Consider the following 72089-nt stretch of genomic DNA (forward strand, 5'->3'; position numbering starts at 1 on the left):
GTTTACTGGGAAAAATATTCAGTGCGAATAGAATAGAATAATAGATATCATACTTTAGGAATATTCTTAAGATCTTGTCAAGGGGTAGTCTTGGCTGAATGAATATAAATTCACATACATTTTGGATGACCTGGTATATTTCTAATGCATTGAAAAAGTAACTGAAGGTAATATTTTGGTTTAGAGGATTTACTTGGATATATTTCATAACAAAAAGACACAATTAAAGTCTTGGTTGATTTAAGTCTTGGTTCGAATTAACGTACTTTTTGGAGGATCTAGAATACTTGTAATACGTTGACGCAGTAGCAAAAGTTAGTATTTTGACTGAGAGGGTCTACTTGGATATGTTTTGATACGATATAACATTTTTGAAACGTTTGTTGATCTGGTAGATCAAGTAATCTTATTTCGGGACAATTTGGAGTGTCGTCGATATCTGAAATACTTTTGAATCGGTGAAAAATAGTTTTATTGACTCAATTAGTCTTATCAAACATGTTCTGCTAGGAGAAACGTCGTAAATTCATGTATTTATTTGAATCTCCCAGTATTACAACTCCAGGACAGTTTGGATGACCTAGAACATCCCGAAAAAAATATTTAACATAATATATCAGTGTTTCCCTAAGTATTATAAAGTATACCATTGGAAAAACATAAATTCGTTCCCGAAATATGTGTAGAAAAAAGTCGTCCCGAAAGGGTTAATGATCAAGGGGACGTCAAGATAGTGCATGCATGGCAAGTAATATTGCAATTTGATATATTGAATGCTAAGATGAAGCGAAGACCACATTATCAAGAAGACTTAGAGCACTGCTGAAAATCGGGAGTCACTGCTAGCAGCGCCACCCCGGATGAAGGTGGCACTATTCATGATAGTGCGTGTAAATTTTCATACTCGCACCAATACACTCTTACATTTTTGCACAAAGATACCACCTTAGCTCACCAGGCGGCGGTGCCGTCGGTGACGCTTGCCGTTAGTATTAGAAAATAACAGAGTTGCATGTCTTCTTGATAAAGTAATCTTCGGATGAAGCATGAGATTTGGAGAAGGAGCTAACATCAGTTGCTGCAAAAAAATCAAATTGCGAGTGGGAATACAGGTGCATGACGTCACCAAATCATGACGTAGGATCCCTAGATAACACTGATATCATTGGGATGGTGCATGGAATGCTGATATGGAGCATGGCATTAAAAGATGATGCATGATATCTGTATGATGCATTAGAGTTGATATGGTACATGAAATGCTATTTTGATGTACGAAACTTCATATAATAATAATGGTGCTATAGATGCCTAGATGATATAGTGAACGCCATACGCTTGAAAAGCTCTAGTAGTGCATGACATTTAACAATGGTGCATGATTTTGCAATTAGACAAATATTTGATTCAAAGATGGTGCGTGAAATGGTGCCTAGATGATTCTGTGAACATCATGGTGGTGCATGGAATGCATAGAAGCTGCAAGATGTCAGTATGTTGCATTAGTTTCATCATGATTTGTTATACTCAACATGTTTCATATTAAGGTGCACTTGCAATTCGTGCAAAGGTGAAGGAAACTCAATGAGGCACAGAAATCAACATGGTTCAGGTGCATGGAATGCTATATTGTATGCGAAATGCCAATATGGTGCATGGGATTCAAATGTGAACCACATCATAATGGTGCATAAGATGCCTAGATGATATAGTGAATGCCAAAATGGTGTATGAAAACGTTTGAAGAAGGCGTATGATGCTAGGTGATGCATAAGTTGTCTCCAATTTGCAAACATGGTACATAGATTACAGAAAAAAGATATTTTAAGTGATGCTCACGCCATAATGATGCATTAGATGCCTAGATGATATGATAAACGCTGAAATGGTGCTTGAAAAGCTTTGAAGGTGCATGTAATTTCATGATGGTGCATATCATTATGATGCATTAGATATTTACCTAATTGATTGAAAGACATTGTATGAGATCAGCATAATGCGTGGATATCTGATTCTGTGATGATTCTGTGGACATCATGATGGTGCATTGAAAGCTTAGAAGAAGGTGCATGATGTTAGTGTGCTGTATTAATCATCATCAAATTAGCACGAATTGCTGAAATGGTGCTTAGAATTCAATGTGGTGCCGAAGTCACCATTGTTCATGTACATGGAATACAGTTTTGGAATACAAAATGCCAAAATGGTGCGTGCATGTTATTCAAATGTGGTGCGTGAGATTGGACTAGCTTATTCTGAGGACATCATGGTTGTACATGGAATCCTAAGAAGTTGTATGTGTCTGTGGTGCAATAGTTGCAACCATGATTCAGTGATTCTCAACAGTGCATGGGTAGATGCAAGGTGCAAGAATTGTAAAAATGGTGCATAGATATAATGTGGTACGGAAGCCAGCATGGATCAGGTACATGGAATACAATTTGGTGTACGATACGCCAAAATGGAGCCTGTAAAATTCAAACATGAATTAAATGCTTAGACGATATATGAAATTTTTAAGATGGTGCATGGAACTTGGAAAAGCTGTATGATGTCAGTATGCTGTGCTGGATGGCAATATAATTCAATTACTCTCAATATGGTGCATGAGATACTATTAACCCACGAGGAGTCGCATCCTCAATCTAGCTGAAGTCAGAAGGACAAAAGTGCCCAAACTGCACTACCAACTAAGCACACAACTCTTAGCTGGCGGTCTTAGTCATCGATTGATCCGTGGAAGCATGAGGTAGGAACTTGTGAGGGCCAGAGCTATGTTGGACGCTCCTTGCCGACTTGCCATTTTCAGCCCCACGCTGAAAACTATCGGTGTGGTAAGCTGATCAACCGACCCAGGTGATAATCACACGAATCACTGTTAGAACTCTCAGTGCTATTAAATCAGCGGTATTTCAGCGAAATTTCTTAAAGTATTGCTGCACAAGCTCGGCATAACTGGAAGCATGTTACGGACATTATGGAAAGCGGAAACGTAAATTATCAATGGCTAGCCATCAAAAACGCCTTCAACGCCATCGTTGATAATTATCTGTTGAGTTACGCATAGAGTGAAACAGATGAGACACCTAAAGGAAGTAAGAGGAGTGAAACACCAAAGCCGCTATAGAGCGAGCAAAAACAAAAGGAGCCAAAGCCGCAGGCTGTCAGAACTATTCGGTCTTTTTTATTATTTCTACAACACTACCTTATCCGCAGGGATTCGCGAAGATCGAACTGCCCTGATAACGTTTAGCAACAAATTATGCATTGTATTATGACTTAAATTGGGAACAAATTCTTTCCATCCCATCGACGATGCCACAAGTGCAAAAAAGAGACAATTCTCGGCTAAGGGCCAAGGGAAGCTCGGACGCATTTGTATAATTGGAAGATTTGTTCTTCAGCACGCTTTTCAATAGAACCCTGAGTGGAGGCGGCTTCCTTAGAGGTCCCAAAAAGCGCTTGGCTGCCTGCTTAACGAACGATGAGCATTTGAGGATCGATGACACCAATTTGGACCAGACCAGGCGCTGCCGGCTGGCGCAACTCCGGCTACCTATTGTCTTCGCGGTGCAACCATAAACAACACGAAATGTGTGTAATTTTCAGTCTTTTAACAAGTTTAACAGTCAGAACAAACGCCCGCCCGGGTCATCTTGCACTTTACGGTGCGCCGCGGACCCCGATGGGAGCGAGCGAGCAAGCGGTGTGGTCCCCGAAGATGTCGGTTTGCTTGGGTCCTTAAAGTGTGCGACAAGCGTAGCTGTTGGCGGCGCTATCGGTGGCTGAGTATCGCGTACAAATGAACCTTCCGCGCGTCCGACGTTGTCATTGATATTTGAATAAGCAGAGGTACAGGGTGGGGCAGGACGGAAGGTGATCCATATTTGTTCGTACGGCTAAATTGCTTCGATTCGAAATGAAATGGGGAGATGTTTTTTTTTTGCATTCGAAAATCGCCCGCAAAGACAATCGGATTTGTTTGAGCGGTGTTGCACAGGACAAGACAAATGTAGAGCAATAAAATGGAAACATTTTAAAGCGTTCTTGGCACAGCGGGATACCTACCGGATGTGCGAAGCAAAAAGTAAATGATGGTATAGGATGAAATTTATGGATATTTATCTTGGTTCAACTAGTACGATTCGAAGTATTCAATCATCAATAACAAGGAGCATAACGGACTACAAAGGGCCAGAACGCAGTATGATGGGTCTAGTGGCATGGGAAGAAGGGAGTGTAAAGGAGCAAGAGGTGATTTGGGCTACGAGGACAAGCTAATCCTTGTAATCCCAGGTGAAAATTAAAAATTTAAATTGCCAACTGCCTATTTTTCAACCAAATTTCAACTGAATTTTTAACCCGAGCTCGCTAGTTTTGAAAATGTATGGGATTATGGCTATCCTCAGAACACCTGTAACTTTTTTACCAGTCTTTTTCGAAATCTCGACAGATTGTCTGAATCCGTCCCTACGGAACATGGGGGATCGAATTAATTTCCACAGACTATTTTCTATTGTATTCTTAACCCTTTTCTGGCACCAATACTTGTTAAAATTCGTTTGTGTAATCAACTAGTATAGCAGAAGTAATGACGAGCTGATTGAAGTCAGGCCTTTACTTCTGAGAACCGTAGATGGAGAACAATTAGAGCTATTTGTACGCGAAAAATGTCTGTTAGCTACAGATACGAATATTACATCCAACCGGATAAAGTGAGTTCCGTAACAAGATTCCTAAGTATCGGGGATGATCTTGGTGGGCTTGGTGGTTTAGTGGCTACCGCTTCTGATTCATATGCAGAAGGTCCTGGGTTCAATCCCTGACCCGTCCCTCTCCACACCTACTTCGATAAAGCTTCCTATCTACTTTCTTTCTTTCTTTTCTCTACATTTAAAATTTATGTTCATTCAAATGTTCATAGCCATCGTTAGTACAGAAACGGGTTGAAAAGTTCTAATATAGAGAGAGAGGTCCTCCCACAAGGAAGTGACCGGCTAAGGCTGGACGGATCTTGCGGGTGACTAGACATTGGCGCAGAGGGCAGGAGTTCAACATACTTTCGATTTGTGCCATCGTTGTGTTGAATTCTTCCAACGTGAACAATCGACAGCCAAATTTTCTTCGCAGGGGGTGCTTAAACGATTTGACCCCAGTATCCACTCCATGAATACTGCTGAAGGTACTGACGACGAAGCTGCTTCAGCTCTCGACCAGCGTCGACGAATGCTGTCGAGTTGTCGCAATACAAGTTCACTACACAACCGCGACGTGCTATGAACCGCTTCACCGCATTGATACACGTGACGGACGTAAGGTCGGTGACTACGTCGGGGTGTACCGCCTTTCACGAACACAGCGACGTATATTTTCACGTTTGCTCCGTCCCAACTACCGGACGAATACCGAAGGGTCCACAGTAGTCCATACCACTATTCGCAAACACTCGTGCCGGCGTGATTCGCACAGACGGTAGAGGGCCATAAACTGCTCCGTCGGCTTCGGGGCGCAGCGGAAGCAGGTCTCACACTGCCGAACGACTTAACGAACGAGATCGCGTCCACGTGGAGGCCAGAATATTTGCCGAATGGTTGCCAGTAGCAGGGTTGGTCCTCCATGAAGAGTCCTTAGATAAAGGGAGCGAGCGATAAGCCAAGACAGATAATGTTTGGTCGGAAGAAGAATTGGTGGCCTGGTATCCAAAGAGACCGACAGCTTTGCCAAGCGTTCCCTTTCCGTAGGAGGCTTGTGTTGTCCAGAAACGGGTTGAGCGACTTAAACGACGATTGGAGTTTCCAGATTGAAGTTCTGGTTAGTCGCCGCTAAGGATTCGCTGAGAGACAACGAATTTTATCTGGAAATTTTGTTCTTTGGACGGAACGAATGAGCAATTTAAGCGAGTAATCCACTTCGGACGGCTGAATAGGTCCAACTTTGCGGACTTAGAGCGTTTCGACAGAATCGGAAGCAGTAACTAACTACCCGAAGTAACCTACCAAGATCCGAGTATGGATGGATGATCGAGTGATCAACGTGGGTCACGGCAAAAGTAACCACCTGCCGAGCTTCCACACAGCAAATAATTTTGTAATATCCAGGCACGTAATTTCTGGCGATGTATTTATTTTCTAACGTAATTTCACTTAGGTACATCGTTTCCCAATAATAATCACACTCGCCATGTACACCCTAGATGCCACCGGAAAGTGTCAACAAACCCAATCCAGCAGATACCTAGAAATAGTATCATATTTATCACCCACCATCCAGCTCGGTCAAAAAGCCAAGAGGTAAGGGATATGTCTCACAATCAACGGATCCGTGTACGAATCCATGCCAATATTTTACTTATGGGTCATTCCACACCAAGTGTACACACCGCGTGTTATCAACCATCACGGATTTTGACCAAATTTTGTTGGAATGTTTGTTTAAATGGAGGAAGAAAAAATACAAATTTTGGTGCGATCGGATCACCCCTCGGCCCGTGGCAGCACCCCTCGTCTTTGCCAATACAAGAAAAATCCAAGTTTTCCCTTCCTTTAATAATTTATAGCTTTGATACTATAGCGCATTTAGTTCACCACTGGACTATCGCACTAGTTTTCACGAGTGCGAAAACGCTAATAAAAGTGCGCGATTCCATCAAATCAACTCGGTGTCTTCAGAGCACTTGTTCTCCATAGATTGAAGAAATAGTGCGCCGAAGACATCAACCTGATTTGATGCAATCGCGCACTTTTATTTACGCTTTCGCACTTATAATGTCGCAGTTCGCAGTCCAGTAGTGAACTAAATGCGGTATATAACATATACACATTTGTGACCTTCGGATTTTTTGAAGAAAATTGTTGGAGAAATCCAGGAAAAATATTATTTTTTTGATACAGTGTTGCCACAGATAACAGACGTTTATGCTTATATTGGCAATGTGTGTAAAAATGCTCAACAGCCATTTTGTATATAACGAGCAGCTGAAACTCATGTGGCAATCATTTAGAGATGGCGCAGTGATCGATAGTAAGTGATTGCTTTCAAGATTGCATGCACTACGCAATTTTACATTCAAGATTGTATTCGATCTTGAATGAAAGTGGAACTTTGAACTATTTTTGCATTCAAGTTAGATGTAATGTCGCAATCAGTTGAGTAGATGGCGGTAGTGATCCAACGTATATCGTTTTGAACATTTACACAGGATTCTGCGAAAAATTTGTACTAGCATAAACATCTGTTATCTGTGGTGTTGCCAAATATGTTTTTTTTTTTCAATTTTAAAATTTAAAATCGATTTTTCGTCGAATGAGTATATTTTGATTTCAAAAATTTTGGTTCCATCGTGTTTATCAGACATTTTCCAGTCGAAAAAGCTTAACTCCCCGAGGTCTTTTTGGCCGTTCCAGAGATACAGCGATTTTAAGCTTGAAAACCGTTTTTCTCTAAAATAAAAAATAAGTCCAATTTACAAGTTTCGCTAAGAAAACATTATTCGATGCCTTTAAAGGTGATTTGGGCTGAATTAGACCAAGGAGAATAGAAAACGATGTAAAAATAATAATATGACAGTGTTGCCAGTTTTCAATTATGGATTTATTAGAATGGATAACAATAAATTGATGAAGTCAAAAATTTATGTATTATAATCCTTATTTCAATCTACCTATGTAAACATTAGGGTTGACGAAAGTGTTGCCAGACATTTTAATTTTATTGTAAAAATCTACATGAGAACTTTTGTATCAAATCAAACTATCAAGCAAGAATCATAAATTCCTTTTTTACAATTTTATTGCTATTGGCAACACTGAACCTTTATAGTTTTCGTTTGATTTGCAACTTTTTATTCTTCTAACAAACCTTTAATAAGAGCAGTGATAAATTCAAATGTTCACTGAAATTTATTCGTGGTTCAGAATTACGAAAATTGATTCCGGCTGTTCTTGGTGTATTTTTAGGATTTTTAGCTTTTCAGTCCGATTGTGAGATCAAAAACAACCTTATGTTCTCATACTCCGACGCTTCGTATCGCATCTTGAGAAAGATCTGATACGGGTCGAAACGTTGCAGTAAGAGAACATAAGGTTGTTTTTGATCTCACAATCGGACTGAAAAGCCAAAAATCCTAAAAATAAGTTCATAATTACGAATAACCATTCTGGATGACATGTTATGCCTTAACGCACAACATGTCATCTTTTTATTTTTTTTTCTGTTTATCCATTGTTTTGAACTTGTACGGGGAAAGGAAAGTTCCCAAAAGTGAGTTCAGTTAACTTCATTAACTCGAATACAGACAGAGTACTTAGAGTAGAAGTTCTTTTTACCCAACAGCCAGTTCAAATTACTCAACTATCAATACTATGTCACTTACTCATTTTTAACCAATCTTAATGTTGTTTAGGTGCCTGGATAATTACACCTTGTACGCACTCCCGGGTTGCTATTTTTTTTTAAATGTGCCATCTAATCCTTCGCTTGGTCCTTTTTCATGTGCGAAACAATGCAACTCTACGGGAACTCAAAAATCCTTCTCGTGAAACTTTTACATTTAAACTAACTTTTGAGCTCTTTTAGCATCCTTGAGTAATTTGAACTGGCGGTTGGGTAAAAAGAACTTCTACTCAAAGTACTCTGTCTGTATGTGAGATAATGAAGTTGACTGAACTCACTTTTGTGAACTTTCCTTTCCCTGTACAAGTTCAAAACAATGGATAAACAGAAAAAAAATAATTGAAACTTGTACGTTAAGCATAACATGTCATCCAGAATGGGGTTTCGTAATTCTGAACTTTTCAGCTAAAAATCCTAAAAATACACCAAGAACAGTCGGAATCAATTTGCATAATTCTGAACCACGAAATGGAGGAACCACTGCTCTTATTAAAGGTTTGTTAGAAGAATAAAAAGTTGCTCATCAAACGAAAACTATCAAGGTTCAGTGTTGCCAATAGCAATGAAATTGTAAAAAAGGAATTTATGATTCTTGCTACATAATTTGTAAACTATTACACACTATTACACACCACACTATTACTATTACACACTATTACACACTGGTGGTAACCCTTTTTGCTGTTTTGTTTTGATTCTGCGTTCCGTTTCACTCCGTTCCATGAGCAGAATGACGTTTGAACCATTTACAGTTTGAACGATGTGCAGATTAGAGGGGGTCAAATTAAAAAGTGTTCAGATTAGATGAGGTCAAACCAACGGGGGTAGACGGTAGCAATTTCCTGCTACATCCGACGAAACCACGTAGACGCAAGTGCCGTAGCAGTGGTTAGAAGCAATGCAATGTGTAGCTTTTAAAGTCGTTCGTGAGAACTCGACGTGGAATTTTCGGGTCTGCTAATTGCGGAATGCGGAATTGCGGAAACTCTCCTTTGGAGACCTTGTTCGAGGGCGCAAGCGGGGGGTTTGAATCCAAATTCATCGGTGACGTGTGACCAGCGACCAACGAACTGCTCTTGCAGGTGGCGTCGAAGACAACGCGGGTCTTCGTGGTGGAGCTATCGAGGCAGAATGTAGCATGGTGTGGTAAGATAAGCTGGGGAATTTCGACGCGAGGGCTCAACTCCATATGGCCTAGTGCTGCATACTCCTCTATGAACTTCACGTATTCGCTCTTAGACTCGCTGTTGGCCGCAAATTTTCGCTCTATTGTCCAGAATCGACGTTGAACTACCGCAAAAGAATCCCCCAACAATTGAACCATTCCGTTTCGTACCGGAAGGCGAACCATGTAGCGGAAATGTTCCTCACACGCTTCTTCCAACGGAGTCATCGCCTTATAACCGTCGAAGTTTTCGACCTCCCAGAAGCGCAGCTGCTTATTATCGAGACTAGTGGTAGCGCTGACGACATGAATCGAAGAAGTACGAGATGCTGTTGAAATTCATGGAGGAATTCCTTCGGAAAGTCGTGGAGGATTTTTTTTTCGGAAATACTTTTTGGATTTTTTTTTTTTGAAAGTCTTTCAGGAATTCCTTCTGAAATTCCTAGCGGAACTCCTAGAGGAATTCCTTCGGAAATTCCAGGAGGAATTCCTTCGGAAATTCCAGGAGGAATTCCTTCGGAAATTCCAGGAGGAATTCCTTCGGAAATTCCAGGAGGAATTCCTTCGGAAATTCCAGGAGGAATTCCTTCGGAAATTCCAGGAGGAATTCCTTCGGAAATTCTAGGAGGAATTCCTTCGGAAATTCCAGGAGGAATTCCTTCGGAAATTCCAGGAGGAATTCCTTCGGAAATTCCAGGAGGAATTCCTTCGGAAATTCCAGGAGGAATTCCTTCGGAAATTCCAGGAGGAATTCCTTCGGAAATTCCAGGAGGAATTCCTTCGGAAACTGCTGGACGAATTTCTTTGGAATTCCTGGAGAAATTCTTTCGGAAATTCCGGGAGGAATTCCTTCGGAAATTGCTGGACGAATTTCATTGGGAATTCCAGGAGGAATTCCTTCGGAAATTCCTGCAATAATTTCTTCGGCAATTACTGGAGGACTTCCTTCGGAAATTGCTGGACGAATTCTTTTGGAAATTCCTGGAGGAATTCCTTCGGAAATTCATGGAGGAATTCCTTCAGAAATTCCAGGAGGAATTCCTTCGGAAATTCCAGGAGGAATTCCTTCGGAAATTCCAGAGGAATTCCTTCGGAAATTCCTGGAGGAATTCTTTCGGAAATTCCGGGAGGAATTCCTTCGGAAATTGCTGGACGATTTTCATTGGGAATTCCAGGAGGAATTCCTTCGGAAATTCCTGCAATAATTTCTTCGGCAATTACTGGAGGAATTTCTTCGGAAATTGCTGGACGAATTCTTTTGGAAATTCCTGGAGGAATTCCTTCGGAAATTCATGGAGGAATTCCTTCGGAAATTCATGGAGGAATTCCTTCAGAAATTCCTGGAAGATTTTTTTCGGAAATTCTTTTTAGATTTTTTTTGGAAATTCCTGGAGGAATACCGTCGGAAATTCCTAGCAGAATTCCTTTGGAAAATCCTGAAGGAATTCTTTCGGAAATTCCAGGAGGGATTCCCTCGGAAATTCCGGGAGGAATTCCTTCGGAAATTCCTGAAGGACTTCTTTCGGAAAATACTGGAGGAATTCCATCGAAAATTCCTTGGCGAGGTCCTTCGAAAAATCTTGGATGAATACTTTCGGAAATTTCTGGAGGATTTCTTTCAGAAATTCCGGGAGGAATTCCTTCGGAAATTGCTTGGGGATTCCTGGACGAATTCCTTCGGAAATTCCTGGAGGAATTCCTTCGGAAATTCCTTGGGCAGTTCCTTGGGAAAATCTTGGATGAATACCTTCGGAGATTCCTGGAGGAATTCTTTCAGAAATCCATAGAGAAATTCGTGAGGAAATCCTTAGGTGAATTCCTTACGAAATTCCTGGACAAAATAATTCCAAACTTCCTGGAGGAATGCTTTTGGAAATTCCAGGAGGAATTCCTTCAGAAATTGCTGGATGAATGTCATTGAAAATTCCTGGAGGAATTCCTTCGGAAAGTCGTGGAGGATTTTTTTCGGAAATACTTTTTGGATTTATTTTTGGAAATCTTGCAGGAATTCCTTCTAAAATTCCTAGCGGAATTCCAGGAGGAATTCTTTCGGAAATTCCAGGAGGAATTCCTTCGGAAATTCCAGGAGGAATTCCTTCGGAAATTCCAGGAGGAATTCCTTCGGAAATTCCAGGAGGAATTCCTTCGGAAATTCCAGGAGGAATTCCTTCGGAAATTCCAGGAGGAATTCCTTCGGAAATTCCAGGAGGAATTCCTTCGGAAATTCCAGGAGGAATTCCTTCGGAAATTCCAGGAGGAATTCCTTCGGAAATTCCAGGAGGAATTCCTTCGGAAATTCCAGAAGGAATTCCTTCGGAAATTCCAGGAGGAATTCCTTCGGAAATTCCAGGAGGAATTCCTTCGGAAATTCCAGAAGGAATTCCTTCGGAAATTCCTGGAGGAATTCTTTCAGAAATTTCGGGAGGAATTCCTTCGGAAATTGCTGGACGAATTCCTTTGGAATTCCAGGAGGAATTCCTTTAGGAGTTCCTGGAGGAATTCTTTCGGAAATTCCGGGAGGAATTCCTTCGGAAACTGCTGGACGAATTTCATTGGGAATTCCAGGAGGAATTCCTTCGGAAATTCCTGCAATAATTTCTTCGGCAATTACTGGAGGAATTCCTTCGGAAATTGCTGGGCGAATTCTTTTGGAAATTCCTGGAGGAATTTCTTCGGGAATTCCTGAAGGAATTCCTTCAGAAATTCCTGGAGGAATTCCTTCAGAAATTCCTGGAGGATTTTTTTCGAAAATTCTTTTGAGATTTTTTTTTGGAAATTCCTGGAGGAATACCGTCGGAAATTCCTAGCAGAATTCCTTCGGAAAATCCTGAAGGAATTCTTTCGGAAATTCCGGGAGGGATTCCCTCGGAAATTCCGGGAGGAATTCCTTCGGAAATTCCTGAAGGACTTCGTTCGGAAATTACTGGAGGAATTTCATCGAAAATTCCTTGGCGAGGTCCTTCGAAAAATCTTGGATGAATACTTTCAGAAATTTCTGGAGGAATTCTTTCAGAAATTCCGGGAGGAATTTCTTCGGAAATTGCTTGGAGATTCCTGGACGAATTCCTTTGGAGATTCCTGGAGGAATTCATTCGGAAATTCCAGAAGGAATTTCTTAAGGAATTCCTGGAGGAATTCTTTCAGAAATTCGGGGAGGAATTGCTTCGGAAATTCCTGAAGCAATTCCTTTAAAAAACCCTGGAGGAATTCCTTAAAAATTCCAGAAGGAATTCCTTCCAAAATTCTTGGAGGAATCCCTTCGCAAATTCCTGGAAGAATTCCTTCTGAAATTCCTGGAAGAATTCCTTCTGAAATTCCTGAAGGAATTCCTTCGGATATTCCTGAAGGAATTCGTTCGGAAATTCCTGAAGGAATTCCTTTGGAAATTTCTGGAGGAATTCCTTCGGAAATTCTTTGTTGAGTTCCCTCGAAAAATCTTGAACGAATACCTCCGGAAATTTCTGGATGAATTCTTTCAGAAATCTATAGAGAAACTCCTGAGAAAATCCTTGGATAAATTCCTTAGGACATTCCTAAAAAAAAATCATTCCAAACTTCTTAGAGGAATTCTTTTTATGATTCCTGGAGATTTTTTTTCGGAAAGTCTTTTTGGATTTTATTTTTGAAAATTCCAAGAGGAATTCCCTCGAAAATTCATGAGGAATTCCTTTACAAATTCCGTTAGGAATTCCTTCGAAAATTCCTGGAGGATTTCTTTCGGAAATTCCGGGAGGAATTCCTTCGGAAATTTCTGGACGAACTCGTTTTAAGATTCATGGAGGAATTCCTTTGAAAATTCCAGCAGGAATTCTTTCGGAAGTACTTAGGGGAATTTCTTCGGAAATTCCTGGAGAAATCCCTCCGGAATCTCTTGGATGCATTTTTTCTGAAATTCGTGGAGCATTTATTTCGGAAATTCCTAGAGGAATTTCTTTAAAAATGTCGGAGGAATTCCATTGGAAATTCCAGGAGGAATTCCTTTGGAAATTCCTTCGGAAATTCCTGGAGAAACTCTTTTAGAAATTCCTGAAGGATTTTTTTTTGAAATTCCGGGAATAATTCCTTCAGAAATTCCAGGAGAAATTCTGCCGGAAATTCCACCAGGAATTTTGCGAAGGAATTCCTTCAGGATTTTCCGAATGAATTACTCCATGTATTTCCGAAGGAATTTTCAAGGGAATTCCTCTTGGAATTTTCAAAGGAATTCCTTCATGAATGTCCGAACAAATTCCTCCAGGAATTTTGCCAAGAAATTTCTAAAGGATTTTCCGAAGGAATGCCTTCATGAATTTCCGAAGAAATTCCTCCACAAATTTTCCGACGTAATTCCTATACGAATTTCCGAAGAAATCCCTCGAGGAATTTCCGGAGGAATTCCTCCAAGAATTTCGGAAGAAATTCTTCTAGGAATTTCCAAAGGAATTCCTCTTGGAATTTTTAAAGGATGTCCTCCAGTAATTGCCGAAGGCATTCCTCCATGAATGTCCGAAGGAACTCCTCTATGAATTTCCGAATGAATTCCTCCTGGAATTTTGCGAAGGAATTTCTAAAGAATTTTCCAAAGGAATTCCTCCAGAAATTTTCCGACGGAATCCCTTCACGAATTTCCGAAGAAATTCCTCGAGGAATTTCCGGAGGAATTCCTTCAGGAAATACCGAAGGAATTCCTCCAGGAATTTTGCGAAGGAAATCCTAAAGCATTTTCCGAAGGAATTGCTCCAGAAATTTTCCGAAAGAATTCATTCACGAATTTCTGAAGAAATTCCTCCAAGAATTTTCAAAGGAATTTCTAGGAAATTCCAGGAATTTCCTGAGAAATTTCTCCATGAATTTCTTCAGAAATTCCTGGAGGAAATCCTCCAGGAATTTCCGAAGGAAATCCTCCAGGAATTTTCACAGAAATTCCTTCTGCAACTTCCGAAGGAATTCCTCCTGGAATTTCCGAGGGAATTCCTGCAGTAATTTCCGAAGGAATTCCTCCAAGGATTTTCAAAGGAATTTCACCTGGAATTTTCAAAGGATTACCTGCCGGAATTTGCGAAGGAATTCTTTCATGAATGTCTGAAGGAATTTCACCAGGAATTTTCGATAGAATTTCTCCAGGAATTTCTTCACGAATTTCCGAAGGAGTTCCTCCATAAATTTCAGAAGGAATTCCTCCAGGAGTTTTGCGAAGGAATCGCTCAAGGATTTTCTGAAGGAATTCCTCCGTGAATTTCCGAAGGAATTCCTCCAGAAATTTCAGGAAGGAATTTCTCCATGTATTTCCGAAGGAATTACTCCAGGAATTCCCGAAGGAAATCCTCCACGAGTTCTCGAAGGAATTCCTCCAAGAATTTCCGAGGGAATTCCTCCAGGATTTTCTTGAATAACTCCTCCATGAGTTTCCGGAGGAGTTTGTCGAGGAATTTCCGTAGGAATTCCTTCAGGAATTTTCAAAGGAATTTCTCCTAGAATTTTCAAAGGATTTTCTCCTGAATTTCCGAAGGAATTCCTCTACGAATTTCCAAAAAAATCCCTCCCGGAATTTCCAAAGAAATTTCTTATGGATTTGCCTTGAAAAACCTCCAAAAATTTCCGAATGAATTCCTCAAAAAATTTTTGACGGTTGTCCTCAAAAAAAAATCCTTGGGATTTTCTCACATAATCCCCAAACGTGCTTCCGAAGGAATGTTTGAAGAAGTTTCTCAAGTTTTCGTAGAAGTTCCGCAATACATTTTTGAAGGAATTTCTTGAGGAATTTCCGAAGAAACTTCTCAAGGATCTGGAATCGCTGGAATTCCTTGAGGAATTTCGTAAAGATTTATGAATAAAAAACCGAAAAAATTCCTCAACGAACTTATCAAACAATTTCTCACGAAATTTCCGAAGATATTCCATAAGACATATCAGACATATGTCAAAAAAATTTCCAAACGAACTCCTTTAACAATTTCCGAATTTTCCTTATCAAGGCATTTTTAAAGGAATTCTTCAAAGAATTTCCGAATGAGTTCCTCTAGGAAATAATAAATCACAAAAAGCATTTCTTCAGGAATTTCCGAAATATTTTTTCAAGGAAGTTTTGGAAGATTTTTAAAGAAATTCCTTATGGAATTTCAGAAGGGATATCTCATGAGATTTTTAGTGGAATTTTTTCAATATTTTCGATAGAATTGCTTCAGGAATTTGGGAAGGAATTCTCACAGAAATTTCCGGATGAATTCCTCCAAGAATTTTTGAAGATATTCCTCAAGGAATTTTCGGAAGAATTCCTCACGAAAACTCCGAAGGAGTTCCTCAAGGAATATTCTAAACCTATTTCAAAGAAATTCCTCATGGAATTCCCGAAGAATCTTCTAACGGAAATCGTAGAAGAACTTTCGAAGGAATGTTTTATGGAATATCTCAAGGAGCTTTAGAAATGAAGGAATTCCTCAAGAAATTTCTGAAGAATTTGTCAAGGAATTTCCGGTGGAATTCCTCAAGGATTTTCGAAATAAATTCCTGAAATTATTTTTTAATTGATTCCATTAAAAATTTCCGAATGCATTCCTCTAGCAACTTTCAAAGATATGCCTCCAGGAGTTTCCGAAGGAATTGCTTTAGAAATTTTCAAAGATATTTTTCCGGTAATTCCGAAGGAATTCATTAAAGGATTTTTCGAAGAAATTTTTCGAAGAAATTTCTCCAAAAATTTCTTAGGGTATTCCTCAAGGAAAGGAATCTTAGTTTGATTGGAATTTTTGAAAGAATTCCCGGAGAAATTCTTTAAGTATTTTCTGGAGCTTCTCAAACGGATTTCTGGTGGAACTAAAAATGATATTTGTAAATAATTACTGGGGAAATTCTCAAAAGAATGCATGGTGAAATTCGTAATAAAAATTCTAAAGGAATTATTGAAGAAATTTCTGAAGGTATTCCTAACGGAATTATTGCAAGTTTTCCGAAGGTAATTTCTGCTGGAATATCTACATTAAAATAACCTGGAAAAACCCCCCTGGCCGAAAAGCTGGCTACGCCCTTGATTTGACCCAACACCAACCTGTGTTCTCCAAAGTTCGGCCAACGGATTTCGCTCAGTCCTAGGATCTCAAGTTTCATACGGCATGCCTCATTGGCTAGTTGGGCCTGTTTACCCTGCTGGGCTAGGGTTTTTTTTTCTATCTGTATTAACGAGATTTTTAGTCCTAGGCTAGTTCATCTCGGGACCCACGCTTTACTTCCCTTCCGAAGGAAGAACTCACATTTTGTAAGTTTGTCGGGAGTGGGATTCGATCCCAGGTCCTCGGCGTGACAGTCACGTACTTTAACCATCACACCAGGTCCGCTCCACTGGGCTAGGGTTAATACATTCCAAGTTCCAATTGTTGTCCGTTGTTTCGCGCTAAAAGTCGTTGCCGTTGAATCAGTTCGTAATCTTTCATTTTCGGATTCTGTAACGTTTTTTTTTTGGGTTTCGGAAACAGTAGGTTGTTGGCTTAAGGTCCCCTTTCCACCGTAGTGGGGCTGCCACCTTAGGTACAGCTTCCGGTGGATGAGCATTTCACACTCAGCCGCTGGGTGCCAGAACAGACGCTGTTTGAGCCGCACCTCCTTGGTGAACAGATGCTCGAGTCGTACCTCTTCAATCTTGCTGAAGTCAGAAGGACAACAGTGCCCAGTGGAAGCATGAGGTAGTTACTTGTGAGGACCAGAGCTATGTTGGACGCTCTTCTTTTCGACTCACCATTTTGCAGCTCTGCACGTTTCTAAGTAGGTTAAAAATCCTTTTTCGCACCGCCGGTCACTTCGGGTTTAAAGCAAAAGCATAATACAAAACTTGAAAAAACTTCCTTTATCAGCGTGTGTCTAATCCACACAACATGAATGTACAATATGCACTGGACTGTTTTATATATAAAACGTTAAGTAGAACGAAAGAGTAGTATATTAAACATTTCGTATTTCTTTTACTGGTAAATAAGATCAATTTCCCCTCTGGGGCGGGCGAATGTCATCAAATTGTCTGGATTGATCATTCCAGTCGACAGTGAACCTGGCTGGCTTCCATCCGTTAGACCAAGCCCACTCATGGGCTCAATCAAGCGTTTTAACGTTAAGTAGAGCCCCGAACAAAGAAGTGAACCGCACCGGTCGTTGCTAAGTAGGGCTCGAAAGCGAAAAGTTTACGTACGGTTCGTAGCAGGGCTTAGAATATAGAGACACGCAAAGTACGGTCTCTATCCGTAGGCTCGTGCGCTCTCTCGCGTTTAGCTCTCTGGGTAGCGTAAAGAGGAGACGAAAGAACATGAGTTATGAGTATGGATTTGTTGCCAGGTATATAGTTTCTAGAGAATGATTTTCTTGTTTTGTATAGGTAGGAATTTATTTAAGTTTGTATCAAATATTTAAATTGTGTTTTTACTTGCTTTGAAATTTTCAACCAAACAATATCGTAGATCGTTACACGAATAACACAACAAATTGTCTGACATACAATTGTGATAGAGTGACAATACAAACGCAGAAAAATAATAGGTTTGAATTGACAAGCTTTGCTTAAGTATGTTATGAATAAAGTTTTCCCTTCTTCGCCAATTTTAGGATCATGCATAACGAAAATGAATTGATTTTCTTATAAAAATAGTTACGATTGTTCATAATCACACCTTTAGCTTTTGATTCGGTCGATCGTTTCGAAACTAATATTTGAAGAAATGTATGGTGATTCAGTGAGTTTTGCTTTTTTAACACGTACATGTTTGAGCCGGGGTTGCTACGCAGCAAGTAAAGTTTGGTTTCGCACATTTAGAAAAATGTCCAAATAAATAACTCGAGAAGTTCGTCCCGACAAGTTCCTAAATTATCGTCATCCGTCGCAGATTCCGGTGAGAAGATGTGCGTATTTTCTAACCCGGAAAGATACCATTTGACGGTAATAAGTGACCACAACCCAAGCAACACACATGTTATAATAGAGTTACGACAGCGCAAGTTTTGGTTGTATAGAAGTTTATTTTACGTAATTCTAACATTGCGTTGAAATAACGTAAAATAAACTTCCATACAACCAAAACTTGCGCTGTCGTAACTTTTATATAACATGTGTGTTGCTTGGGAAGGTTTTCTTTCTTCACTTTCCGGGCTGAGATCCCCCGCTTTGAAAGAGCTGTGCCTCGCCTTTCGTTTTGTCGTAAATATTTCGAAAAAGGCAAAGGAGCTTTGGTTTGATTGCTGTTTTTGAAAATGGTGGTCGTCAGTGGGTGGTTTATTAAATATAAATTTAAAAATATAAATTAAATAAACGAGACATTAGGTAGAAAGTGTGCGAAATGGGTAACTTCACCCTTGTAGAAACAATAAGGCAAAGCAGAAAAAAAATCTGCGAGACCCCATGCGAATAACACCGATCATACAGAATAGGAGGTTCGGCATTAGATCTTAGAAACAATCCAACAACTGGGGAGATCTTTCCAATATTACACATTTATTCACAGCTCTTTTATCCACATTTTCATATATTTAAAACATATTCATCAACATGTTATCTGGATCGTTTGGTACAATATGGCCACGCATCCTTCCTCCCCTGTAAATTCGAGAAGTACCTTGCCGAAAGAAAATGTTCTGTACTCCAAGTATTTCGAAGAATCATCTTTGTGCGTAAATACAACGCAGTAGACCTGGCCGCTTTGATGCATGTGTCATATCTATGGAATGCTGCAAGCATCAATATTTACAAGAAAAGTAACACGATTGCTTTCCAGGGTAATTCCAGGGTGATTCCGTACTGGCTGCGTGTGTATAAGATTAGATAAGAGTAGTTACGATTTTTCAAAGATGCTTTGACTGTACCTAACTCAATTCAGATATCATAGAAACACTCCAGTATTTTTTTTGTAAAAACAAACTTTAATCATACATACCGATAATAATCTAAAAAAAATGTAGTCGAGCTGCCAAGTTTCGTCAATTAAAATAGGCGGTGTGCAGGACTGCCATATTGTAGGTTCCTCGTTATAGAAAAAGCAAGGTGTTGGATGTTAAAATACATCAATTGTTGTATGAAGTGCCAAAAAGGAGAGTGGGCTCATTATGTACTTACGCAGTCTACTTCAACCGCATAGAATCTGCTTCCAACAAAATATTCATATACCAGCATCCAAAGGATCGCAATATATATTAAGATTTCCGATTGATGCTTTGTAACTAAAAGGTTGTGACTAAGTAAAGAATAAGCTGAAGTTAAAATACAGTTTAATGAAAAAAGGTTGCGTAAACTTATCGCAGACTGTTAAAATACAGTTTCTACTATGACTAGGATTGAAAAATCTTGACCTACGCGAAGTTGTGAAGGAGACAACTACGTTATAAATGTGTTGGAAATGCAAGGGATGTAATCATTCAATAAACATAATAATTAAAAAGATGCTCAAAATCTTAAATTCAGATAAATTTCTTGCGAGAAAGGCAACATGGATATCGAAGAGATGGATATTATTTTGGATAAAAATTCAACCTACAAGTCATACAGTAAGCAACAAACACATAATTTAAAAAAAAAAAGATTGCTTGAATTCCGAGATTAAATACAATCATACATTATTGAGAAAATAATATCTTTAAACGCATCAAAACTGGTACAAATCTCCAAGAGAATTATTTATTTGAGCTCAATTTTTACTAACTCTTTTCAGTCTTATCCTAAACCCCTTCTTTCAAAATATGAGCACAGATTACTGAATAAGATTTGCAATAACACCATAGAAATACACAAAATATTGCGATGATTTACAGAAGTACAAAAACCGATGGTACGGATAGAATGGAGACCACCGGTGCGCAAAGGCGACCGATCATTATTTTACTCACATGGAAACGAACGACCGGTGCGAAAATGGGTGGATAACGAAATTAAAAATCGTTAACGACGTGCTGTTGCGTGTGTAGTATGGAGCCCACGAGTGGGCTTGGTCTTAAAGGCGGCGTCGCATCGGCCATAAGATAATCGTTTGTATAAGCGTCAATTTTGCTGACTCTAAACGATGGATGCCTTCCGGCAGTAAGCTCTGTGACCGTTCAACAGCTCTGACGACGCGACACTGCGCGCTGGGCCCCAGAAGGTTGAATCGGTCTTAAGCCGTAAATGTGTATTAGAAGTAGCGCTCCGTCAAACTAATTTGCGTCTCGTTATGAGAGCATTGCTGAACCAGGCGATCTTCGCAAACGAAAACTCAACGGCTGGGCCTTGGGTTATCGCACCGATTTTCACAAAGATTCCGTCCAAAGCGCCAGTCAGCCAGTGTAGCGTTGCACCACAACCGGGAGGAGCAGCCAGCTCTTTGAAATAATAACAAGTCATTTTCGCACCGTTTATGATTTCAGAGCAGGCAATTTGAATTTTAATTTATGCTAATTGGAGTACGGGAGTAAGGAAAAAAAATCTTCAATATTTGGGCCCTTCGGGGGCAAACATCTCGTCGAATGTTTGCAGATTTAAGGTGAAATAGGATTGCGACTCAGTGGATTTGTGACTCGCATTTTCAAAAGCACGGTTTCCATCATCCACAAAACGCAAGAAGTACCTACTAGAGAATGCTACTAATGCCAAATACGAGGGAGCAAGCAATGCGTAGCATTTTTGGCATTATATGGTGTTCGGGTGACAAGATCCGTGCTTTCGTAATTCGTTATCGTTATCCAGAGTAACGGCCATTTTTGGATTTACCTATGTATGTCCTTAAAGCTAAACATTCTCCACGGATGTGGACAAGGGCGATAATCTGATGGAAATTTTATGCAGCGTTGGGTACACATACGGCTAACCTAAAGTAATTGCAAAATGAATCGATTTTATCACAGTTGTTTGCCGATTGCTTGTACCTGACTGAATAATTGGCAACACTGGGAAGAGATGCCAGATTATATACGTGTAAATTTAAGGGGTACCGCCGATTAATCAGTTTTGCCCATTTCGGTTGCCTTGAACGTCCAGACCCAGCATATTTTTAGCTTCGTGTGAAAATTTGAGTTCAATTCATTTAAGCAAACTTTAGCTAGAGCATTTCTAAGTAGGTTATTTTATACGAAAATCAATGTTTACCTAATCAATTATGCACCACAGCGTACCTACAGTGTCGGACAAAATAATAAAACCACCACCCGTTTTTCATACAAAATGGCCAAGTTTGACGATGTGATATTCGGTTTCTAGTGAACCGATTTGGCTGAAATTTTGACAGTCGCCATGGAATTACGTGAATTTTGATTTGTATTTAATTGATTGAATTCTGTTTACTACATCAAAAGTTATGGATATACGAAACGACAAAATAATAGGACCACTATCAGATTGCCATTACCAAAGGATATATGTGAGTATCTGATACTTGATAATTGATAAACAAGTACTAAAATTAAGGATGCCATTTAAACTTGGGGACATTTTTATTTAATTAACCACAAATAACCATCATAAAAATTTGGTGTTAGAATTTTGTCGCACCGTATATCTGTAACTTTGAAAGTAGTGAACAGAACTCAATCAATTGAATACAAATCAAAATTCCCGTAATTTCATGTTAGCTGTCAAAATTTCAGCCAAATCGGTTTAATAGAAACCGAGTACCATATCGTCAAACTTGGCTATTTTGTATGAAATAGGACCAGTGGTCTTATTGTTTTGTCCGACACTGTATCTCGCATGGCTGGCAAAAATCATTTGGCCCGAGACCAAAATTTTCCATCCCAATCCAAATCGCCCGAAACACTCGTCGTTCATTAGGCGCTTTGGTTTTCATCGCGGTCGTCGGGGTATCGCCCCCTAATAAGGGCAATAAATGGATCTCTTCGGGCTCCCCTTCGCCAAAAAGATTCGTTCTTATCGGTCGGTAGGCCGGCCGTTTGCAATAGCGCTTAAACACAAACCACATTTTCTCATGCGTTGCGTTGTTTGTGTGGTGAAGAAGCTGAAGTGCCTCCAACCACCGAGCAAGAAGGATGGAGAACGCGACGGCGTAATTGGCATGTGTTGCATTGTATATCAGTATTAATTTATTGATTGTTTATTATTAACGAGTATATGCGCCCGACTTTGGCATATTTTAACGATACATTAGCAGCTTTTGGCGGGCTGATGGTGCGAGGAACTTTTGGGCGCTCGCTTTTATGAGTTTTCGTTCTCGGGCATACCCTTAGATGATTTGGTTGTGTTTATCACGTGAGAAATGAAGTCCTTTTCTTGGTATTACAGACGATGTTGGATCATTGGGCCGAATAATAAAACCTTTAAAGAACAAACCATTATCAAAGGAAGACAAACTGGGTTTACTGATCAGCTTTGATTACCATTCGGCCTAACGGCTGATTCGGTGAACAAGTGATGCGTTGTGATCTAGTAGTTCCAGCATTTCTGGAGGATTAGCCGTACGAGAAAGATCTGGTCCCTTATTGACCAGCCATGAATGAAGCCGGCTTGGTAAAAGACACGGACACGTTCAATGCTTCCAGTGAGTTTTCCGCTTTTTGAAGGAAGCACGACACTAGACAACGGTCTAGCATGCAACGACCAGTGGCACAACTGGAAAAAACTTTTCTTGACAACTGCGGCGGAAATCGAACCCGCTCTCCTCAGCACGATGCTACTTAGAGCTTGGTGACACTAGTCGTTCGACCACGAAGCCGCACGAACTCATTGAGGTAACTTCTCCAAAGCTACCTTCACGATCTCTTCTTGGGATTCATTCAGGAGACCTCATAGTAATCGTGTGAAGAATAAGCAGTTACTTAACATTCACGAAAAAAAATATATTAAAATATGGACTTTTCATGGGATTTATTAACCTTCCGTAACTCGCGCGGTTGGCCACCACCGCTAGCACCACGCTAATGCTGAGTACAATAAGTGAGTTTTTTTAACGTGTTGTACAAAATACAACAGCGCGATCGCTCGAGGGTAAAGTAATTCCTCCAGAAATCGTTTCAGGAATTTCTTCAGGTATTCCTCCAGGGATACTCTCAGGAATGGTTTCTGGGATTCTTACGGAAATTCCTTCAAGGATTTCTTCACGAGCTCTTCCTAGAATTCCTTCATGAATTCATCTTGGGAATACTTCAGGAACTCCTTCCGGGTTTCTTTCTGGAATTCCACCTGGGATTGTTTCCGGGATTTCTCCTGGAGTTCGCTCAGGTATTCCTGCAAGACTTCTCTCAGGAACTCCTCCAGGAATGCCCTCATAATTTCCTTCAGGGAATCCATCAGGAATTCTTGCTGAAATTTTTCCAGCAACTGCTCCAAGGACAATTTCTGGAATTCTCCTAAGGATTTCCTCACGAATTCTTCTTGAATTTCTCCAGGAATTTCTTCTTGCATTTGGGATCCTAAAAAAGGGATACACTCCCGATCAAAAGTTTGGGGTCACCCCCTCAAAAACATGTCATTTTTCAGGCCCATATCTCCACCAATTTGTGTCAGATTTCAAAACTCTATGTCTCATTCAAAAGATAATGAGTCAAAATAACTTTGAACATGAGTTAGGCGAAATTTTTACAATAATATTCGTATGAAAACTTAACCCTAAGTCGTCAAATTTTCTAAAAAATGAATATAAACTTACGGCAGTGTCGCTGGAAATTGGGTTGACCAAATTCTAAGATGAGAGTGGTAAGAAAACCTATTTTCTATTATCTATCAACTGCTTTTTATCGAACTTGACTAAAAAATCTAGGAAAAAAGTTATTAGGTGAATAAACACTTGATGTCATCGACCAAAAGTTTGGGGTCACCCCTCAATATGATGTATCAGCCAAAAGTTTGGGGTCACTTTCGTAAAACATGGAAAAGTTATTTGGTGATATCTCCGTCATCTATAGTTCAATTTTAATTATTTTTGGCTCATTTCTAAGATAATTAACTACATTTCGGTTTGGTGTTTTTAATTTAACGTATTCAGTGATTATTACATATAAAAATGTTATGTGAAGTTAACACATTTCACCACATTTCGAAAAAAGAGGCAATTTTACGTTAAGTTTTAGTATGTAAATTGTAATAAATATGTGTGGTTCAATATCTATGCATTAAGTATCATTCATTATGTTTCAAATAAGCCAAGAAGAATTAAAATTGAATGAAAGATGATAAAGATATCAACAAATCACTTTTCCATGTTTTACGAAAGTGACCACTAACTTTTGACCGATTCATCATTTTGAGGGGTGACCCCAAACTTTTTTTCGATGACATCAAGAGTTAATTCACCTAATAACTTTTTTCCTAGATTTTTTAACCAAGTTCGGTAAAAAGCAGTTGGAAGCTAATAGAAAATAGGTTATAAAACCGCTCTCATCTTAAAACTTGGTCAACCCAATTTCCAGCGACACTGCCGTAAGTTTATATTCATTGTATAGAAAATTTGCCAACTTTGGATTAAGTTTACATACAAATATTTTTGTAAAAGTTTCACCTAAATCATGTTCAAAAATACTTTGACTTATTATCTTTTGAAAGCGACGCACACTGTTGCGGATGGCCCAAAAACCTGATCGAAATTGTTTTGACCATGAAAACATGATTTTTGATCTTCGGTGTCTTCGGCAATGTTTTTCTATAAAATAAGCGCTAATTTATGGAAACATCAGTTTTATGATCAATCCCCCTAAAAGTGAGAAATGATTTCTATCTTTTTTATTTGTAAACTAAAAAAATATGTTTGTTCAGAGAAGTTGTAGACATTTTTACTAGAAACAACTTTGCCGAACATACAAAATTTCTATCTTTTGATTTGTATGCATATTTGAGGCGTTTTTTATGAAACACCCATAAAAATCAGTTTTTTGCTTATAACTTTTTACATGCATTTTTCACAATTTCCAAATGTTCTAGCAAATGTTTTGTCTTCTTGAAACGCGTAACTTTTGCGAAGAAAGTATATATCTATCTCTCATATTTATCATGTTATTGGAAATTTCACTTTAAAAAATGCTTATGTTTGACATACCCATTTGTTAACTTTCGCACGTTTTCGCAGGCCAGGATTTTCACATTTGAAAATATGGAACAAGTTTTATCTATTGCAAATAAAGCCAGTTTTAGCCTGATTTCGCCTGTATATTAAAATTCACATACTAGAAATGACTATCATCATAAAATGTGTCATTGTCAAACGATCAACATATCAAAAAATGTACTCAGTGCTTTTCTTACATGATTTTCCTACATGAACACGCAAAAACGTTTTCACAGAATCATTTGGAGTTGCATCAGATGACTTTCCCATAAAATTATTATTTTTTTTTCCGGATAAACAGTGGCTCTCAAAATAGTACGATAAGTCTCTTTCACAAAATAAACGATATTGTTTAATGCTCTTGCTAATGCTCATAAAATGTTTCGTGTTCATGTACACTTTGCGAAAATGTTAAATTTCAGAATGTTCAAATAACAGCAACTGATGTTTTGATTAAAATTGATTTTTAATTTGTTAACTTGAAAAATAGAACTTATCTGTTAATATTAACACATATCATTGAATACTGACATCATTAAATGTATTGTTCCAGTTACTGTATATATGTTTTTTCTGTCCGAGGAAGCACAAAAGTCACGAAACAAAGACATCAGGAATTAGGAGGATCATACACGTAAGTTTTCAAGAATCTAAACTAGCACAGATCTCTTACATCGACTGCTTGAAACATCTGATCCCAGAATAAGGAATAATGGACTATTTCCGAAAAAATAACTATAATATCATAAACGTAGGATGCGAAAAACCTTTTTCTCTAAACATATGACGAGATAGTAACTGGAAGCAATGGAATTAGTGATGACGTTAATCAATGATATGTGTTAATAGTAACAGATAAGTTATATTTTTCAAGTTAACAAATTTAAAACCAATTTTAATCTAATCATCAGATGTTGTTATTTGAACATTCTGAAAATTAACATTTCAGCAAAGAGTACACGGACACGGAAAATTTTATGAGCATTAGCAAGAGCATTAAACAATATCGTTTATTTTGTGGAAGAGACTTATCGTGTTACATTGAGAATAACTATTTATCTGAAAAAACAACTTAAATTGTATAAGAAAGTCATCTGATGCAGTTCCAAGTGATTCTGTGAAAACGTTTTTGCGTGTTCATGTGGGAAAATCATGTAAGAAAAGCACTGAGTACATTTTTTGATATGTTGATCGTTTTACAATGACACATTTGATAATGATAGTCATTTCTAGTATGTGAATTTTAATATACAGGCGAAATCAGGCTAAAACTGGCTTTAATTGCAATAGATAAAACTCGTTTCATATTTTCAAATGTGAAAATCCTGGCCTGCGAAAACGTGCGAAAGTTAAAAAATGGGTAAATCAAACATAAGCATTTTTTAAAGTGAAATTTCCAATAACATGATAAATATGAGAGATAGATATATACTTTCTTCGCAAAAGTTACCCGTTTCAAGAAGACAAAACATTTGCTAGAACATTTGGAAATTGTTAAAAATGCATAGAAAAAGTTATAAGCAAAAAACTGATTTTTAGGGGTGCTTCATAAAAAACGCCTCAAATGTACATACAAATCAAAAGATAGAAATTTTGTCTGTTCGGCAAAGTTGTTTCTAGTAAAAATGTCTACAACTTCTCTGAACAAACATATTTTTTTATTTTACAAATAAAAAAGATAGAAATCGTTTCTCACTTTTAAGGGGATTGATCACAAAACTGATGTTTCCATAAATTAGGGCTTATTTTATAGAAAAACTTTGCCGAAGACACCGAAGATCAAAAATAATGTTTTCATGGTCAAAACAATTTCGATCAGGTTTTTATGCCATCCGCAACAGTGTGCGACGTAGGGTTTTGAAATCGGACGTAAATTGGCGGAGATATGGGCATAAAAAATGACATGTTTTTGAGGGGGTGACCCCAAACTTTTGATCGGAAGTGTACATACTGTATCATGCTTGGAAGAATTTATGTAAAAAAATATTCGTGGAATGCTACTGATGGAGTTTTAGTGTACCACTATAACGCTTTTGGTATATTAACCCCCAAACACCCGGGACGATCTACTTTTGGCAGAAATGCAATATCTTCTTTGTTTCAAAACATTTTACCCCGGATTTTTTGTTTATAGTCATGGGGAATAGTTGTGTTAAGAAATGCATGGTACCTCCCCCCTTTGCATCCCCCCCCCCTTTTGCGGGGAGGCGAAAATACGTGGCTTTTTTTTGTATTTTTTATAAATTCTACATGTTTTTGCTCAAATTTCATCGTTTCGCTAATCATCAATAGTTTTCACTGATCTTAGACATGCAATGTATTACTACCCATCATAGTCTGTTGAAGTTTTGATCCCAGAGCTATTCTAGGGCCTCCAAAGTACTCCGAAGTTTGTGACACAAACCTAACACAAACCTCAACCAAATATTATACACGACGAATGATTACAGAACATTGTCTACGGTACTCTAAAACCCTCAAAGCACCCCTAGAAAATTCATGGTACATAAATTGGGTGATCTAGGTCATCCAAAATACTCTGGAATTCATTTTCTTAAGATCTAAAACATCTACCATCGTTTGTGTTTACTATATTCAAGAAAATTAGTCACGTTGATGTCCATTACACCTCACAATGCTATGAACAACTTGATGTTGTGGTAGTTGGACATTCCGTGAAATACAAATGGCCTCCAATACACTTTGAAATTTGGCTTACGATGTCTACATACTGTCTCTTGCTTACGCTGTGAAAATTTTTCATGGAATGTAGTCTAAATTGCTGATGGAACCTCAGTGCACATCTATAATGCTTTTGGTACATTCATGGGATATTCCAGGCTTTCCAAACTATTCTGGAATAAGGAACCTCAAGGTCTACAGGCTCTACTCTTGTTTTTCTTTACTCTATCGGCATAATTCTTTCACGATTGTATCTGTTGCACCTTATTATATTACGAGTATCTGTATTTGTTGCCATTTGGGTATCCATTGGCATACAAATGGACTCAATGTATTTTAAAGTATGGGTCGCAATATCTGTAGATCTTAGGATATTTTTATTGTAGCGAATGCTTGCGGAATATAATCTACACTACTCTTAGAACCTCAGGATGCAATTCTGATAACTTAGCAATACTCACTTGGTGATCTAGGTCATCCAAACTATTCTGGAATTAAGACCTTCAAGCGTCACCACCAAAGCGGACACCAAACACCAATTTAACGCGTTGTGCTTCGGACGGTGGGAACCTTAGGGTTCCCATCACAGGCGAGTATTCACGTTTAATTTCTTCTCCTCATTAGGCTGACCATCCGTCCCGTATTTAACGGGACAACACAATTTGCAAACACTCGTCTCTGGAGCATAGTTAACGTTTTTACCTCAATTATTCGTTCTTTCTAGCTGAAATAGCATTATTTTCAACATGCAGTTCTGTTTTTGGGCATTGATTTTCTTTTTGTTGAGTTTCCGGAATGTGTCCCGTATTCAAACGGGACAAATCTGGTCAGCCTACTCCTCATGTACTCAACCTTCTTACGTTGCAGACAAGCTCCGACGCCATCTGTTTGAACGTGTATTACCAGAATGTTCGAGGTACTAGGACTAAGATTGACGACCTGCTGTTGAATGTGATGGACTGCAATTACGACATCATCATGCTGACGGAGACCGGACTAAATGACTGTATCGACTCCCTACAATTATTTGGACAGTCGTTCACCGTCTTTCGTTGCGACCGTAGCAGCATAAATAGTGAGAAGACGAGCTTTGGTGGTGTGATGATAGCAGTTGATCGTCGTTATGCCAGTGCTCAGATCCGCACGCGTCACGGTGAAATTTTAGAACAAGTGTTTGTAGATGTTGCCATTGGTCGAAATCGCCTATTGCTTGGTGCTGTGTGTATCCCACCAGACCGCAGTCGTAACGTGAATTTGATCGAGGAGCACGTTGCCCCCGTTCGTGAACTTTGTGATCGCGCATCCTATGATGATCAGGCTTTGATATGTGGTGATTACAATCAGCCCCAACTTCAGTGGTTAAGGACTGACGATGGTGATGCACAGCTAACTGGAAACTCATCTGTATCTCCTGCGAGTGCCGCGTTGATCGACGGTATGGACTTTCTGAACTTCACCCAAGCAAATTTTCATCGCAATTCCATCGGTCGTACTCTGGACATTATATTTCGATCGAGCAACGGCAACCTTATCGTTAGTGAGGCTGCAGCTCCGTTGTTACCAATCGACCTGCCTCATCCGCCGCTAGAAATGCTGCTTACTGTTCAACGTGAGAGTGAACGACCGAACGACGACTCGTTTCATGTCGCTGATGAAGCGGTTCCTGATTTCAACAAGATTGACTACAACGCTCTTCTGGACTTTTTGACTTCGTTTGACTGGAACTGTTTGAACACTTATCGAAATGTCGATGAAATGGCGGAGAATTTCTGTTCTGTAGTTCATCGATAATTGCAAACACACGTTCCTCTCCGTAGACGACCCTTCACGCCAGCCTGGAGTACCCCATTACTTCGGAAACTAAAACGAGAGAAAAATGCTTGCCAACGAAAACATCGTACCCAAAAATCCAGCATGCTAGCAATACGTATCGGAGTTTGAATGCAGCACTGCACAAAGCGCACGTTATGAGAGTGCAAACTAATCTTCGGCAGAATCCAAACAGCTTTTGGAAGTTCTTCAACAGCAAGAGGAAAGATCCGACTATCCCAAGGAATGTGGTGTACGATGATGTGGAGGCGCATTCATCTGCGGAGTGTTGCGAACTGTTCGCTAAGTTCTTTGCTTCTGTGTTCGACCAATCTCCTGCTTCTGAAAGTCACGCTGAATCTGCCTCCTCAGGTGTTCCGTTGGATTTTATTAGTCTAACTCCTTTCACAGTTACACCTGCCATGGTTATCGCCGGCGCAAAAAAATTGAAAAGTTCGCTTTCTGCAGGCCCTGATGGCAATCCATCGGTATTGCTTTGTCGTTGTGTAGCCGTTCTGGCCGAGCCGCTATCTGTCATTTTCACCAGGTCCCTCAATGATGGCGTGTTTCCGGAGATCTGGAAGCAATCCTTTATGTTCCCCGTATTCAAAAAAGGTGATAGAAGAAATGTTAAGAACTACCGGGGAATAACCAGCTTGTCAGCCGTATCGAAGCTCTTCGAAAGCATCGTCAGTGAAGTTCTTCTTATTAAGTCGAAACACTACATTTCAACTGATCAGCATGGGTTTATGCCTGGAAGATCTGTTGCTACGAATTTGCTCATCTTTACCAACACCTGCTTAACTGCTATGCAGGACCACGCTCAGGTTGATATACACGGATCTGAAGGCTGCCTTTGACAAAATTGATCACAACATTCTACTGGCCAAGTTATTTCGTTTGGGTGCATCCAACAAGCTTGTATCGTGGCTCGCCTCTTATCTGACCGGGAGACAACTTCGTGTTAGAATTGATTCCTGCGTGTCGTTGACATTCTGCAACTCATCGGGTGTTCCTCAAGGAAGTAATTTGGGCCCCTTGCTGTTTGTTTTGTTTTTCAACGATGTCGCTTCGAAATTAGGTGTAAACTGCCGGCTTATCTATGCTGATGATCAGAAAATCTATTTGGTGATTCGATCGATAGAAGACTGTCATCGTCTGCAAATGTTATCGATCAGTTTGTTGAGTGGTGTCACCTGAACAAATTAATTATCAGCATTCCGAAGTGCTCCGTAATGACATTTCATCGTTTGAAACATCCGTTTCGGTTTGATTACCATAGCAATGGAACCATTCTTCAACGGGTGGAAGAAATAACAGATTTAGGAGTGACACTGGATCCGAAATTGACGTTTAACAATCACTATTCATCGATAATAGCCAAGGCAAATCGTCAGTTGGGCTTCATTGCAAAAATCGCCAAGGACTTCACTGATCCTCACTGCTTGAAGTCATTGTGCGCTGTGCGCTGGTACGACCGATTCTCGAAACCGCATCTGTTGTTTGGACGCCGAATGATGTTACTTGGACTCTAAGGATTGATCGAGTTCAGCGTAGATTCATCCGATTGGCTCTACGACATTTACCTTGGCGTGATCCACTAAACCTTCCAGCATATCCAGATAGATGCAGACTGCTTAGCATGGACACCCTTGCGAAAAGACGGAAAATACAACAAGCGATGTTTGTAGCTAAACTGCTGGTGAATGACATTGATTCTCCTCGTTTGTTGTCAATGCTAGATATTCGTGCTCCACAACAATCTCTCCGGAATTGGTCATTGCTACAGTGCAGGTTTCACCAAACTACGTACGGTTCTAATGAACCGATGACATCAATGGTTCGAACGTTTACGTTGGTAGAGAGTATGTTTGACTTTGGAGAGACATTAGTGCATTTTAAAAATAAGATAAGTCGTTCTTCCATTTTATAACTTGTTTTTGTTGTGTGAATCTTAGGATTTTATTCATTAAGACTATGATAAATAAATAAATAAATAAATAAATAAATAAATAAATAAATAAATAAATAAATAAATAAATAAATAAATAAATAAATAAATAAACACAAACTACGCACAACTCACTCGTTTGGGTGTTCGAAACCAAAAAAAAATTAGAAGAGCTGCTATGTTTACAAAACATGTATGTTACCTGAGCAGAGGAAAATAGCAAATTGATAACAACAGAATCACACAGCCTGTTTTTATATCATAATTTCTAATTGTTAACTTATCAAAATCTATCTTTTGAATAACATTTTTTGTTGGACAATCTTATTATGTTATGTTCAAGTTTTTGGGATATATTCACAAGATAACATTTCAATAATATATTTTATTGTAGAACAAGTTTATTCATTATTCTGCTGTACAAATATGTGATGAAGGATACCACAACAGTAACAAGTTCACAAATTTCCTGTTATTAAGTTGTAATTGGTCTAACAGAACATGTTATCGAATTAGTCTTCCAGGAACTTTTTTATGTTATGATATTTGTTATTTTGCCGCTAATGACAGACAAGTAATAACATAAATATTACTGATTCCATTATACAGTTATTAGGCCAAAATAACATATTTTGTTATGCTGTTGATATTTTCTTCTGCTCGGGTAGCTATACAAATGAATTGTTATAAGCTTTTGTAGTGCTGCAGATGACCAAAGCTTCCTGAAAAGTTTAATAACATGAGTAAGTGTTGCGGTAATGATTAATCAAACATCGATCAGCTTGAATGTTGATTTGGACAATTAGTCGATTAAAAAACTTAAGCGATGTTTTAGCAACGCATGAACGGTAACGTATTTGATTCAATATTTAAATATTGCTTCAAATCTTCCGATTCATGTGATCCGGATTTGAGTAGCGCAGATGCAGACGACAGTGACGGAGTAGGACCCAGGTTCGAGTCTTGTCATTGTTGTGAGTTGTTCTATACAAATGTAATTTAAAATGCGTTGCTATTTATATGTCATATGAAATTGTATCAATTTCATATGATACACATGTAAAAATGAACAAAAATAATATATGTTTGCTAATTTATTGGTCCAGAAATAATAAACGAACGTTTAAGAAACATTTTTGTAGCATAAATTCAATCAAACCTATAAATAGAAATGGTTCCTTATGTTTTGATTGTATTGTAGTGGAATAATTGCCGTAGAAAGCTTTTTACTACGACCTAAGCAGCTAGTTGCATGACGAGTGTCTACGACCTGTATTAGACGATTGTACAAAAAAGCATCACATATCATTGCTTAATAAACGTTGAAGAAAAGTTCCTGAAATATGTGTAAACAATTAATGGTTTGCACGTTGAACAACAGCTGCATAACCGAGGTACGATCATTGAACAAACAGAAATTTCACAATGCCTATAGAACGGTAGTAGTTGAACAGATTCTCCATTTCTGGACTAACAAGAGTTTAACAACGGTTTGATTTTAACTAAACCAGATATAATACAACTTATGGTTTAATAACACTGCTTTGAGAAACATTTCTTGAATGACTAATTGTTTCTTGGGTCTACTCTTGTTTCTCTTCACTCTATCGGCATAAATCTTTCTCGATGGTTTTTTACCTCTTTTTTTTTTTGTTTTTATTTACGTGTATTTTAACTTATAGCTAATTCTACATTTTTTTTTACCTCATGATAATACTAGTATCTATTACTCCACTGGCATATTTATGTATATATGGATTCCAATGTATTTTAAAGTGTGGATCGCAATATCTGTAAATCTCAAGAGAGGCTTTTTGCAGGTGATGAAGACCTAATTACTCTAAACGTTTAGAACTACTAGAAGCGATTGGCCCAGGACCATGACCAGTGGAGAAGATTGCTTCATTTGGCGTATACTCACCACTACGAGTTATAGCCCATCAAGTATCAAGTAAGTATAAACTTCTTTGTCATTTGATTGAAAAATTGGAAACGCTTAGAGTTTACGAAATGTTAGATGATCACAAATTTACGTTGATATTTTGTGAACAACAACTTATACCTTCAACAACACATTTAAATACAACACTATGTATTGCCATGAGTTCATAAGTAGGCATCATAGGGGACAATATCCTCATCCTAAAACAAAAACAGCAATTTCTCAACTGCCCTGTCAAAAACAGAACATGTCACACCTTTAATCTCTCGGTCATTAACTGGGAAATGGCACTGAACCTGCTGTAGTAAGCATGCCACAAGTAAACATCGCTTATAGCTGTGAATGATCTCGTTATGAGAGATGCAAAATCTGATTCCAGTTTTGGATGCTGCAGTGGACGGTGGGGACGATTTATGAAAGTGTCATCATTCTCTTACAGCAATTATGTGGCCCGTTATTATCTTGTATGGTCATCGCAGATGGAATGGATCATATAAGGTATTTGGTTTAAACAAAATATACAAATTTAATATTTAATATTGCATTTGGTCATATCTCGGATTATCTATCACTGAAAAGTTTATCAGAAATCTCAACTAGATTTTCACCACAAAATTTTAAGTAGGTTGTAGTTTTTCTGAATGTTTGAATTACTTCTTTGGGAATTTCTTTATAATTAATCTTGAGCATTTGTTCGCCAACTTCTATAAACAGTTGTTCTGGAATTTCTTGCATAATTTGTTTGGGAATTGCTTCAAAAAATTCCCTTAGCACTTTTTCTGAGAATATTCTAAGAAATCCCTTTACAGCAAATAACGGGCATTAAATTCCGGATTTTCCCTGAAACCGAAAAACTTTACCGATGGAACTTTCGAAAGAGCTACGCAATTACCAAGGAAAATCCCAAAAATATAAGTGTAGCTATTCCTTAAGAAATATGCAAGAAATACTGTAAATAAATTCTCTAGGAAGTTTTCCATGAAACCGACTATTTTGGGCACTTGCCGCTATAACTAAGTCAATTTCAAACGAATTGATTTGAATTTTTGTATGAAGTTAGGCACGTACACTATCTAACTCTATACAAAAACTCATATCAATAGGTTTGAAATTGACTTAGTTATAGCGGCAATTGCCCAAAACAGGTGCACCTGCTCAAATGGTACAAGACCCTATGTTGTTCGTCTTTGCTTAAGGTTCTACCCATCTGAACTATTTGTTCAGAGATTCTTACCAAGTATTGTGATTCATGTTGAGTTATGTTCAATAATGGCCCTCTGTTAATGTCAACTTATAGGGTCTGGGACTATTTGAGCAGGGGCACCTATTTTTGGCACTTGCTAACTGTGACTTGCAGCTATAACTAACTTTAACCAACTCACTTGATTTTTGGGACACGGTGTGATACGTACAGCATCTAACATGTGAAAAAATGAAGTCGATTGGTTAAAAATTGAGAGTTATAGCAGCAAGCGTCCAAAATAGGTACTCCTGCCCAAATGGTCCCAGACCCTATTAATTCTCGTCGCACTCTAGCGATTCTATCCGCCGTTTCTAGTAGTAGTATTAGATTCACCAAGAAAGCCAATAAATGTTATTTGAGATGAGAAAATATCCCTTGTAAAGACCTATTCTTATTATAAAATAAACCCTATAAGATTCCAACAGGAAATAACTATTAGCATGCAATCTTGCATGCAGTTCTCCTGCAAAGAATGTTTTACGCAAGATTTCCATTCAACCGACTATTGCACAGAGTGATTAATTTAAAAACTCTACGTGCGAAGTGATCACATTCCAATAAGAATGCCCTGTCTTGTTTCCATGGTGTTTTTATTATTGTTGTTGACAATTACTAGTCCAGTCCTATCTACATCCAGCCGGCTGATAAGAGATTTCCGTAAGTTTCATCACTGTGCTGTGCTATCATCTCGCCATTCACAAGCTTCCTGATCCGTTTTCCAAACAATTACACGACAGAATTCGCCTAAAAGTGTTTATTTTTGAATTACCTTCTTGTTTCACAACCTGCGGGTGGGTGCAGATTTCTTTTCAGTCTTTGGTTGGTTTGCCGTTTCCTGCTCAGTACATGATTCGACGCGTAATGGGTGAGGTGGACGTAAAATTGGGAATCCAGCAGACGCTGGCCAAAATCGACGAGGCTTTCGCCAAACGATCCGCGGTAAGTTCATCAGTTAGTTTTTCAAGTTGGATAGTGCGATCCAACGAGAATCCGAAATATAAATATTTAAACGTTGTTCTATAAATAGGGTAGGTAATCAAACTTTGAACCAAATTGCGGCTTTCTGAAGCAGTGCAAATTTTAAGTGATTTTTTCTCCCACATGGAAATAATTTACTACGGCAAAATCGTATGTAGGGTGGGGCGGGGCAAGATGGGTCACCTAAGGATGGATCACCATAACTTTGTAAATACAAATCGTATTGGTTTTTATTCGTCCGCTACTCTTTAATACACTAGTTAGCTATGCTAAAAGTCGATATAAAGTTCATTAAATACAAAATATGATGTTATACAAGCAGTTTTAAAAAGTGATTGATTTTGCGCCGTGAAAGAAGTGCGGGGCAAGATGGGTCACCTTTTAAATAATTCACATTTTCTCAACGAAAAACGTCAAAATATAAGATTTGTTCCGCATTCATATATGCTCCATATCCATACTGAGTAAATAAGAGCTACTAGTAAACATTTTATAAATTTATTTGGAATATAAAAAACTTTACGATATGAGTGATCCTAAGACGACTTGAAAATCGATGTTTTCGCTAAAAAAATATCATAATTTTATGTTATAATTTTGAGCGTTCATTCCGCTTGATTGAAGTCATTTATGAGATAGTCTTGTAACAAAAAATAAATAACTTTTGAATGCTCCAAAAATATGTTCAAAATTGAAGGTGACCCATCTTGCCCCGCGGCCGTTTATATGGAGAATATATGGAATGTACCGCATAAGAAAAATGGCTAAAAACAATTTTATTTTTTTATTTCCAATGAGAGTTAATAATTTTTCAATAAATGCCCTAAACTTTTGTATATTCACGCTGGTCATCTAACAAAATTATTAACATAATCAAAACATGAGTAATGCGCCTGAAAATGGCATTGACCCATCTTGCCCCGCGACCCATCTTGCCCCGCCCCACCCTACATGAAAACCACGGGTATAAGCTTTCTGTTAAATGGTAAAAAGTTTGTATTTGCACCGATTTCATTGAAATATTCGATTTTTCATCAACAATGATTTTAATCTTAATTTGAACCATCGTAATCATAATTTGAACCAATTTTAATCTTAACTACTGGCGGCAGCAGCTCGAACAACTCACAAAACAGCCAATTCCATGCTAAACAATTAAAAATCATATGAATCTGCTAATTCTCATACCTATTTTTCATTAGGCAGTGGAATCTCAACTCAGAATGTTCGAAATTCTTTAGGAATTTGGAAACTAAATTTGGAATTTTTCATCCCCCAAGAGTAAACAAAGCAACCACTAGCGCAATCTACAGGCCAACACTAGAAGCTCACCCCCGTTTACTAGTTCAAATTTAGATTACAAATGGTTCAACTTAAGATAACATTCTCCAAGTAAGAATCACTTAAATTTGATAATTTTATGACAAATAATGCGGAATATTATTCGGTTGGTCGATTCTACGATAAATAAGCTTTCATTTGACGTATTCACTTATTGCGTGTGATGCAATGCATGAGCTGTATGGGTGCACCGAAAATGGGCTTTCTCTGGGGGGAAATAGGTGAAATCACAGTGATTTTTCAACTGCTTATTTTCGATGGCAAAAACGCTTATTCAATGCTTTCAAAGCTTATGTTATCAGATTATATTACGGAAAACTGTTTTACATCTTTTTCGGGACAATATTTGCCCAAAAAGTACGTCATTTCAATGAATTTCAAAATATTTCAAATTAAGATTACATTTTGACTAGTTCAAATTTTGATTTCTTACCCTATAGGTATATACCTACTGCAATAAAATGCATTTTTGAGACAACAATGTTGCATATCTCTGCCTAATCTATAAATCAACAAGTAAGATCTAGTAACACAGCGCAATTTGTCACGTAGGGAATTCAAAGTTGCAATCAATGTTATAGTCACAGTAATTAAATACTTGTTTCACCGAAAAAACGTAGATTTCATAATCAAACTTCTATTAAAAAATCCTGTAGAAAATCAAAATGACTAAATAAGCTTTGTGAAGTTTGAATTTCAAATTTAACCATACAGATGCACAATACTTGTCTAAGCTCAAAACAAAAACACTTGATCGATGGATTAAATTTTAGGTTGCAAAATTAGATAATCGTCTTCCGGTTGGAATCGAACGACTTTCAATTCGTTAGACGAGCGCTTTTTATTCATTTGTACCTACGGCTCCCTGGCGTATTAGCATATGACTGATTTTAAATTCCACATGATTTGCTAATTTATCTCATTCGAAGAAGACTTAGATTGCAAAAAAAGTATTTCTGACATGCAGTTGAAAAAAATTAACTGCTCTTTATCAAATTATTTTGTAACTACACACAGAACACCTTGTTTTATGTTGATAAATGTAATACTTGATGTTGATTGTGATGTAAAACTAAATTATAAAACACCTACACGCTTAGAAAAAGTTACCGAGCAAGATTCATACAAAACTGATTAAGAGACGAACCAGCCAAGGGCTGAAAGTCTCTGAAATAAAGACAAATCAATCAATCAAAAATGGAACAGCCCAAAAATTGAGTAAATTGCATTTCCAGCGATAGGGCCGGTCCAAGTGCAAAAATCCCACCAGTTAAAGCCGTATAATATTCTTGGTATTATCAAGCTGTCCCATTATTTAGCTAAAAAATGAGTTAATTTTCTGACCGTGTATGTCAAAGTTCTAACCATTTCCCCTTTTCAGACAATCAAAGCGCCCAAACCGCAACTGGTGGCGGTAAGCAAAACCAAACCGGTCGAGCTGATCCTCGATGGGTACTCCATTGGGCAGCGTGACTTTGGTGAAAACTACGTCCAAGAATTGATCGAAAAGGCGAACGATCCGCGCATTTTGGACCAATGCAAAGACATCCGGTGGCACTTTATCGGGCACCTGCAGAGCAATAAGATCAATAAGGTACGGATCCCAATATATCCCAATCTATGAATTGGATTAATGGCTTTTTAATCTTTGGAACACTTCGCTTCTGTTCTAGATCGTCAACCTTCCCAATCTGTACATGATTCAGACAGTTCACAACGCAAAACTGGCGGAAGGTTTGAACAAAGCCTGGGAAAAAGTTAAGGCCGAGAAGCCGGAGAGCCAACAGCTGAATGTTCTCATTCAAATCAACACCAGCGGAGAAGATGGTAAGCTGAAATTTCGCCTTTTGAAAAACAAAACGATACTGAACATTTCTAAGTCTTTGACATTTCGTGGCGATTCGGACATAAACAAAATCCAGCATTTCATGAGTGGTTCGCGTGCCTGGGAAAGTGTGCTGATTCATGACTTGATGACGGCACGATGGCACCCCTTAAGGTGGTTCTTCTGGAATTCCGCAGGAATTCCATCCGCAAATCTCCAAGAAATCCTTTGCGGTTTTTCTACAAAATTGTTCCAGGACTCCTTTAGAATGAAACTCCCAGGTAGTTCTTGATGAGATTCTTCCGTTTTTTAGGATTCCTTCACATGTTCCATCTGAATTCCTTTCAGGAGTTTCTCCTGAGAATTCTAAAGAGGTTCCGTCTGGAATTCCTTCGAGAGCATTCGCCAGGATACAGCCAAGATTCTTCCAGAGAATTTTACTGGGATTTATACGGAATTCCTTCTGCGATTTCTTGAGTTCCCAACTTTCTTCAAAATTTCTTCTAGATTCCTCTAATATTTCCTTCTGTGATTCCTCAGGGAGCTACATCTGAGATTGTTTTTGGGATTCCTTCAGAAGTTCCCTCTAGCATCCTTTCTGAGATTCCTCCTGGAACTCCTTCCTGATTTTTTCCAGAGATTACTCTTGGGACTTCAAGGGATTTCATTCGGGATTTCTTAAAGAGCTTTGGAAGCCCTTCTAGAATTCCATCCTAGATTCTCCTACATGTTCTCCTAATATTTTTTTGATTGTCTGTAGATTTTTTTTCACTTCCATGGTATCCTTGGACAATATACCTGAGAATTCATGTAATTTAACCCGAGATTTCTTCCAGAATTCCTCCAGAAGTTCTCTAGGGGAACACTTCATGAATTTCTTCCAGGATTCTTACAGAAACCCTCTCAAAAATTCTTTCTGGGATTCCTTCCCAGAGCTCCCGGAGCTCTTTCTGGGATTTCTTTAGGAATTCTTTCTGAGATCCTCCCAGGAATCCTGCAAGAACTTCATTCATTATTTCTCCAAAAACTTCTCCAGGATTCTTCCAATAGAACTCCTTCGTGGATTTCTTCGGGAACTGCTTCCGGGATTCCTTTGAAAACTCTTGTCGGCATTCTTCCTGGAATTTCTTCGGGAATTATTTCAGAAGCTACTTCCGGAATTTCTTCGGAACTCTTTCCATGATTTACCTAGGAACTCTTTCCTTGTTTCTTCCAAGAATTCCGTTTGGAATTCTGGAATTATTCCTTTTGGAATTCCTTTACATATTTCGTGGGACATTCCTCCGTATATTGTTGAGGAATTAATCTGGCAATTCAATTGAGATTTCCATTTAATTTTATTCGTAACACTGCCGTGAATCGCAAGTCAATCCTATCTGCATTTTGGTTAAAAATGAGTTAATGGCCGTTTTCGAGCTTTCTTCGGATGATCTTTCAGCTGCGTGCAAAAAAATATATAGTTTGTTCAGTAAAATTGAAAAACAACACCAAGTCAGATTGTCCCATAATGAAATGTAATCGCAAGTCAGTCCCATTACGAACTTGTGCTCCCTCCAGTACAAAACTTAACACTATTTTAGCCAGTTTTATATTTTTCACTGTTACGTTTTCACGTTTGAAACAATATGTAAAAGTTTCATGATGATCGCAGAAGTTTTCAATTCATGGCGATTTTTTAGAGTTTCACATAGAAATCGAATTTGAAAACTTCAGAGGCCATTTTCTCAATGCTTACTTTTTACATATGGGACTGACTTGCGATTCACGGCAGAACAGGTTATAGAAACCGCAAAAATATAAAAAAAAATATTTTACAGATTGTTTTCTGTAAACTGCATTTGTTAAGTAAACATTTGCCAAATTTTGTTTTTATTTTTGTGTATTTTAACTAGTTGCTAATTCTACACTCTTCTGAACTTGACTATATTGTGGAGATATGACAGAAAAACTGAAATGAAAAGCCTCACCGAGTTTGGAGATAGAAAACCCTGAACATATTTCACAACTATTCTATACACTACAGGGTGCGTGCGATATTTTTGCACTAAATCATATCGTAATGATAAAACACGTTTTAAAAATAATTCGACAATAGATCTATACTAAATGATTTTTTCGCGAACAATTGTGATTATTTCAATGATTTAGGAAGAAAAAAAGTGGTCCTAATATCGATAACCTTTTTTGAACGATCCTGAGAACCGCTGCAAGTCCGTTTTAGTGTTGTTCTCTATATTGTGGTCAACAATTGTGTTATTTTAGGTAAAACTAGAATAGTTTTTTGTACGAGGAGCTCCAATGGTATCATCGTTATGTGTGCCGTTCAAAAAATATCCCATAAATTTGAAAAAGAGGTTTCTAGAAGACGAAAATGCGAACAACTTGGGTATAAATATATGGAGCAGCTGCATACTACCTGCATTTTCTCAGCTGTCAAGAACGCTACGAAACTGATTTTTTCAGTGTAGTTGGGGGATTCCATAGGCTTGTTACCTACAAAAACTTCATCGCTGGAATGGAAGATAGCGGAGAAATAACTGGAAGAAGTCGGAAATTCTAATTTGAGCAATGTTATTCTACTAGGGCTGCTCAAACATTTATGAGAAAATTTAAAACTAAAATATCCTAAGTCTGACCACCTCAATTTGCTGTTTTAGACTCCCATAAGCTACTACACAAATTTGAGCTGAATTGATAAGGTCTTAGGTATCACTCGACTAGTCTGAAGTTTATATGGTAAAACTGGTACAAATATGTGCAGGAATGGCATAGTTTTAGTTTTCTGCCACTAGATAGCACTGGAAGCGTTCAAAAACCTTTATTTTTAGTATTATAGGGAATTCTATGCGGAACATCTTTGTTGAAGTGATCCGATTCTTGCTAAAAAAAAGTTGTACCCTAGACTTAGTATATCGAAAAAACAACCAGTTTTTATTGATGCTATTCGATAATGTGTTAAAATCAACACGTCAAAATTATTTAAGTTATAATTTTTGAAGCATATCTGTATCATTACGTCTCGTGTATCATTATCGGGCTTTTACATATCACATTTTACTGATTTCGTCTTATTTACACAACAAATAGTAGAACCCGAGCTGTTATTGGGCGCGCTAGTGTAAAACATAGGATCTGAAAATATTTTCTCATACCACCACGTTTTTTTTTATTATTAATGGTTTTATATTTTTCACAGTTCACTAGAAATATGGTGCATTTGATGATATGGGATTTATATTTTTATTGCAACCCTTTGATGAAATAAATATTCCTGTTTGAAGGTTAGTGCAAAATTACCGCACGCACACTGTACTTTGACTTAGTGTAGACGAAGAGAACAAAAGAACTTATTATTAAGGAAGATTGTATAGGAAAAAATATTTTTAAGAATTTTTTCTGCTATGGCTTTTTGGTTTCTTGCAACTCTTTTGGGAATATCTTCGGCAATTTCCTAGAAAAAAAAAATCAGCGAGAATTTCTCTAGCAATGCATTAGGAATGTTCTTTGGTGTTTCCTTGGGAAAAACTTGTATGGGGATTGATACAGCAATTCCTATGGGGTTTTTCGGCAATAATTAAAAAAAAAATCCTATGGTAATACAATCGTTACCCAGCCAACACAAAGTTGAAAATGATGTTGAATAGGATGCTGGAGTGGAGGCCATATACGCACCTGCTTCCATTCAACCGCGTGTAAAGTGTACGCATATCGCCTCCACTTTAGCATCCTATTCAACATCATATGCGATCGTGTGTTGACTGGGTAATTCCTTAGATTACTTTTTTGCATTTCTTTTAGGGCTCACATAACTTGAGTGTGATGAAAACTTAAACTTTTTTATTGCATAATCGGAAGGTTTGCTAGCTACACAATACAAATTTCATAAAGGTTGGAGTACTGGAACGATAGTTGCTGCTCATTGTAACGTGTACCTCCATAATGAGATGGCAAAGCTCGAAACTTCAAACGCGATTATCTTGAAATTGTGTTTTTTTTAATGCCGTTACGGTGATCATGATATTTCAAAAAGTAGTTGACCGATTTGCAAATTATTATTTTTTTGTTCGTATTTGAAATCTCGAGATATTGAACTTTCACTCGGATTCATAAAGAAGTTCAGATATTTCTTCAGAAATAATTCTTAGAAACTGATACAAAAATCTCATGAGAAATTTTACAAAAGTTTAAGGGTTTAAGGGTTTCTTCCAGGTATTCTTCCAGAATTACCTCCATGAATTTTGGTAAGGGATTTCTCCAGGAATTTATCAAAATGTTTATTAACAAACTCTAAAAGGAATTCCACCAAGAGTTTCCTAATGGGTTTTTGCAGGATTTTTTTCAGCAACTCTTAGAATTTCTTTAGGAATTTCCCTGGGGTTCTCTCAGATATTCCCATAGGCAAGCCCAAGTTCAAGGCAGTGGTTTTGAGGGGTTACACCCCTTCCATTGGCACAGTTTCATATACATACTAGGCGCCCCATCGCTTTTTGAAAACCACTTCCTTACCGCCTTTTCTATGTACGTCCCTGCCTGCAGGGTTAATTTTTTAGAATACCTCCTGGGAATTGGATAGAAGATTTATCCACAAATTTCTTCAACGATTTTTTCAGATTTTTTTCCTTTGTCTTCTTCAGTAGTTAACCGATTTATTCATGAATGTTAACATGGGATTTCCCCCGTTTTTTATTTATTGGGATTTCCTCCAGGAATCCCTTAGAGAACTTCATCAGGAAATACTGAAGAAATTTCGAGGAAGCTTATTTTAGAATTTCTATTGCGGATCATTTGGAAATAACTCCTGGGATTCATTCGAAGATTCCTCCAGCAATTCTTGGAGATATTGCTCCACGGACTTTTACGGAAGTTCTTTATGAAATTACTTAAATATACTGAAGTGATTCTTCAAGGCTCAGAGAACAGACATCCAGGCTAGAACAAATTTCATTCAGGAAGTTGTGTAAGGATTTGAATCCTTAGATGACAACACTAACGCCGCCAAACACCATATTACCACAGTCAGTGGTGAATTGAAACATTTAAAGTGGTGAATTAAATTATTATGGTAAATTAATTAATTTCAGTGCCACGCTATTGTCACTTTTTTGATGAAATATTCCTCACACAAAATTCAGATTGATTGTCGGGGCCCGTAGCGTAGTGGCTACACGTTCACTTCATAAGTCATGTGTTCGATCCCAGCCCCGGCACTTGCAATTTATCGTCAGTTGCTCTTTCTCCCGAGACCGGCTTGCACATGACTCTTTCAGAGCAACTCATAATGGACCCCCAATCGGACTGGAAAAGGAACATCCTCGTGGTCATCATTCTACCATGGACACGGTAGAAAAGTGACAGCACCGCAAAGGCAACCAGTTCGATATAGTAGAATAAGAATAGAATACATTTAGGTACTGTACAAAAATGTAAGTGCAAATTGGAATCGCTCATGCAGTGTCCTGGTGGTAAAAGAGCTGTGAATTGGATTAAGTGATTGAAGAATAAAAAATAAAAAAAAATCAGATTGGACTTAGATGACTGTTTTCTGTGTTCAAGGGTCACTTGAAGGAATTTCTAATCGAATCTCTGGAATGACCTCAGGAGTTCTAAAGTAGAAATTTTTGAATATTTCCTTAAGAGATTCTTGAACAAAATTTTTCGAAACAATTTCTGAAATGGCTCTGGTGGAATTCATAGAAGGAATTTATATGAAGTTTTTGGAGCACTTGAAAGAAAAATTCCTGGAAGAGTTTCTGACAAGAGAACACTCTTGAGGAACTTCTGAATTGAACTGCGGAGAAATTTCTGGAGGAATCCTTGAGAAAATAAATGCAAGAATCCGTGCAGAAATTGCAAAAAAAAATCTGAAGGACATACTTCTGGAGGAAATCTTGAAAGAATATCTGAAAGGTATTAGTAAACCAAAATCCCTGGAGCATTTTCTGAAATAATCCTCAGAGGATTTTTTGGAAAAAAGTAGCTGTAGATATTTAAAACAAATCTGGACGAATTTCTTTAGGAATCACCAAAGAAAGTAGTATAAACCCTCTGTAGGAATGCCTGGCAAACTGGAGAATGCTCTGCAGTAATTCCAAAGAATACTTGAAGGTAATTTTGTACGGTCTCCGGAAGAATCCCTGGAAGAAAGGTCTTAATAAATCGCAAGAGCTCATAATGCAACTTCAGGTAGAATTATCTAAGGATTTTTTAAACTCTTCTGGAGGTGCTTCTAGAAGAATCTCTTCAGAGTTGTCTAAAGAAATTTTTAAAGATATGCGTTAGGGAATCCCCAGAGGAATTCCTGAAAAGAGTCTTGGAGAAATGTAAAAAGAAACTTCCGAAAGAATCTCTCCAAAATCTCAAATAAAAGTTTTAGAATGCATTTCTGTAAAAAAAAATCTGTATGTTTGAAGCAATCGATAGATAAATTTCGGGATTCCGGAACTTCCTGCAAGTATCTCGTAGGGAATTATTGCCGAAATAACTGGAGGAATCTTTAATAAACCTTCTGAAGAGACTGCTAGTAAAACCTTTTTTCAATCTGTTGAGAAATTTCTGCAGGAATTCGATGCAGGATCTATTGCCACATAAAATTCGGAAAGGGGTTTCCTACAGCAATTAAATGAACAACTTTTCAAAGGAAATGCCTGAGCATTACAAAAACCCAAAAAAAATTCTGAACAAATTTCTCAAGCATTGCCAAATAAATTCTCGAAAAAAAAAATCCGCAGAAGTTTCTGAAGGGATTTCCAAAGGAATTACCGAAAAAAAACGGGAATAAATTGCCGAAGGAATCCCAAAGGAGATATAACATACTCAGGTAATACTGAAAGCTACGTAGCATCGCATAGTTAACACATCTTGAAGTTAAGATTTTCTTTGATAAAATTTTCTTTCTTCTGAATTACTTTGCCGAAGACAATAACCTTCGGAATGGTTTAGATCGCAAGATATGTGTAAATAGTTTAGATCAAACTGGTAGCTGCCAAAAAAGGACGTGAAAAAAAATGTTGTTATTTGATTATTTTACTACCCTTAAAAAGAAATGTCTCTCTACGCTTCCATGATTTTCCATTACAATTGTTGCGGTCAGTTACGGGCACGTAACTTCGGACGCTCTTTGTAGCAAATTCGGACTAGATGGAGAATGTTTCTTCGTCCGGCTTTCTTTCGGATAAAATGGTCCTCAGTGCAGTCTTTACCGACCTCACAAGACGCTCCCATGCCCATGTATGGGGTAGCAGGCGGGTTGAAATGCCATTGCGTGTCGGCGTTCGTGAACGTTCCAGCTAGGTCTTTGTTGATGCTGGTTATCTCCTCTTTCAGCACTCTGCTTGCGCCGACGAACTTGGTCCCTTGGTCGCTATATATTTCCTGTGGTGCTCCACGCCTGGCTATAAACCTTCGAATGGCCATCTTGCACGCCTCCGTTGATATGCTTCCCACCACTTCTAGGTGCACGGCTCGTACTAAAAGGCACGTCACCAGCATCACCCATCTCTTCACCTCGTACCTCCGAACTCGTAGCGAGAATGGCCCGCAGTAATCCACGCCAATGTACGTGAATGCGCGGACGTGAGGAGTTACCCGAGCTTCTGGAAGCGGAGCCATCTTAGGAAATCGTGGGCTAGCTTTATAGATAGTGCACCAAGCATACTGTTTTGCAACCTGTTGAACGATGATACGAAGATTTGAGATGTAGAATTTTTGGCGTATTTCGTTGAGCACGGATTGGCCATTTCCGTGTGAGAATCGCTGATGGTACGTTGAAACGAGCAATCTGGTAAAGAGATGCTTTTTTAGCAGAATAACAGGAAATTTAGCAGCATACGTCCATCCAATCGTAAAACCTCTGCCTCGTCGATGAAGCAAGAAAGTTTGCGTAGTAGACTGTTTTTTCCAAACTTTCCACGCTCATGGATCTCTAGCTGCTGATTGACACAAAGTGTATGTTGTTCGTCAGAGTAAACTCCCATCTGAACCCAACGCCATAGCGTAAACTCCGCTTCCTGAATCTCTTGACGAGACAATATCGCAGATGCAGGCACTTCTGAAACAAATCTTCTTCTAGCAACGGCTTTGAAACGACGCACGGAGGCTACAGTTCTAATCAAACGTTGAAGACTGGAAAACCCCTTGAATTCGACGAGTGGTTCCTCTGCCGCTCGGTGGTGCGCGTGCACTAGTCGTTGTTCTTCCGCCGTATCTGCTTCCGGAAGTTCCTGTTTAGGCCACTCCGATTCTTCTTTGCAGAGGAACTCTGGTCCACAGAACCATCGGCTGTTCTCGCGAATGACTGGTCCGTTTCCCCATTTTGTCACTACGTCAGCGACGTGGAGGAGCGATGGAACCCATCTCCATTCTCCCAATTTGGTCTCGTCTAAGATCTCGGTTATTCGAAACGCAACAAACTGCCGGTAATTTCGTTGATCTGATTGGATCCATGACAGGGCGGTCCTTGAATCGCTCCAAATAACCCGTCGGCAGACAGGCAGCGTGTGGTTCTGCTGGATAGACTTCATCAACCGTGTACCGATGACCGCCGCCTGGAGCTCCAAACGCAGTATGGATAGCGGTTTAAGCGCAGCTACCTTTGTCTTGGACGAAACAAGCATGCATCGGAATCCCCTTTTTTGATCCTCAATCCGGAAGTAAGCGACGCAAGAGTAGGCCGTCTCGCTGGCATCCACAAACACATGAAGCTGTAGACCGCGAAGATTTCTGACACTGTAATATGGAAAATAGCATCGTGGTAGTTCGAGTTGACTGCCCATAATCGCATAGTTGACATAACCACCATTGACAATGCCAGCACTCACAAGCTAATATCTATCAAATGTGCATAGTTTTGACCAGTTTTATTTAATAGAGCACAAGATCTAATCACCAGCTAGGTATCAACGTGAAAAAAAAACATAAACTTTTCATTAATCATTGTTAAAATTTCAAAAGTGTACTGAAAACTAGAGTGGCGCTTACGTCAACTATGCGATTATGGGCAGTTGAGGTAGCTGTTGAAGAACTTGAATCCATCGACGCCAACTTTCGTGGAGTTTCTCGAGACTTGGATCATCCCAATCCCAACCAATTTTGGTCCGCCAAATGTCTTGCACCAAGCACTTTCCGTGGATTACGAACACCGCGGCTAATCCTAGAGGGTCGAAAATACTCTTGACGACCCGCAGAACTTGCCTTTTTGTTGGCACGCTCGTCCCACTGATCAACGATTGGATGTCGCTCCAAAAATTCACAGCGAAAGTGAAAGTGTCCTCCTTCGGTGTCCAACTCATTCCCAGCACCCTTTCACTCTCCGATCCTTTGCCGATTGTGAAACTCTTTGCTGTTCGCTCCACTCTTCAGCGTTCATGTTCTTGATGTATTGGGCCGACGAAGGTGAGGAGGTTGACCCGAAGGTTGACACGTCCATGACGTATTCCTTGCATGTTTCACCAGGTTCATCTCGCCATGAAAATCTTTGAGCTTGACGATCTTGTGGACGAATTTGGATCTGGTAAAACATTTCCCTGATGTCACCTGCTATGACGATTTGTCGTTGCTGGAAACGATACAGCACTGTTAGTTGAGAGCGACGCCGTCATGTCTGGACCCTTCATCAGCATAGAGTTTAACGAAATCCCTTCAATTTTAGCTCCGGCATCCCAAACGATCCGTACCTTGCCTGGTTTGTTCGGGTTTGTCACAACCCCTAAGGGCAAATACCATACCCGTCGACGATCGCTGTTATTCGACTCCTTCTCGGTTAACTCGTGTGCATATCCTTTGCGTTGGTAATCTTTGATTTGCTGCTTAACGTGGTTGTACAACCCGGGGTTCTTACTAAGTCGCCGTTCCAAACACTTAAGACGATGCTTGCCATAGCCCGGCTGTCCGGGAACTTGACGTAGTCATTCCTCCATAAGAGACCAGTCTGGAATCTTTCAGATGACGTGCGGATGGTCGTTTCCTCCATAATCGCACGAGCCCTTCGTTCGTCCTCTGCTTCGATCCTCGTTGCAACTGCGACGCCGACACTTTCGATCGAGGAGAACTCTTTAACCTTTTCATTAAGTTCTTCGTCAGCTGACCGGGCGCAAATGTGCAGAAGCAGATGAGATGGCTCGCCAAATCCTTCAACGTTCCCGTATATCGTCCATCCAAGCCTAGTTTTGGTGGCAACTGGCTCAAACTTCTTCCCTTTCCTTTTCTTGAGCGTTACCTGTAAATTGGCGTTGTCTACGCCAATTACAATACGCGGCACCGTGCTGTCGTAGCTTGCCACCGGAAGACCCCGCAGATACTCGTACTTATCCGCTAGCTCTAGATATCGCAACGATTGCGGTGGTAGATCGAGTTTCTCAACTGTTCGTACATCCTCCAAGATGTGCTTCCTGTTGGCGTCGACACCTGATACATCATTCTCCACCTAATCCGAGTTTGCTATAAAGAGCGTCCGAAGTTCCGTGCCTGTAACTGACCGCAACAAATTTACAATTATTTTGCACTGATCGATTCCAGATCGAGCAAGTGATGATGTCCAGTGAAAAAATAATTGTGAGATTTGCTCCCATGCCAGGGCTATAGCTAGAAAAGTAAATGTGTACATTTGACAATGATCCAGTCGTACACAAAAATGTGTTAATTGTACATATACCGGTGCTGTTTCGCTTTAGGTATACCAGTATGATTAAAAGGATAATTTACAAATGACTGTATTAATGGCAACGGGTCTGAAAGACATTTAAACTAGGAGAACAAAAGAAGGTCTCAGAAGGATCTATAGGATAAGAACCATGGCGTCTTAGGGTGGTCTCAGAAAGTATTTTAAATGGATTTCAGAAGGATTTAATGAAACCTCTCAAATTCCCTCGAAACCCAAATTTCAAATTTTAGAAACCTGACCTTAGAAAAATTGCCACTTTTTGATGGTTTGAAACGTAACTTGCGATAAATATATCAATCTTCATAATTTATCTAGACAACACTATTGACGATTGCAGCTGTCCATCAAAAGCCATTTAGGAGCTGTTCATAAACCAAGTAGACCAAATTTTGTTCATCTCAGTTCCCTTCCCTCCCCCTCGTAGACTTTCGTTCATACAAAAAATATGGAATTTGTATGAAGCGTAGAGTTTGGTCAGACACCCACCTGCCACCCCCCCCCCCCCTCCCCCCCAAAAGGTCTACGTGACTTATGAATAGTCCCTTATTCGACTGCCTGATGCAAACCCTCTGCCAAATGACTTTTCTCTATAACAGTATTCATTCAACCCAACTTATAAAATTTATTGAAATTCTCTCCCCTTCCGCAGAGAAAAATGGAACTCAACCGGCCGAAGCCACGAACCTCTACCGTTTCGTGACGGAGCAATGCCCCAACCTGAAGTGCCACGGTGTGATGACGATCGGTCGCTTCGGGCACGACTACTTCACTGGGCCTAATCCGGACTTCATCGAACTGATGAAGTGCCACCAGGACATTTGCAGTGCCTTTGAACGGGATTCCGCCGACCTACAGGTCTCGATGGGAATGTCGGATGACTTCGTTCAGGCGGTACGTAAACCAAAAACTCGATTGACGACCTTGGTAAGCTGTGATTTTGATTTTTTCATTCGATCGGTGTCGGTGAACTATACTTGATCATAGTTTTACGCAAATCCAATTACCGAGACTCGGCAAAGAAGGCTTTGAACTTTTTGAATTTTCGAAATTTGCTTACTGAGGTCCGAACCTGGAATCCAAGTCTGCAGGGGATTCAAATCCGGCAATGACCATACCTTTCACATTTGTTTGCGTTTTTTTTTTGTTTCTTCTCCCTCGCAGATTGAATATGGTAGCACAATTGTACGCGTAGGCAGTTCTATTTTTGGAGCCCGAGCGAAGAAAAACGAAGCATAGGAATTTTTCGAGCCTCAACCGTACCTACCGTTACTCACCACAACTACAACCCACGCGCTGCTGATCGGAACCGAGAAGGAGAGGAGTTGGAGTAGTCGGGGAGCAGAGGCAAAACGCGCAATTGTTTAGTCACACAGATGTTGAACCGACTTGCCGATTTTCATCGAAATGAGAACCGGTGATAGTGTCGAGGTGTACGATGGAATTCTGTTTGTTATTTTTGTAGATCGAAAGTAGAATTGAAGTGAGGGTGGCACACCATACGTTGTGCTGTAGTTTTCGTTTGCGTTCGGTTGATGAATGGGACATTGAGTTAGCATTAAAAATAAAATTCACGTTTTGCGTCAGTTGTTAAATTGTATTGTTTTTATTACGCGTCGTTTTCTTCTTACCAATAATGAGAACTTAGTGAATCTTTAACATGAATGTAACTGTGTACAATGGTCCTGGGTCCAGATTAACGGGGAGAGTCGCATCTAGCGTATTGAATTTATTCAAACTGTTTCGATTTAAGGTACACCGGGGCAAGATGAAACGCGAAGTTTTGAAATAGATTTCAATAAAATTTGGAAATTTATCCTTCACTAAAAGATTGTTTGAATCAAAAACTATGTGTTATGGCATTCGAATTGTTTATCATCATTAGAAAACATCATGTTAACCCGCTGTTTCATCTTGCCCCACCCGTTTCAACTTGCCCCGGTGTACCTTAATAGCTTCCTCGTCGAGTCAAGTACAAGACCCTGAAACAGGCAGAGTTCAGGTCGAAATAGGCATCTATCATAGAAGCCAAACACTTAAGTAGTTGGAATTAAAAGAAACATTATTTAACTCGATTTCCTTTTGTTTCCGTATAGCCTTTCAAAAGGATACTCACTATCCATTGACACTCCAAGTGATTTGAATGATAATGAAATTTTGAATTTTGTTTTTTTTTTTCGGCCTGTGAAGGTCACAAGGTATGGAATTTTGATCTGGCCAAGATTGGCCGTAAAGTTGCTGGCTTTAAATAGCACTACGGACCACCTGTTCCGGGTGTAAAAGTTTGCCAAATAGAGAACCTATATTCTAGGTGCTGCAGAAATTCATGTATTGATGGGGTTTCAAAGATGCTCAATCGTTTACGAAAGCCGTAACGTGATCTTTTTCGTGGTGACTTATGACGAGTGGCGTAACAAACTTAACCCAAATTCTAACTGCTCTCTCTGACAGGGAAATCCGATCACACTAGATCACCATATTGTATTGATATTTGCTGAAATAATTTGATAACTGGCAAAATAGAATATGATCATCATTAAGTAAAAGAAAATCGTACTGTTCCTTTGAATTCCACTAAGAATTTGCATCCTTTGACAGATACGTATTTCGACCTCAATTGTAAGGTCGTCTTCAGTGTCTTGTACTTGACAAGACACTGAAGATGACCTTACAGTCGAGGTCGAAATACGTATCTGCCAGGGCCTAAATAACTTGATCGATGTCTGTTAATCGATTCTGTCTTCCTCTAATAATTTTATCTAATTTAATAAGAGATTAACCAGCCTAGGGCTGAACATCTCTATAATAAAGTAATAATAATAATCTAATCTAACTAAATCATTGTTTTTCCTGTAGCCGGAGCAAAATGTATCTTTGGAAAACTTTATACATTATCTGTAATCACACGTAGAGAGCATCCTCGAATAGCAATCAATCAAGTCAGTAAGGCCGAAATGAAATATCATTGTTGATTTATTTTCTAAACTAAATAGTATTTACGGAAGTGGGTATTTTAGCGATAAACTGGATAGTAAGTTAGGAAAACACTCACAGCGACTATATCAAGCCATCCGATACCATATTGGAGGTGGGGCTCGACGGGAGTCAAGTGGGACACAACTGAATAAGCGAAGGTGGAAGACAGACAGTGAACTTCATCACTGTTGAACATGTGAATTCTTTAGTTGCTTTTGAAACAAAGTAGATTCTTAGTTTCCTTCTATTTAGGCTGAGGGGATAGCATGGTTCTTTTAGAGAAATGTGAACTTTTTACATCTTGAGGTTCAAATGGAATGATAGCAATGTAGAGCCTCCAAGAATTTCTCCGTGAAGTTTTCCAGGGATTCTTCTAGGAATCCATCCAGCGACTCTTTCAGGAGTTTCTCCAAAGTTCCTTCAGGGCTTCATCCAGGAATTCCTCCAGAAATTCCTTCAGGGATTCCTCCAGGAATTCATCTAGAAATAGATTATTCCAAGAATTCCTCCAAGTATTTCACCAAAAATTCCTCCAGGAATGCCTCTAGAGATTCCTCAAGGAATTCTGCAGGCATTCCTTCAGGGATTTTCCAGGAATTCCTCTCTAAATTCCTTCAAGGTTATTCCAGGAATTCCTCCAAGTATTGCTCCAAAAATTCCTCCAGGAATGCCTCTAGAGATTCCTCAAGGAATTTCGCCAGGAATGCCTGCAGAGATTTCTCAAGGAATTCCTCCAGGGATTCCTCCAGGAACTCCTCGAGGGATTACTCTAGGAATTCCTCCAATGATACCTCCCAGAATTTCCTCGCGGAATTCCTCTAGAAATTAATCTACGTATTCCTCCAGCCACCCAGAATTTTACTCCAGCAGCACCACCGCAGCGCCTCCTGTGTGTTGTTTTGACGTATATTTCCCTATAGAAGAATTCGAATGACCCCCAATTGTAGAGGCGCTAGGCGAGATGAGGAGAAAATCGTTTGTTTACACCAAAAATTCAATTTTTCGCCTTCAAAATTAACTAATATTTTGCCTTTGTATGTGCTATTTTTCATTGGTTATGGCTTCCATTATCATCATTCTTGATGCCCACGCCGACAGACGCCGGATTGGCCAATGATCATTTTGTATGGACAAATAAAAAATGTTGTATGGACTAATGACCACGCGGGGGGGGGGGGGGGGTGAAACGTGGTTTATGGACAGCCCCTAAGGTGCCGTGAATTTATAAAGTCTGCTGTAACAACTTGGAGACCATCAAATCTAACGTTCAATCAATTAGAAATGCAATAAACTAGTTGCTTGTTTTGCCGGAAATGTAAATCTCAATGCTTGTTTTTGTTATGCTTTTTATATAATGCTCACTTCCAAGATTGTATCATACGATGTAATTTGAATGTGTGTGTATTGCTAAAGCAAGCTAAAGTTTTCAGTGTTTGGTTTTTAAGAAAGTAATCTGAACGACTTAGTCGAAGATGAAATGAATAAAGATTCATTCATTGTATTTTGGAATCAACAAACGATAGTACATTGGCATAACTAACAATTGAGGGGGTTAGAAGCAAAGGGGTGTAAGTGACAAAACCCCACTTTCGAGTAAATGAGGTTTAAAGTTTTTGACCAATTTTTCATCCCATACAAAATGTATGGAGTTTCAAAATCAACCCATTTTTTTCTGATTTTTTGTAATTTTTCTTATAATTGTAGAAACAATCTTAAAAAAAATCCTCAGCTCAAAACCAAGAACATGATCACTTACACCCCTTTGATTCTGGGCCCCTCAATTAATTGTTTTAATACTAATTTTACACACACACATTTTTTTTCTGTTTTGTTAATGTTGAGCCAATATATTATTTTGAAAAGTAGGATTACCGTAACCTGACCGTAACTATGGAAATATTATTCAATAAAACAAAATTTCTGGATGACTCATTTACAGCGCCAAACTGCGAGGGCTGCTGTGCGGCATGATTGAATAAGATTGCTCGGCGGTGGTCAAAAATAATACTTCTCGTCTCGGCCTCGCAGAAATATTTGAAAAACAACACAACCGTCGAATATACTTTTACGTACACACGGTCGGAAAATGGCACCGAATTGTCGAGTTTCGTTCTTGTGTTCGAACGAACGTGTGCCCACGTACAGATGCTGGGTGTGTGCAGCTTGAACAGATGGGCTTAGGGCGGAATTTCGGAAAATTTATCTCATTTGCCGGACCAGACGGAATTAATTCGCGTGCTTTTGCTGCACCACGATTGCTGCCAAATCGTTTCACGGTCGTTCGACGGTTTGTGGGGCGGCTTTTATCCAGCATCAAAATTTCACACCTCGTTACGGTTCGTGCTCGGAAAAATTCGGATTCTTTTGCTAGCAGCAACTGACGTAGATGCATTCCCCTTGTGATCCTGATTACTCCGATGGAGAAGAGCGCTAATTTTCGTACGCTTGAAACCTATTTTTACGGTTTTGTGATAATTTCCCAAAACTCAAAAGGCCGATCTCAATTCCACCACTAGGCGGCTCTAATTTTATCTTCGAGTTCAACCGAGACGATGGTGGTGATGATTACGCGAACTGCCGTCTCAGCGGGGAGTTCGCATTTCGCCAAAAGACAGTTAAGATCATCCGGCCTCGACTAAGCCGAGTCGAAAAAAAAAAAATACTTGTTTACTTCTGAATGAAAGATTGAACCTGATGACTTTGTAGTGAGTCTGCGCCATACATCGCTTAGAAGGGAAATGAAATAGTTCAATGGATATAAGGGTCATCCTTAGCCTTGTAGTGATATGTGGAGTAACAGAGCAAGACCATGCTGACAGCGAAAGGGTTTCACAGCGGTATCAGCCCAAATCCAGCCGATGATCTTTTCTGGTGGGATATTTTCTCAACCGTTTCGAGAAAACATTGAATTGTTGGCATAAAAACGTACACTTCATAACTCATCAAGCACTATGATGAGATCTGTCCCAGTTGGGTTGTATTTCTAGGAAGAAACAAAAAATTAAGTAGATGAAAAAGATGAGTCGTGTTTAATCATATCTCGTTGTTTTAAATGTATATATGGGACAGTTCTGGAAAGCCATCGTCTGCATTGAATTATGTTAAGAGTAGAATAGAGACTCTAATACTACCTGCATGGTTCTGTTGACTTTGAGACAGAGATGGTTGAATTTGAAATTGGAGGTTGCTATTTTCGGATGTAGGTCGTGTGTTAGAGAGAATAGGTGGTATGAAAATAACGGAAACAAAATAGGTCGGTTCGGATGTGAGAGTTGACTGTGGTTTTTGAATGCGCAATTATTTTTGCTTTTTTTATGATGCGTCTGAAATTGATGGACATGAAAGCTCTCACAAAGCATTGTGTGAATTATATTGGAATTGTACCAAATTTTGAAGTTTTATTTCAATACACTTTCAAAAATTAAATATGAGAAAATCTTCAACAGTTACTTTTTTATTTTCTTTTCGTATATTCATGTCATCCATAATACCGAACACGCAAAACTTTTTCACCAAATCTTCAAAATTGCTGTTTTCTTAGCACACGCTGGTATCGGTGTGTGCCGAACTCATCTAAGTTTGTACGACTCAGAGTTGATGTACCAATCGAAATTGACTTGCTTTTCTGGACATACCATACGTGAGGTATACGAATGCAAATATTATCGTTTTTCATTGAAATATCTCGATTATTAACTACTAAAGGAAGTTATACCAAGAAGACTAAGCTAAGCCGAAGAAGCTGGACGTTAGCCTAGAAGAGGTATCAGGCATGGTATCAGGTTTATTCTTCTGCTTTTAGGCGTAACGTCCCAACTGGGACAAAGCAGTTCTATGAACACTTTCATACATAGTTATTACCTGAATACTTCCTCTGCCAATGACCATTTTGCATGTTATATCGTGTGACAGACACGAAGATACTCCATGCCCAAGCAAGTCAAGGAAATTTCCTTTACGAAAAATTCCTGGACCGACCGGGAATCAATCTTGTCACCCTCAGCACGGACATGCAGAATACCGACGAATTTATAGTTCTAGCTTTAGGAGCCCACTGGCCCTGGTATCAGAAGACTGACTCTTAGAGCCACGTAATGCTCCATTTGTGGCATATATGCCATCACCATAATAAGAACTTATTTCATCATCTACTTGAGAAAGAAGGAAGGATTAAGGTACACTGTGGTGCATACTTGATCGGACAAACGCCGATTTTCATACAAAATGGCCAAGTTTGAGATGCTGTAACAATAGTTTTCTTTGGTGGATTGAGTTCAATTTTTGACACGAAACTACGAATATGCTGAATTTTGTGTATACAAAGTATAAAATGTTTTCGTTCACAGGTCTGGGCGTGGCAAGGCGTTGAAAATATTGCAAAAGCGATCGGACAGCGGCACGCGTGTAAATCAAAGGGGTACCGCTGCCCGATCACTTTTGCAATATTTTCAACGCCTTGCCACGCCCAGACCTGTGAACGAAAACATTTTATACTTTGTATTCACAAAATTCAGCATATTCGTAGTTCCGTGTCAAAAATTGAGCTCATTCCACCAGACCAAACCATAGTTACAGCATCTCAAACTTGGCCATTTTGTATGAAATCGGCGTTTGTCCGATCAATTATGCACCACAGTGTAGGAAAGGGTCAAACAGGGAAACAGCAAAAAATACCCAGGAAGAGGGCACTAATGCTCAATCACAATGAGTTCAAACATCATCCTTAACGGCACTGTCAAATGCCTAAAAAGTAAACAGGCTAGAGCTCCTTACCACAGTGGATGTTACGGGAGATCATAACGAACAGCACCATGCTGACTCTTACAGCAGATTCATTTTGTATTTAGTCAGCTATAAGCCTACAACATTGTATTTATTAGAATAGGGTATGTGTGCCATCAGTAATCTCACGCTCCCATATTCATCCTAGTCGAAAACGAGCGATTGCGACACCGATTGAATCCGTTCTTTTTGTTTTCATGCGTGCTCACTCCTAACAAAAAATACAAAAATATGAAACAAAACAAACAACGCTGCAATCCTTTGTTTTTCGTAGGATGAAAATGGGAGTTACATGCTTAATAAGGGAACCAATACCCTACTCGTTAGAATGCACAACATGATATACTCACAAATTCGGTTGTTTGATTATAAAGAGAACTGCGTTCGTTCTACCAGAAAGGCATCTCCACACTGGCTTTTGCTAAAACAGTTTCACTACACTTGAGTATGACATTGTTTACAGATGTTCTCAAACTGAGCTTACTAGTCATAATTTATTTTAATAGGCTTTTTTCGGTGATATTCTGCGTTGACCCCCGCTTACCGGCACATCGTTCAAACTAAAAATGGTTTAAACGTCATTCTGCTTGTGGAACGGGGTGAAACGGAACGCAGAATCAAAACAAAACAGCAAAAAGGGTTACCATTAGTGTGTTTTTCGATGCCCACAGCAGATGCCCAATGGGGGCATTGCCCATATGCAGAGCACCACTGCAGCGCGCTGTGGGATGTCTCCCGGGGCGTGAGCGAGAAACAGAAAATCTTGCTCTCAACATCGAGACAATTTCTGGAGGAATTCCCGGAAGAACCCCAGGAGTAATTCCCGAAAGAACTTCTGGAAGAATTCCTGCAGAAACTCCTGGAGGAATTCCCGGAAGAACAAACAAAAAAATTCCCGGAGGCGCTTGTTAAAAAATTCCGGAGGAGCCACTGGAAGGATTCCCAGAGGAAATCCTAGAAGAATTCCCCGAGGAACTCCTGGAAGAATTCGCGGAGGAACTCATGGAAGAATTGCCGGAGGAACTTCTGAATGAAATCCCTGAGAAACTCCTGGAAGAATTCCCGGAGGTAGTGCTGGAAGAATTCCCGGAGAAACTTCTGGAAAAAATCCCGGATGAACTGCTGGAAGAATTACCGAAGGAACTCCTGGAAGAACTCCAGGAGAAACTTCTTACGGAATTTTCGAATGAATTCCATGAGGAATTCCCGGAGGAACTCCTGGAGGATTTCCCGGAGGAACTCCTGGAGGAATTCCCAGAGGAACTCTTGCATGAATTCCCGGAAGAACTCCTGGAAGGCTTATCGTAAGAATCACTAGAAGAATTTCCGGAGGAACTTCTGGAAGAACTTACGGAGGAACTTTTGGGAAGATTTTCTGAAAAAAACTACTAGAAAATTCCCTGGATGAATTCCTAGAAGACCGCTTGAAGGAACTCTTGTAACATTTCCCGGAGAATTCCCCAGAGGAATTCCCGGAGCAACTCCTGGAGGAATTCCCGGAGCAACTCCTGGAGGAATTCTCGGAAGAACTCATAAAAAAATTCCCAAAGAAGCTCCTTAACCCTCGAGCGATCTCGCTGTTGTATTTTGTACAACACGTTGAAAAAATCTCGCTTTTTTACTCAGCATTTGCGTGGTGCTGACGCAGGTAGCCAACCACGCGAGTTACGGAAGGTTAAAGAAGTCCCGGAGGAACTCCTGGATGGTTTCCAGAAGGAAAAACTTGAAGAATTGGAACTCCTGGAAGAATTCCCAGAGTAACTCACTCCCGGATGAATTCTCGGAGGAACTCCTGGAAGAATAGTCGCGCTATACTAAACCGACGATGGTTAACAAAGCTGTCAAAATATTTTGTTTATACCGCAACAGTATTTGGCAACGACCGCGGTCCACACATATGTGTACTTTTGCCAAAAAATTCAGGTGATATTAGGATTAGGACCGAGGACAGGCTTTTCTTTTAGGGCTTGTTAGAGCGCTATTCAAAAGCCTTCGATCCCATCCACAGACAGAACTTCGCGGAAGACCGGATTCACATCAGAATCTCCAGGCATTCGACGTCTTCGCGACGCCTTCTATACGCCATATTAGAAGTAAGGCTTCCTTATACTGAACAGCCATTTCAGTAATCGCGGTCATTTTGGAAACGGCCATCAATGCCACGTGACTAGATCAGCTACGCGTTTTGGTCCCAGCAACCCCTCTATTACCACCAACTCACCCAAAAACCGGTCAGGGCCAGGTATAATGCCCTCGTTCACTACGAAACCGTCAGAGCTCCTCAATCCTACAGAATTAAGTCAAGGGCACGACCTTCCCTATCCCCCTCCCCCCCCCCCCAGCCATCCACCTGAAGAACAATACCGACCACCAAACAACCATCGGAATGGTCAGGGATCGGTGTAAAAAGAAACTTTCGTCAACTTCGAACTGATTTAAGAATCAAGCATGCATCAATAGTGGAAGGTTCTCCCAGCATGTGCTCAAGCTAGTCATTGGGAACTACGAAGGTGATGATTTTGTTTGCGGTTTTCTGTGATAAAGTGAAGGAGGGAAGATTTTTTGCTTTTTTCTCACTCATACGCATATGAGAAACCCTGTAGAAAGAAAGAGTGTTTCTCGGCTCATCAATGTTCGTAGTCGCGAATCGAGTCGACGTGTCGCGGTAACGCCGAAACCCTACCGCCACCGCATCATTCACTGTAAAGCGCAAGTACCCTGTCATGTGTCGCCTCTCTTAGAGCCCAAATGGGCGAATAAATGTTGAATGTAGTCAAAATTCCACGCTGATTTGGCTTTTTTTTTGAACGGATTTCCCTGATTACCTCATATACACTGCTTTTGTTACTCGTATTTATGTACGTACCCAGACCTGAGAAGCCTCATTCTTAGCGGTTCACTTTGGAACTTTAATACTTTGGTTTCGCAAAACTGGTTGATATTTCCCTCACTCGAAACGTCAGTTGATCATTGAATTGAGTTTCCGCTTAAATATGTGCGGGCCCGGATTAAGGATTGGTGGGAAAAATCTCAGGAATACTCCTAGAAAAAATCATAGGAGACACTACGGAAGGAATCACGGGAGAAATCCCGCAGAGAATTCCGAAAAAAAATCTCTGTAGGAATCTCAGGAGAATGCTAGGAAGGAAAGGCATCCCGAGAGAAATCCATACAGGAATCCTTGAAGGACTCCGAAAGGATTCCTGGAGAAATCGCCAAAAGATCCTCGGGAGCAATCCATGAATGAATCCAGGGAGAAATCAACTAGGGAATCTCCGGCGAAATCCTCAATGGAAACAAGGGAAGAATCGATAAACAGCCAGGAGGACTCAATGAAGGAAGAAATCTCTGGGGGAATCTCTGAGAGAATCTTGGAGTAGGCCCTTAAATATATCAAAAAGAGTCTTTTGGATATTGGGAGTCTCAGATTGGGAGTAATCCCAGGTTTTTTTTTTCACTATTTAGATCGCTCGTGTTCGCAGGCAACCATGGGTAGCGAGGCCAAATCCTTCAAACCGTTGACCACGCACTATGCGGGTGCTCCTAACGGCACGCGCAGCCACGAAACGCTGAGAACCTGCAAGGGATCGTCCTAGTTCGATCACACGATGTACTACTGGTGATAGGGACCATGTATAAACTACGTAGCCACTTAGGAGGAGGGGTGGGCTATTCTACCAAAGGACCACGATCAGCTACGGAGGTTGTTCGGTGGTTGCGACACAATGACTATTTTAGAAGAAATGATTGATAACAATTAGTGTGCGCTAAGGCGAGCAAATGGTTTCCAAATTTGTAAGATTATATGGTCCGGGGATCAAAAGATCGGCTCCAGAAACACATATTTTCCATTTGGGACGTTTGCGCCGGTATCTAACAGGACTGTGCTGAAGCTATCTGGGTTTGGTTTCCGATCAATCCTGCGTATTTTCCTAATTAAAGTTTTCTTGACTTTGTGAATGTGCTCTTAGGACATTAAGCCGGGAAGCAAACTTTCTGGCAGAAGTAGTGTCATACAGTGATAAAATAGGACGCTGGATATTCGAAGAGGTAGCCATGTTAATCGTTGAACCGTCTAAAATAATTGCAGCAAACAATTGGACTGGACGATAACTTAGAGCCGTCCATATTGTTCAACTACGAATTTAATTTAATTTTTACGGTTAATGAAAAATATTGCAATGTGAATACAAACTTAAAATTTGACAATTCCTAATCATTTCATCTAATAAATGTCACATGCTAAGTCGTCTTATCAAGTTATCCTTGGTATCAATAGGAGACAACCACGAGCACTACCCATACCTACGTAATCACTTTCCTCGGACGGAATGCGACCTTCAACCCGCCAGTCAATGGTTGAAATATACGCAAACGTCCGAAAGTGTTTTCCTCGTACCAGTTGACGGATTACCTTGAGGGCACTTTGCGAACAATAATTTCGCGCATAGCTCAAATCATAGATGAAACTCACCGAGGCGACCTCATACAATGTTCTTTTTCTTCGGATCAGTATTTTTGTTTCTAAAATCGGCACATGAACGGTGCTAGCGATGAGAGACAGTAAAAAAAAAACGATGTGAGGAATACCACATCTCGGTGGAAAACGGTGCCTATCTGCCACAGCAGCAGGTCGAAAGCGAGTGGATGTGGGCGATGTGCTGTACAAATACTGACCCATCAAAATGGGAGGATGATTTAAGCCGTGAAAAATGGATAGTGGTATCATTGGGAAAATATTCTTTTACATATAAAAAGCTACGAATGATTCATGAAAACTTGCCCAATGATCCATTGATCCATGAAAAATTGTCAAATGATCCCTTTTTTAGTAAAATTTAGCAATATAAGAAATTCTAGAATTTTATAAACCCCGCCATGAAATGACTGAAAAGTTTCATAGAATGATCCATAAAAAGGTAACAATAAAAAAAATCTTAGAACAAAAAAGAAAAACAATCCATAAAATATAAAAAAATATTCATAAACCACAAAATTTAAATATGTTATTTAAAGCCCCTTACTCTTTTCAATATACGTACATTAGAGTGTCACAGAGACCTTATAATATTTTTTAACATTTTTTTATCAAATTATGAAGAAAAATTCCCAAAAAATAGTTCTTTTATTAGCACAAAAACGGTTCTGTCGTCAATATAAACATAATATTTCAAAAATAATAATCTTTCAAAAATCCTAGAAGTCCATAGAAAAATACAAAAATATTGAAAAAAAATCAAAAGTTAAAAAAATATTATTAAAAAATGATTTTTTTGAGAATTTTCATGAAAAAGGGGCATTTTTTCAAAAATCGCCCTGGCGGAACCTCTAAATGATTTTTTAGAAAATCAAAATGTTCTACAAAAATGCTTCAGATATGCATATCTTTCATTTAAGGGTTGAGTACCTTGACTTTTCGAATATCGATTTTTTTTGGGACAGCCTAGAGCTACATGCTCAATAAGGGAATCAATATCCCTACCGCAGGTATCTATTGATGAAGAGCTGCAGCCGATGAGTGTTCTGCCAGTATACCAGGCATATATACAGCAGCACAGATTTCTCGTTTGAGTTAAAAATTCGGATTTTGGAGCGTCAACAAATCTGACTGTTTTTATATACATTTTTTAACTCTTTATTCACATATTTTCTACTGTCTATCGAGGACTGCTGGAGTACGATATAGGCAGCCATGAACAACGGAGCGAAGACCAACGTTGGGTATGTGGAACGGAGCTGAAGAAACAATTGATTCGATGATGAGTGTAGAGAGATTTTGGAAGAGAAAATCGCAGCGAGGGCGGTCATACTGCAGCACGGGACACGGCTGAACGTGGAGAAAAGTAGATGAGTAGAACGATCTTTTCCGGGAGAACAAGCGCCGCCTGAAGGAAGCGGAATGTGAACAAATGGAACTGCTGTGCCGTTCACAAGTTCTACCAGACGCTCAACGCATTCCGCATAGGCTTCGCACCGCAAGCTGAAATGTGCTGGAATAAGGACGATCGGATGATCGGACGTGAGGTGATCGAAAGGTGGAAGCAGAACTAAGACGAACATCTGAATGGTGCTTAGAGTGCAGACATGGAGAATCAAGGAAGCGGAAGAAATGACTACGTCAGTACAGCAGGGAGCAACAACGCGCTAATATCCACGTTGAGGGAATTTAAGGAAGCTGTCCAGCAGCTCCAGAGCAATAAGTCAGCTGGTAAGGATGGTATCGGAGCTGAACTCATTAATATAGGCCCGGAAAAGTTGGCCACCTGCCTGCACCGGCTAATAGTCCGGATCTAGGAGACTGAACGTGAACAGCTATAGGAGAAGTGGAAGGAAGGTAACAAGTTGGACTGCGAGGGATTCCGAGCGATCCCAATTCTGAATGCCGTCTACAAAGTGATATCACAGATCATCGTCCGTCGTCTTTCACCTAAAGTTAATGAGCTTGTAGGAAGTTAACAAGACGGCTTTGTTGACTGCCGCTCGACGACGGACCAAATCTTATACATGGAAAATCATGGACAAGAGCGGCTTCTGTGGGAAGCTCATTAGAGTGATCTAAGCGACGATGGACGGTGTAAAAAGCTGCGTAAGGATTTCGGGCGATCTATCTCTTCTTTCGAATCTCACCGTGGACTAAAACAGGTATAATATGCCCCCCCTAAGCAGAAATGGCAATATATCTCAAACTGGCGCCTTATTCCATCTATTGTCCACTGCATATCGTTGTTACTAAAGTTAGTGAAGTGTTGCATGCGAACTTTGCCTTTGGAGAGATGGCTATGGAAGCTTTGAAAAGTTTTTCGAAAACGTTCCAAAATTTGCCTTTTCAAAACAAACGGGGCAATACGCCCCATCAAAAGAAAAACGTCCAGCCCCGTGATAAAACTGTCCCAGGGAATAATTACACCACATGCTAATCCTAAGAGGGTCTTTCAACAAGTGTTTAACTGCATAAAAAGTGCAAAGTAACATAAGCGAACAGAACTAGCTTCGTTTACAATGAAGCCAGCTCACAAGAGGTAAAATATTACGCCAAAAGCCTCGATTTCAGACTTTTTGATATTTTTATTGCTTTTCTGTACCAATCGACTAACGGACCAGCTTGATGGCAATAATTCGCCAATATTTAAGATTTCTAATCGATCACGCATGCGAAAAGCGCTTGAATCATTAGAAAATGAAGAGGGGCGTTTTGCCCCGGCGGGGCGCATTATACCCTTTTACCCTACGTGCCGTTCAACATCGCCCTGGAAGGTGTGATGCGACGAACCGGCTTGACAGCCGAGGCACGGTTTTCACGAAATCCGGTCAATTTTGTGCTTTCATGGACGTTATCGCCAGAACATTTGGAACGGTAAGAGAACTGTTCACCTTCCTGAAACGCGAAGCAGCAAAGGTTGGTGAATTCGTCAAACACAAAGAACATGCTGGCAAGCGGAACCGAACACGACCGGGTCCGTCTAGTTAGTAATGTCCCGATAGATGGGAATACCTTCGAGGTGGTGGAGGAACTACCTCGGATCATTACTGACGATTGACTATAATGTCAGCTGTTAAATGCGAAGACGCATTGTCAGTAGTGGTCTTTAGCTACCAGAGCACCAGCAGGAGCCGTTATGTAAAATAGAATTTTAAATTAAATAACATCACGACCAAAAAAAACATATGTATGTTTCCCCAAAGTTGAAGTGCCCCAGGACAAAACCCTTAAAATGTAAAAACAATTGTAAGACCAAAAACTAAAAAAATAAACAAAATTTAAACGCTAAAAAAAATCAGTAGTGGTCTCACCGCGTGACTGCGTGCGTACAGCTGCTGAAGGTGACGTGACGGTGCTCAGTTCAACGCAGGCGTTCAGTCCGTTTCCGCTCTGTGGATCTCTTTCCCGAACCTTCTTCCATTTTGCATCGGATTGTAACGAGCTATTCGAAGAACCAGTTCTTGGCGTGTTCTTTTGATCCTACCGCTCGTTCAATGAGCTAAGGAACTAGTTCAGTCGTGCAGTGAACCAAGGTATTTACATATTCTAAGGTAGACTTAGATGTCAAAACTGGCCGAGCGGCCATTATTTTTTCACCGTGAGAAATTCTGAAAACAAACACCCCCCCTCAGCAAATTCCTTTGAAATTTGGCTTCCTCTGCTTTTCCCCACAAACTAAACGACCTGCTTAACCTTTCATTATATAAAAACCTTGCAGTGAACGATCGGTAGGAGCAAAGGAACGCACCAAACTTGAACTGGTTCTTCGGCTCACTCGTGCTAATCCAGTGCAATGTCCTCCATCATGGGAGGAAATCATCAGTTTTCTCAAACAGCTAAATAGTCTATAAAACAGTGAAAAATCGCTCACTTTGCATAAAGTTCACGTCCAGTTCAACTACACTAGCGGAAACTCAGTGGAGGAAGTACGTTTTCGCGCCCATGAACTGTGCCCCACTTTTCACTATGAGAATGACTAACACCAAGCAAGCTCCCACAGATGTAAGCACGGCGGCGAAAACGAGCCCAGCGAGCGAACATTCAGCACGCTCAGCACCGACGATTATGATTGATGATGACAACTCTGAAATGACAACTGCGAAAGAGCGTGCGTCATCGCGATGCGTACCCAGTTGGATGAACGCATGCAGGCTGCGAATGAGTGATCGTGAGTGACTGCGTTCGAGTAGTGCAGCCAGAATGACGGAAGATGGTATAAAAATACAAACCTGTGTGATTTTTTTAAGCGGAAAGGAAACCCTCGTTTGAGGCACTGCGGCACCCCAAACATTTGATCCTTCGAACCGGATACCGTACCTGTGAAGTGGAGCTGACCTACAGTCCCCGCTGCACTACCAAAGCGATCATCGAGGTGACAAGTCGAAGAATCCCTGTCGGTCTGTGAACGATCGGCACCAACGGTGACTTTTTTGCCGCCGGTAAAGACACCATCCCGTCGAAGGAATTCCACCGATCGACGAGTTGGTCGATCCTAGCGAAGCATCCTGCTGGTCTTCGAGGCGACCAGCCGACAAATGCAGCACCAGCCATCAAGAGATTGGTATCAACGGTGACATCCTTGACGTCGGAAGCGTTCTGCTGGTCATTGAGGCGACCAGTCGAAAAACCTGCCTGTCAGAGTACGAGCATCAAGGGTGACATCTTTGCTGCCGGCCACCAACGAAAAGATTGTCCTCCTATCACCGAGGTCATCGGCTCCAGCAGAAGTGTTTCTCTGGTCAACGAGGCGAGAGGAACTACCGCCGGTCAGTGGACGATCGGCACCGGAGATGTCATTCTTTTCTTGCCGCCGACAAAATCACCGATAAAAAAAACAAGTTTCCACCGGTCAGCTAGCCTTGCGATCGGTAACTCCGAAGCATAATGGTTAACAACCATTATCATGGACCCACCAAGTTAACGACGTGGTAACGAAGACATACAACATCCTGCGTACGTTTCGTAGATTCGCTCCAGCGTTTTCATTGCCCACGCAGAAAAAGCTGGTTCAAGCCGTAATTGTACCCGTCTTTACATACGCCGATGTTGTATATTATCCCGGGCTTGCGGCTGGTCATAAAGAACAACTTCTGAGGGGCCACAAGTCATCTGTGAGGTTTGTGTTCAACTTGCGACGTAGGGATTCATCTGCAGCCGTAAGAAACTCGATCCTTGGGCATGACTTGCCGCTTAACTATCAACTACGTATCTGCACGTTCATGAGGCTTGAGGCAGGCATATTACAAGGAACCCGAGCAGAAGGGAATAACAACAGCATAAGAAAATGTGTTATTTTGGCAAAATAACTGAGTAATGAAATAAGTTATTTTCATGTTATTAACATAACAAATTATGTTATAAACTTAGCTGTCATAAGCGGCACAATAACAAAAATCATAACAAAAAAATGTTCCTGGAAGACCAATTTAATAACATGTTTTGTTAGTTCGATAACAACATAATAACAATGAATTTGGGAAATATTTCTATAACAAATGTTGTTATTTGAAAGTTATTGATAACAATCCGAAAGCAAAATTAGTTATGATTAGTTTGATAGTAAAAGTTCGGACAGCGGCACGCGTGTAAATCAAAGCGGTACCGCTGTCCGATCACCTTTGCACATTTTTCAACGCCTTGTCACGCCCAGGCCTGTGAATGAAAACATTTTGTACTTTGTACACGTAAAATTCTGCATATTAGTAGTTCCGTGTCAAAAATTCAGCTCAATCCATCAAAGCAAACCATAGTTACAGCATCTCAAACATTGCCATTTTGTATGAAAATCGGCGTTCGTCTGATCAAATATGCACTACAGTGTACGTAACTAAATACGAAAAAAGGAACATAAAACAGGTCATAATTATCGAAGTGTTTATAAAATAATAAACTGAAATGCTCGCCCAGTCCTAATTAGAGGAACTAATTAGATTATACACACGGTATGCTGTAAACAATGGGTTGTAAACAGAATCTTGAATGATGTAGTTTCATTTTCAAAACTTATTATTGTGCTATTGTTTATTAAATATTTGTACACTCTCAATAGTATAATAATTAAATTTGTTCCATAACAAAACATATGATTAAAATATTATTTTAAGAGTGTATATCAATAGCTTGATCATAACAAAATAAGATTGTCAAACAAAACATGTTATGGAAAACTTATGCCTTGATAAGTTAATAATAACAAAACAAGATATAAAAACAGATTATGTGATTTGATAGTTATTAGTTTGATATTCCCCTCTGCTCGGGAACAACCCGAGTACATTGTACAGCATCTACAGCGTGGAGAGCTAGAAAGGACTCGTTATTTTATTATCTCCCGGCATACAACATCCAGTGGAAAAAGCCTTCTAGTATATGGTGATACCGTAAAACGGGGTATCATTGATCAGCGGGGTAACATTGATCGGTTTGACCGACTTCATGAAATGTTCAAACTAGCATTTTACATTGAATCAGTTTCTGCTATCGAATCGTATATCGTTATCTGCTATTATTTAGCTATTAAATGACATGGAATTCATGAAATTTGAATTTTATAAACATTGAAATAAATCGATTTTTCCATAACTGTGTTTCGTAACGCAATGAGATGCATTGTCAAACATTCATGCATGGCACGAATTCTAGATACAGTATAAGATTCGAAATGACTGTATTACTTCAATATAACATCCAAGAGTTGGATTTAATAACCGAAACTTTTATGAAAATGCTACTTTTCAATAAAATTAACGATTTATTAAAAGTAGACTATGAATTCCTTAAGCCATTGCCTACCTTTAGGCGTTACACGTGGTTTGGAGGATTTTAATTCTAAAATAACTCAAAAAGTACATAGTTTGTAAGAATTTGGACAACATATTCGAAATCTGCGACCTCGAATTTAGTAATTGAGGGTATTTTCGACACAAACAAACATTGATCACTGACATGATCAATGTTACCCCAAATCAACAAAATCAAAAATTAGATTTAACCCTTCAGCGCGCGCACCGTTGTAAAAAGTACAACACTACCAAAAAAACCTCGCTCGTCGTATACAGCGCGAGTGCGGTGCAGTTTTAGCTGCTTGATGGCGCGCGTTCTGGAAGGTTAAAAGTCTATTTAAACATATTTTTAAGTTTCACAATACTTTTTTGAGTAGCTTAACACATACTCAGAGGGTCAGTACTTGTTTTAAAAATATAAAACATGTAACGTTTGCTTAAACAAGAGAATTATTCAAAAAAGATCGAAAATTCTGATCAATGTTACCCCGGATTACGGTACCTGCTGGAAAGGTCTATCGCTCGATCTAAAACAAAGACTAACACTGTCCACTAAGGTGGCCCACACTTATTTTTTTTATTATCTGTATTATAGGGATTTTTAGCCCTAGACTAGTTCATCTCGGGATCCACGCTTTACTTCCCTTCCGAAGGAAGAACCCACATTGTTGTGAGTTTGTCGGGAGTGGGATTCGATCCCAGGTCCTTGACGTGATAGTCAAGTGTTCTAACCATCACACCAGATCCGCTCCACACCCACACTTATATGAAAAACAAAAAAATCGAAAAAATGACAAGTCTTACCTCCTAAATCAGTTGTTTTGGACTCTCAGAAGCTACGTTTAAAATTTGAGCAAAATCTATTAAGCTTAAGGGGGCGCTCAAAACGTTTGAAGTTTGTATGGGAAAACTTGGCCAAATGTATATAGAAATTTAAAGTTTTCGAATTTTGCCGCTAGGTGTCGCTGTAAGCGTTCAATAATCAAACCCTTTGGTATTATTGTAGTTGAATGTATGCTAAACAACTTTGTCAAAGATAGCAAAGTGATCCAACGTCTGTGTAAAAAGTTATACCCTAGGTAATGTGGCCGTAAGGACATGGCCGGCGCCGGTACTGACAATATGAAGTTTCGAACCTTCAAAATTGCACATTGAGGTTGGAAAGCTACACCCAGGCCCCATTCTTTTGGTTCCTTGTGCAATGTTGCGAATTGATTCGTCGAATGAAAAGCGATATGGAGTTGTTATACGGTTTCTTTAACGAGAATTTGCTGTCGTTAAATCTGAGCAAGACAAAATACATGATATTCCACACTCCTCAGCTCAGAGTACTTTCGCATCCCGAGTTGGTTGTAAACTCGTCGCTGATAGAAAAAGTTTCAAGTTTCAAGATTTTTGATACAAATCTCAAATGGAATGACCACGTATGTAAATTACATAGCGAAATAAGCGCAATATGTGGTATTATGTGGAGACTGTCAACCATGTTGCCGCAACAACAACTTCTTACGTTGTACTACGCTTTCGTTCATTCCAAACTCTCGTACCTTGTATCAATCTGGGGTGTCGCCAGTCAAGCAGTGTTACGGAAGCTGCAAACCCTACAAAACCGTTGTTTAAAAATTGTTTACCGCAAGCCACGACTTTATCCGTCGGTTGATCTGTATCAGCACTCTGCGATGTCAATCTTACCAATCCCTGCGCTTCGTGAGCAGCAGAATGTGGTGCAAATACACAACCTACTATTCAACCCTATTGCACACCACAATCATGATCTCTCCAGGGCTCAGCATACTTATAGCACAAGAAATCAGTCGGAACTGCTCTTGCGACGTCCAAATACGGATGCAGGAAAAAAAAAAAACGATTCGCATATTGCGCCAAAAAGCAATATAATAGCTTGCCAGATTACTTGAAAGACGAACGAAATGTACAGCGTTTTTAGAAATGCCTGAAGTTTCATATGAAAAATAACATCGGTCGATTCATCCGTTAAAATCGTAGTTCTACCACCAGTTCTACTATCAATGGAACATCATCTGGGACGAACTCAACAGGCACTAGGAGAGCCCTCGCTTACTCCATCAAGGACCACTCCATCGTCGTCGCTTCTGGCAACCCGCCGGTGCTCATCAAGTTGCAGCCTTCTATCGTCCCGGTCGGTTGGTTGGAGAGAATGAGCAGAGGGCTCTCAGCCTGCCCTCGCAGGCAAGTAACATGTAGTTCTCCTATCCTCTTGCCTCTAACACTTGCCCAAGCTTCCAGCGAAATTCAAAACCACCATATCGACTGCACACGCCATTGATTGACTGCTATCCTCGTACCGAACATTATCCTGCCTCTGATCGATCGTTATCCTCGTACTGAAGATCATCTGGGACGAACTCAACAGGCACTAGGAGAGCCCTCGCTCACTCCACCAAAGACCACTCCATCGTCGCCGCTTCTGGCAACCCGCCGGTGCTCATCAAGTTGCAGCCTTCTATCGTCCCGGTCGGTTGGTTGGAGAGAATGAGTAGAGGGCTCTCAGCCTGCCCTTGCAGGCAAGTAACATGGTGTTCCCCTATTATCCTGTCTCTGACGCTTGCCCAAGTTTTCAGCAGACTTCAGAAACCACCCTACTGTCTACACATTCCATCGAACTTGGTATCCTGTCGGTGTCCATCCAACAGCAGCTTTCTGCCATCCCGGTCGACTCGGTGATCCTGACGACAAGCAACCATCACCGTAAGCTGTTATTTTCATTCGTAATTAGTGTATGTTAATGTATGTTAAATACCGGCACTTCCTTCAAAGAGACGTCTCACTGGAAGTGCCATAGAATTGTTATTATGTTGAAAAGAAGAGGAGGTTTTATGCCTTTTGGAGAAGAGGTTCAAAAGGAACTTCACTCCAAGGGGCTTTTCCCTGCTCCAAATAAAGAAGGAATTTGAACAAAATGTTGACTGTTCTGGCCAGTAACGGAATAGCAACTACGAATTGTACGGTCATCTCATGCTCATGCTCATGCTATTTATTTTGTTATAGTAGTCAGTAATTCAGTTAATCTGTTCCGCCTAATGTAAAATGTTTCTAACAGTCGTTTCCTCGACCTGATATAAGGTACTCACTAACAGGTTA

General features: G+C 39.6%; 2 protein-coding genes across 2 annotated transcripts; one reads left to right on the plus strand and one right to left on the minus strand.

Annotated features, from left to right (window-relative positions):
- Window positions 1-9280: 9280 nt before the first annotated feature.
- LOC134291334 (uncharacterized) lies at window positions 9281-9784 on the minus strand. Its single transcript, XM_062858963.1, has one exon. The coding sequence runs from the start codon at window positions 9782-9784 to the stop codon at window positions 9281-9283; it is 504 nt and encodes a 167-aa protein (XP_062714947.1).
- Window positions 9785-35714: 25930 nt separating this feature from the next.
- Window positions 35715-51544, plus strand: LOC109425348 (pyridoxal phosphate homeostasis protein). The gene is made up of 6 exons (XM_019700599.3): window positions 35715-35808; window positions 35953-36090; window positions 38852-39064; window positions 39144-39297; window positions 50602-50843; window positions 51114-51544. The coding sequence occupies exons 2-6, from the start codon at window positions 35998-36000 to the stop codon at window positions 51186-51188; spliced, it is 777 nt and encodes a 258-aa protein (XP_019556144.3). The 5' UTR covers window positions 35715-35808; window positions 35953-35997; the 3' UTR covers window positions 51189-51544.
- Window positions 51545-72089: the final 20545 nt, after the last annotated feature.

This window comes from Aedes albopictus, chromosome 1 (assembly GCF_035046485.1).
Source record: "Aedes albopictus strain Foshan chromosome 1, AalbF5, whole genome shotgun sequence".
Classification (NCBI taxonomy): Eukaryota; Metazoa; Arthropoda; class Insecta; order Diptera; family Culicidae; genus Aedes; species Aedes albopictus.

Excerpts from the sequence above, each read along its gene's own strand:
- LOC109425348 (XM_019700599.3), top strand. The coding sequence starts at position 35,998 with ATGATTCGACGCGTAATGGGTGAGGTGGACGTAAAATTGGGAATCCAG. Across the intron at positions 36,091-38,851 it reads CTTTCGCCAAACGATCCGCG|ACAATCAAAGCGCCCAAACC; the intron begins GTAAGTTCATCA and ends TCCCCTTTTCAG. Across the intron at positions 50,844-51,113 it reads CGGATGACTTCGTTCAGGCG|ATTGAATATGGTAGCACAAT; the intron begins GTACGTAAACCA and ends TCTCCCTCGCAG.
- LOC134291334 (XM_062858963.1), bottom strand. The coding sequence starts at position 9,784 with ATGACTCCGTTGGAAGAAGCGTGTGAGGAACATTTCCGCTACATGGTT.